The sequence below is a fragment of the Phragmites australis genome, chromosome 10, assembly GCF_958298935.1.
Source record: "Phragmites australis chromosome 10, lpPhrAust1.1, whole genome shotgun sequence".
NCBI lineage: Eukaryota > Viridiplantae > Streptophyta > Magnoliopsida > Poales > Poaceae > Phragmites > Phragmites australis.
The window spans coordinates 28,560,725-28,632,813 of record NC_084930.1 but is presented as its reverse complement, the minus strand read 5'-3'; the positions used below and the strand labels follow the sequence as shown (position 1 = coordinate 28,632,813).

Genomic DNA, 72,089 nt, shown 5'->3' with positions numbered 1-72,089 from the left:
CTATTTATTTAAATTTAAACTCAAAAAATATAAAAATAAAAAACTCGCGCACTGAAGCGGAGTTTTTTTTATATATTTTTTTATTAAAATTTTAAATAAATAGATTCCTTGCAGAAGAATTTGCAAAAAAACTAGGCGCCTGCAGCCCTCTGAGAGGGCGGCTAGGGGTCCTAACCGCCCTCTGAGGGGGCGTTAGGGCCATTTTTTCTCTAAAAATGTAATTTTTGTGTAATTAAAAAATAAAAAGGAAGGGGTGTAAGGAAATTAAGAATTTAAATTTGGAGTATGTTTAATAGTCGGAGAATAAAAAATCAGTAATTAGTAGTCGCAACATTTTACGTGGGTATGGGGTGCGAACGAGGACAAACATAGTATTAAACATAGGGTGAAAACATACAATACACTGTAACCGCGACGACACGATGAGGAAACAAAGGTGACATGTACGGTTCGCACTAAGACCTACTTATTAGTGCGTCGATCCTAATCATAACATGCCTTAGAGAGGGAAAGTATGTCGGGTTACATTAGGTACTCTCTACTGAGTGCATCTAGTATACTTTCCCTTTCGGAGGGCATCGGGACCTGCCGTCTTAGCACGGAGGGCTCTCTCCCGCTTCCTTTCCCTCTCAGCCTCCCGAGCCTGAGCCACGGTACGGTCGTACGCCGCCTTCCTCATGCGCTCTTCTTCCTCCCGCTTGAGGCGAAGTTCGTCTTGCTGTTGCTCGTACTCCCGACGTGCGTACGCTTCCCTTCTCCAACTCATGTTCATGTCGATCCACTGCTTTTGTGAGTCATTTTGCTCATTGTCGAGCCACTGAATAAAATCACAGAGCGGTGGAGGGGACTGAACAAATGGAACAAGATGAGCGGTTAGTAAAAGAGGGTGCGAAATCGGAAGTGATGAGGCGGATATCTGTTACCGTACCGGTCGATAACCAGTTGTTGCATGTCGAGGCTTGTCATACTCATAGTTGGCACACATGAAGAAGCGCAGCCCATAGGTGTATGAGATGTCCTGCGAGTCGCGGAGCTTACAAAGGTCACCACAGAAGCACATTGATGGTTCGAGACCTTCAGGTATGGTAGTCCCCCAATGTTTCTTTGGTGGGCTTGATGGAGCTGAGGAAGACATTGCACTTGAGAGATATGAGAAATGAGCGATGCTTCAACGTAAGGAGGTTCGGCTATTTATAGTTGGGGGAGGCAGGAGCATTGGATTCGCTCGTGAAGAAAGGAGTGAGGGCAGGGGCGTAGCTGGTGGCAAGAGCATCGGATTCCATCTTGAAGAATGGGAAAGTTGTGTCATTGCTCATGGTCAGAGATTCCACATTTATTGGTACCCGTGTTGTCATTTATTGTTTGGAAAAACTTGGGTAGTGTTGTCACATCTTGTTTAAAGCCTACGCCAGGAGGCATGTGTTGTCAAGTCATGGTTAAAGTTTAGTGGTGTGGTCACTTCTTCATTGAACGTGTCTGAATACGAAATGCATTTACGACATGCTAAGTCGACCATACAAAGTAAACGTGTCTTAATACATAGGAGTACATCACGAAGCGAATATGCATATGTAAGTTACATAAAATGTAAAATGCTACTGCTGCCTCCCTCGTTGCTGTTGCCCGTGCGCCCCATCGTGGTCCCGATGCCGCTGGTTAACCCTCACGTGACCCCTGGAGTAGGTGAGAGGGCCGGGTGGACCGACGTGTCTGGTAGGCCTAGTAGGGACCACCGGTGTCGAGGTCTCGTCTTGCGTGGGCTGTGTCCGAAGGGGAGCATTGGAAACCTAGGACCGCTGGAGGACGTCGTAGTCAGGTGTGCCCCCGAAGAAGTCATGGACGATGTCGTATGCGGCATCGGGGCCAGCCTCATCCTCCTGACTAGGGTAGGAGGACTGTGAAGGCTCCGCAGGCGTCCATGTGTACTGGCTGGAGGAGCCTACGAATAAATAATCACGTTGGATACGAATAATATGGTATTGAAAGTAGTAAAAATTGTATAATTGTACCTGCGTGGTACGACGGTGCAGCAGAAGAAGGCCACGCTGACGTGCCGTAGTATGGCTCGTACATGGCGGGCGGGGTTGGGCGTGGGGCCGCCGAAGACGGACCGACCTCGTCACCGAAGTAACCTGAGCACAATATTAACTTATTTTGCTGAAATTATTACAAACTAGGATGAAGGATGCCGGCAGTACCTGAGGGTGGACGCACAGGGCTCAATCTACGAGGCTGCATCGAGACTTGTGCAGGCGAACCTAATGAATGTTTAATAATAATAAGTAAAGGATATTGTTCAATATTATTCAAATGTATAATCCGTACCAAGTTGCTCCGAGCCTCCATGACGTGGTAGAAGGGGTCGTGTGGGTGCCGACACGGAAGAACGTCGGTGCACGTCTGACGGTCGAGACGACTCGGCGTTGACACCACTGGACCTGAGAGGCGCCCCTGCTACATCTGTGGTAGATCGGCAGGAGGTAAGCTTCAAGGCGCGCGCCGTCTTGTCGAAAACCCGCTTAATGAAGCTCGCAACATCCGACGCACTTAGGTGGTGCCCTTGCCGAACGCGTCCATGGCAGCAGCTGCATCCCTATGTACATCATAAACGATATTTGCCTGCGGATACGAATAGAAGTAAACAATTACAGTATACGGTTATGTTCGTTCAATATGGACTACGAACTTCAAAAAGTAACTTACTGCTAATGCGGCGTCCTCGTCCCAATACACCGGGTATGCCTCCGTTATCGACACGATGTGGGGTCGGACACCCTCAGGGGTGTAGGTGACACGGGTCCGCGTACGTGGAACATACCACCGTAGGTACTCCTTGAAGTTCTGCTTGCTGTGGGGACGAGCCTCCTCCATGACGTCCTGTAGCGCTTGGGCCCATGTTGCCACGTAAGGGGCCAAGCGCTCTGCCCAGAGGTTGCCAGTTGGCTGGCCTTTCCGCATGTACCTGCATTCGAACCACGGTAAATGTAAGTCACAGTGAAACGAAGGTTGCTAAATTTGTAATTTTGCATATGTACCTGTGGACTTGCACGGGGACGCTACGGATGTGGACGAGCGGGAATGCCTAGTGACGACCAAACTGTCGTATGACGCGGTGCGGTGAGTACTCTTTGATGTAGATGTCGAAGATAAGGGGCGCCTTCGTGAGCCAGTACTCCTCTTCGCGGGTGCACTAGGGTGACAAACCCAACCCTGCACGCGCCTGCACGGCCAAGATGCTGTATGGCTCCCATACCACGTCGTCAGGACGTAGCCTGTCAAACTGGGTACGAAAATGCTCGTACGAGCTGCGAGGCTGCTCGTGCGCCCAGTGTGGCTGCGTGACAAACATCAATACAAATATTTAGAGACAAAAAGAATACGAAGGAAACTGTTAATGTAAAATACGTACCCGACGACGACACCACATCGAGGCCATAATAGGTGTGTCCTCGTCCGGCTCGCCGTACCATTCCTCTGGGTACGGGGAGCGGTCCACCACCGGCCTGCCTATGGAGAAATGCTCGTACGACCACAACTGCAGAAGAAGTGGACACCTTAGCACACACTCTTGAACATGCCGCTCACGTCTACCGCCCCTCCGACCCTTATCTCGACACAGGACACTGAACATGTGCTCTGCAGTGCCCTATTGATTTGTGCGATGCATGTGGGCCTTCTTATTAGCCTTCTCCATATACTCACATAGCATCCGTCCATAAACCATACGATTGTCCTCCATTACAACCTTAGCAGCTGCATACCGATCAATAAAGTACTTACAGGTCCCATGCAAAATGCCTTCTAAAATTCCAACTAGTGGTAGGGACCTCATTCCTCGCATGACCCAGTTATAAACCTCTGCAAGATTTGTAGTTATTACTCCATACCTTGCACCACCACTGTCGTACAACAGAGCCTATTTTTCATTTGGCTCATTGCGTATCCACTGTGAGAAGCTCCTAATAGATGAGCCTGATCTCCTTACAATATGTGAAGTATCAGTTGGGAGAGGACCGAGAGCTATTGGTTCATCATCGTTAGGTGCAGCCTCCGCAGTTTGTTTTAGAGTCAGTTCATCAAGTCTTGCCCATAATGCATTGAACTTACGTTGCTGGTTTTGACTGCACAACTTCTTGAAGAGCTTTATTAACTCTTTGTTTTTAAACTGTCTGTAGAAGTTCGCACCCATATGACGCATGCACCACCTGCTTTTGAGATCGGGCCACTGTGCTGCTACACCCCATCGCACGCTACCATGTTGCATATCCAGCAAAACCTGCAACAATCCTGCAAGTCTATCATGAATCCTGCAACAATCCTGCATGTCTATCATGAATGAGACACACATCTGGTCGGTCAAGAATAATTGCATGTTTAACCTGCTCTAGGAACCAATATCAGCTGTCCCCGTTCTCACTCTCCACGAAAGCAAACCCTAGTGGAAGGACTTGGTTGTTACCGTCAACCCCAATTACAGACAAAATCTGCCCTTTGTACTTCCCAGTCAGGAATGTTCCATCTAGGCATATGATGGGTCGGCAATATCTAAATGCTTTGATAGTTGCAGCGAATGCAAAGAAAGCACGCTGCAACACTCTTTTTCCGCTGTACTCCACATCAGTAGAGGGGTAATGCTTGGATCATAGTAGCTGCCTGGATTTCTTGCACAAATTGTGGCTAATTGACGAGGTAGATTGTGATATGAATCTTCATATGTACCGAGCCTCATCTCAATAGCCTTTTGTTTCGCCCTCCATGCCTTCGCATAGTTTATTGTGTACTGTAACCTTTGCTCAATAGCACGGATTATTGATCGTGGCTCATACCTTAGGTTGTCCACAATCTCTCCGTACATAACATTTGCAATAAAAGCAGAAGACATGTTTTGGTGGGCGAACTCTATTTCCTCAATGTGACAATTATGTTCCTTAACTATTGAGCATTACCAGTAGTCTACCCATTTCCCTCTGAATGCGTGCACCCGCCAAGGGCACTGAGGCACCAATCACTTCACATCGTACTCCCTTTTACTTGATTTAACAACCTTGAATTGCCTACGAAGAGACAACGACCAGAATTTCACTACATCAATAACTGCCTCTTTTGTAGGGTATATAGCACCCTGTGACACCTCGTTCTCATGGTACTGCCACGGTGTCCGGTCAACCTCGCTAACCACCAACTTCAAAAATTCATGATCCCGCCACTCTGCAGGAACTGGAGCATTACCCTCCTCATCAGACGAATCCCCATCGGCAAGGCCTTCCTCCAACTCTTAATCCTCCAAATCCATATCTTCAATGATGCTAGGGATGTGCTCCCCTTCATCAGCTACACACATCGGTTGCAACTCTGGAACATCACCAACTTCCTCCCTGGACCCTACATTAGCCGCCTCTGATTCATCTTCCACTGCCTCACTTGGTCCTGCTACTACTCCGCAGAGTTCACCTTATTTTGATCTTTCAGATACGCCTCAACTAACAAAACAAGCGGCATGCCACATTCATAGCATATATCTACATACTGCCTCCAAGTTGATGTGGCTTCGATGGGAACAAGCTCACCAAACTATCCATGACTAGCACGGCTCAGGACAGTTTTCAACTTTAGCTCATATTGCTGCGGATCCAGTTGAAAAAACCGCATGAGCCATTTGCACACACCCACAATGATCCTCTCATTAGCTTTACTAAGCCCCTTCATGACATGACGAAATCCAGACAGATCTACACCGTTAGGACTGTACCTAATTTCACCCTCACCATAATATATCTGAAAAATTAATTTATCTGCCATCCCTGCAAACACCCGCAAACATAACCCGTGTTAAGACAACAAACTATATTTCTAATTATCGGATAAAATAATTTCTAAATGCTATCCTAGGTTCACAATTATCATCTACTGTTACCTCCTACGTCCACAGGTACAACCCCACTATAGTAAAAATAATATACTAAAAATAATATTGTACATTGCACTGCTATTGTACTATTTTCTAAATAAATTTGACAATTTTCTAAACCCTAGGTCATAAATGTCTAAAACCTATGTCATATACTACTACTGCACTAATTAACAACAATAAAAAGGAAAAAAAGACTTACCAAAATTTTCCTTCAAATCCGCGGCCCAAATACAGCAGAGCTTCGCCGACCTCTCTTCCTCCCCTCTCCTCTCCTCTCTTCTCCTCTCTCTTCTCAACTTTTCCTTTTTTTCGGATTTTTATGAATTTTTGTCCATTTTTCGGCCTTTTTATAGGAGAGGGTGGCCGGGTGGGCACCGCGGCACGGCGGGTGGGGAGGCCCCTTACCGCCCCCTGAGAGGGTGGTAAGGACCTCTACTCGCCCCCTCAGGGGGCGGTAAGGACTCCTGTCGGGCGGGCAGGCCGTACCCGCCCTCTGAGGGGTGGTTAGGCCTGCAGCCCTCTGAGACGTCTAGTTTTGCAAATTCTTCTGCCGGGAATCTATTTATTTAAATTTTTAATAAAAAATATAAAAAATAAAAAAAACTCCATTGAAGCAAGCTTTTTTAACTTTTATATTTTGAATGTAAAAAATTGTGAAAATTTGCGTCTGTTTGAAAAGATTGCAAAACTAGACAAATGGTGCTCTTCCAAAGGCGATAGATTTAAAAATAAAAAAATACTTCACTCTATTTCTCTTAAAATTCAAAACATATCGAAATTATCATAAAAAAAATTCTAAAAAATTGATGGTGTGAGATAATGTGATCTAACTCTAAAAAAAATTCAAATAAAAAAATATGATTTGTAAAATGAGAAATAGAAAACACAAATTTCATTGATTTTTTCTCTTATTATACAAGTAATAATTTGATTCAAAAAAATTGAAGAGCTAAATTATAGCATCCTTTACATCATACATTTTGTTAGAATTTTTTATAACTATTTCGACAGGGTTTTTAATTTTAGAGCATTAGAATGCTATATTTTTGTTTTGTTTCAACGTGTTACTTCTACAATTTTTTTCAAATAGATGTCTATTTTTGTATTTTTTTATTCTCAAAATATGAAAATAAAAAATTCCACTGAAGCCCGTCCATGGACCTCTCCGGACTAGGCGTCGCCCCACCGACAGCGGAGAGGTGGGAAGCGGCGAGATGCGATGATTTCCGAAACGTGTTTGCTTTTTGGCGGGATTGGGTGCTGGCGCTGCTAGGTTTCTAGCGGGGATGATCGGTCCGGGGTGGTGTAGTCCGTGAGGGCGTGGAACTGTACCCAACTGGCTATTCGAGCTAAAATTAAAAAAAAAGACAACATATATACCGTATATTACAAAAATAGATCACATATTATCGTATTTACAAAATTAACATGCGTAGTCGGCACCTTATTTACCGAAAACGTGATTTCAACATATATACCATATATTGCAAAAATAGTGTCGTATTCGGTACCTCAAATACCAAAAACAGACTGTATTCGATACCTGATATGCTGAATACAGTGTATAGTACCGTATTTGGCAACTCACCTAACGAATACAGTTTGTGCCCGTGGGTCGCGCTCACGAGAAGAACATGAAGAGAAGCTAGAAGCTAGAATCCGCATGAAAATTAAAGTTTTTTATTTAACTCACGATTTTATTTAAGAGTAAAAAATAGTCCAAAAATTCTAAACGTTTTCATGAGTAAACTAGAGCTCACTAGCAACTCATTTTAATTGGTTTCATCAAAAAGCATGAGCCAATATTTAATTAAAATTCTCCAAATAATCCAACTTTATAAATTCTAGCAATTTTTAATACCTCAAATAAATTCTCAAAAATCTATAAAAATCACTAATATTTTTCTCATGTGATATACTAATTTATAAAAATATTTTCAACCCTAGGTTATTTGGTGAAAAAGTAAGTTTCTTTGTAATGCTCTATTTATATGCATTTTTATCATTTCATGTGATATTCTCTTTTTAATTTAATTTGAATAAAACAAATTCAACATGCACAAAACCTTGGTTCTCAAATTAATATTAAACCTTTGTAATGCTCCATTTATATATATTTTTATCATTTCATGTAATATTCTCTTTTTAATTCAATTTGAATAAAACAAATTCAACATGTACAAAACCTTGGTTCTCAGATTAATTCAAACATACTCCATCTATTCTGTTTCTGGCACCAAGCTAAAAATGTCGGGCAACCTCTCATATTAATATTAAGCTTCTTCTTGATGTTCTTTGTGCTCTATTTCTTCTTTGGTTCTCTCTTCCTGCTTCGAGAGATGGTATCCCCATCTGTATACTCATTATATAGTTGTTTAAATTTCGAATATATCATTTTCCATATTTAATTGATAAATATTAAAACTTGTTGTATTACTACCTGCTTTGAAAAGATGAATGTAAATATATATTCATAATTGCAAAAATTATACGCTTCTTAAGTGTCTGACTTTATCTTCTTAGTAGTAGTTGTTAACCTGTCATGCATCACATGAGAAGAATATTAGTGAAAAAAAAATACGCGTTGAGGGCCGGACTTGACCCTCAGGTTGTCACTAAGAGGATACCGCGCATCAAACTCAGGTCGGCACAGTAAGATCATACTCCACTAACCGTTAGCATCGTGAGAGGTTTGGCTTGTGTGCGAATTAGCAGGCCTTGAGAAGAAGCCCAGCTTAATGGTTGAATAAACAACAAATCCTCCAAAAAGAGGTTGAATAAACAATGCAAAGTTAAAAATTTATCTTGTTTTCTTGATAAAAGAAAGACATTTAAATTGATATTTCTATCTTTTCGTCAAGGAGAAACTGCCCTTTTCTATTTGTTCTTCAACAATATTTGTATTGTACCAAGAACCCGGGAAAATAAAACAAGTATCATGGTATGATATTGATTAGGTGAAAGGATGTAAGCAATGATAGACTATAAAACTGAACTTCACATTGCTAACATCCATTAAACTGTTTTTTAAAATCCGAAAGTCATTAAATTGTTAACTACTACTTGTTGCGTGATTCAATCAGACTTTTGCATTGTCATATACGACATACAGTCCATATAATTCAGTCAAATTGAATTAAAAAGAGAATATTATATGAAATGATAAAAATACATATAGATGAAGCATTACAAAGGTACTTATTTTTTCACTAAATAATCTAGGGTTGTAAACATTTTTATAAATTAGTACATCATATGAGAAGAATATTAGTGATTTTTTTTTAGATTTTTTAGAATTTATTTGAGCATTTAAAATTACTAGAATTTATAAAAGTTGGCTTATTTGAAAAATTCTAATTAAATATCGGCTCAGACGTTTTTGATCAAACCAATTAAAATATGTTGCTAGTGAGCTTTAGTTCACTCATGAAAATATTTATAATTTTTAAACTTTTTTTACTCCCAAATAAAATCGTGATTTAAATAAAAAACTTCAATTTTCATGCAGATTCTAGCTTCTCTTTTTGTTCTTCTCGTGAGCGTGACGCACGGACACAAGCTGTATTCGGCAGGTGAGGTGCCAAATACGGTACTATGCACCGTATTCGACACCTCAGTCTGTTTTCGGCATCTGAGATACTGAATACGGCACACAATTACGTTTTTAGTAAATAAGGTGTCGAATATACATGTTAAATTTATAAATACAGTAACATATTGTCTATTTTTACAATATACGGTGCATATGTTGTTTATTTTTTAATTTTGGTCGGCTATTCGTCGGCACGATTCGTTGCTGAATCGCCATTAGTGGCGATGCATGATGCCAATGGGGGTGGGGCGTTCGTGCTGCGCGTGCTGGTGATGGAGGCCTTTTCGTCACTCCCCAACGCGGCCGTATCCTACGCCTGGTTCGTGTTTCTCATGCTTTGTTGCATCTTCGTTTCCTTAATTCCTTGCTGATTTGGTGGCACGCGCAACTTGTGGTCTATAATCTTGTGCAGCACCACCACTTCCTGCTATCCCCATTATTGTGACTTTGCGAGACCCAGAGAGTAAATTAGACAGTACTAGGCTACTAGGCACTGTGTACAACTCAATAAAAAAAACACGCCAATTACATTGGATTTTGGTGGCTCTGAATTCCGCTGTTCAACCGAAATTGCATAGCATGATTAGACGTGGTGTGGTACAAGTCCAGCTAACCGAAATTGCATAGCATGATTAGACGTGGTGTGGTACAAGTCCTGAAGGGAAACCAGTAGGTCACACTCAACAGCTTTCTTTCGCGGACAAAATTCCTACCGTAAAGAATTTTTTATTTTTTTTAACATTTAGTTTTTCTTCACGGTTCTCTTCACAACGAGATTACCGGGTCATTCCCTTTAGAGCGGAATTCTCTCTCTTTTCCCTTCGCGATTCTCCTCGAAGGAAAGTTGTTGGAGATGAGAGAAAATAAAAGGAATGGAAATAGAGAAGGGAATCAGAAAGAGAACGAAATAAAGGAAATATAGTTGGGATGGTCAGAACAATAGCTGCTACAGTTGCACTATGACAATGCTATGGCTTCCTGCTGTCAATCTGACTTCAGACTTCCTCAGTTCTAACTGTGACATACTGGTATGCACGCTTTTGCATGCTATGCTATTTCATGAAGCACGAAGGATGGAATGCAAGCCATATTGCATTTTCTGGGTAACTGGGTATGCATGGAATTATTAGTTTTAGATATTCCTCAAGTTACTTTATATGCTTTGCTTTGATCCATGCAAAAAGACTTTTGAACTTCTGGTTGACTTTGATGCTCTATGCTTTCTACTTTATGTCGCATGTTAGAATTGTAAGGATGAAAGAAGTGATTTTATCATGGAGAGAAGAAATATCATACTGTTTTTTCTTAGTAACATACTCCCTCCGATTTCGAATTTGTTGACGTTTGAGGCTTGGACCCTTTGAATGGGAATTCTTGACGTTTTGGCCTTATCGTGGTCACTTTAGATTATTTTACCCATGCATGCATGCAAATTGCATTAAGTTGGCGCATCGTCTCCAATGACGCCGCAACACGAGCTCCCGAAGCACATCTTTAAACTACAAGTGCTCGCACCCGTTTCGACCGGCACCGGCACCGGCGCCGCCGAGCCACCTCTCGCCGCTCGCCACTGCTCACTGCTCACCCTTGCCCTTACTCCCCGGCGTTGCTTGCTCCCTGGTGCCATGGAGCATAAGCTACTTACGGTGCAGTCCAAGAAGTTGCATGACGGCGTCGCGCAAGAGGGCGAGGTGACCGTCGGTGTCGTGGATTAGGTTGCGCAGGAGGACGACGTGATGACCGACATCACCAAGCAGCTTGCGTAGCAGGATGAGATGACCGGTGGCGTCGTGGAGCACCTCGCGCAGGAGGCCGACATCGTCAGCGCCATGGAGCAGCTCGCGCGGGAGTGTGATCGTTGAGGCCGAGTCCACGACCTCAAGGACCTTGAGGAGTACCGGCGTGCAAGCAAGAGGCCATGCTCTTGTTGTGGTCTTGTGCACAGAGACTACATGGTCTCAGCTTGGATCTACGGCCTCGACGAGTTTGACTGTGAGGTACTCCTTCCCAATCTCAAGGATGTCAAGATGGATGGCGACATTATCTTGCTACCTACGCACATCACCAATATGCTTGACGACATTGCCGAGAGCCCAATGCAGAAGGCTGCCGTGGTGGACTCCTTAACCAATGTCGAAGATTCCGATGAGGTTTGTTTCGTGGTGGACTCAGCGAGACTGAGGTGCCGGATTCTCAAAAGAAGAGATTATGATGTAAATATACAAGAGTTTCATGCATAGGTTCTTCTAAAACCTTGGTAAGATTAACTAGCAAAAGCTTGATGCAGATTACATAGTTCCATGCATACTACTACTTCAATTCTAATTGTTCCACTACTAATCCATGTCTAATTGTTCCATGCAACGAGCTTGGCCATAGCATCGGCTATCAATGGTGCCTCACAAGTGATTTGCAAAGGGAGGCGTCCTTGTCTTTCTAGACTTTGTTTCTTCATGTGTGGAATCTTGAACTTGTTTGAACCATGAACTTTCATTGCCTCCTTCTATACTAGTTGAAGTGTAAGATAGATTCTATTTGTCTCGTGGAGAATACTCATGGAAGACCTGGTTTATGAAAACAAAGTTAGCTCCAAGCATTGAGTATAAAAATGCAAAATATAAAAAATTATACTAGTAGAAAGTGTACCTCTTGGACAATTGGAACAAGAACTTGAATTGTTTTTGTGGTCTTCTTGTATTTGCGGTCTTCTTGTATTGAATGGATTGGATGGCACGAAAGAAACCCAAATCTAATATATTGAAATCTGGTGAATTGGGCAGTTGACAAATAAGCCAAATGTCAAAACCTTCTTGCTTAGCAGCTTCACAAAACAGTGGATCATCATGATCTAGATGAGACGGTGCGTTGCCTTCCTGGATGTAGATAGGTTTGTTGATATCCTCACGTGGCCACTTAGCTCAAATAACCAGCAACACCTTGTCGATCATGAACGTTCTAATGACATCCCTAGTAATTGAAGTGATGGACTTCACCTCCATTGTCCCAGCTTGCCGATTAACACTACTTTTCTTAGCACGTTCATATGTAACCAAAGGAAAGCACACAATTTTTCCATCAAAAATGCAAACTCCCTCTCTATTAAACATTGGCCGAGCAGTAACAGTCAAGAACATGAGCTTAGAGATGTTGTTCTTACTTTTGCATGTATGTAAGAGCTCATCCTCATCTGGAAGCATGTAATACCTCTCTGATTTTCTAGTAAGGTAGAACCATTTATCATCAATGAAAACAACATCAAACAGCCCCTTAAACCTTGGATTATCAAGCATGCTTTCAGGTTCAAGCATATCCACACACCATTGTAGCCTAGCCTTCTTGTTTGGATCTGTTAAGTGTGGCTTTATAATGTTTGAGTGACGCTTAAGTTGACCTTCTCGTGTATATCTCAGTAGCTTGGATTTACTAATACCTAACACAGCACATACATCTTCTAGTGTTGTTCTATGCTTAAGAGCAACATTACGTACTGGTTATAAATCCAATGGAACTCGCTTACGGCCAGCTCTGCCACGCTTTCTACTAGAAACATCAACCGGAATGCCTTGATCAAGAGAGCTTTTACCTTGCTACCATACACACTGAACAGTGCAACGACGGACTCCGAATAGTTCAGCAACTTCTTTGGTAACATGCCTCTTTAGTTTCCCATTTGTGCTTATTGCCAACAAAGCTTGATATATTTGTCTTCTTGATTCATTTGGAATATCTTTCCTACCTAAAAAATAGTGCAAAACCATTAGTAGTGGAAAGAAGTCACAATAGAATACAAAAACAAAATTCATGCCATCTTCTACCTTGGACAACATTGTCATTAGCAATAGCTAGCATGGGTGGCTGCATGTTCATTTCGATCCCACCTTGGACAACATTGTCATCTTCTACAGGTTCCAAGTTCAAGTCAAATCCAACATGGGGTGCTTCAAAGTTTAGATCAAATTCAACGTGGAAAGGTTCAAAGTTCAAATCAAAACCACCTAGAAAAGCGTTGACATTGTCATGGGCCAAAAACATGGTTGCACAAAAAAAAGAAAACGAACAAGCATTGCTCAAACAAGGTACTGTAAAATTCGTGGTTGCACAAACAAGCATTACTAAGAACATGGTTGAACGGCCAAGAACAAGGAGTATAGTACACTTACCAATGCCATGATCTAGCGGCAGCTCCATCTTGATGTGCTTAACTGGTTGGGTTTGTTTGCATCAAGTGCTAGCTAACCGGGGTTTAAATAAAGGGAGTAGGCAGGGAGTTTCAGCTGCAACAGAGCGGCTAACCAGCTTAGCTACAGGCGCCAAAAATTTTGTTACCAGTGGCAAAACACGTAGCACCGGTCAAAATATTTGTTACCAGCGCGCTAGCGAAAAAAAACAGGCATGCAGCCCGGCCACAACGCTCGCACGAATACGAAAAAGTCAAAAACCAACGTTTTGCATGCTAATGCTCGTGCGAAGCAAAAGATGCAACCAAACCAGCGCTTGTGAGATAAGTGGGGTGCCAGGAGTCGAACCCGGCACCTGAAGCTTCAGGACTGGCGGCCGTAACCATGCGGTCTGAGAGGGAGTACTGATTACGGGTGCCACATGATTGTATTTAATATGGGTAAAACAGGGAATATGCACCCTAATTAACCACTACTTGGTATATGAGATCATGTCCAAAACATCAACAAATTCAGAAATGGAGGGAGTATGCTTCTTGGTTAGTAAATTTTTACATCGAAGAAGCAGGTAAAGTTCTGTTCACGGAGGGTACTAAATCATATCACACTCCTTGCTGCTAGGCTACTATAACCTCCTTTTTAACATGTGGAATTTTAGTTTTCACTATATGTGGTTTATCTTGTTGGCACAATTAATATGTGAAAGTTGGACATCTATTCACATATCATTTTCTATTGCATCTGTGGGATGCACCTTTTCTTCTCAAAATTCCTTTGTCACAGTTCGCAAAGAAGGTTCGATTTGTTTACAGTCAACTGAATTTAGTTTGGTGTTGATTCTGGTGGCAAAACTTCTCCTTGTAATGGCAATTATTGCATTACCAGCCTAACCAATGACTATATGGTAACAAGGGATCTTTTCCTTGTATATGCCCTAGTAGACCTACTTTTAGAGCACGGATGACTCATATCTGTCCAAGCTTAACATCTTTGCCGACAGTGAGGTATACAATCTACAAAGATATGGATGAATGAGATAGTGAATTATTTAACTTAATGTCTGCTTTCTAGCACATGTTGTGATTCAACACGACTTATATGTTAGCCTTTTATGCAGAAGCAAATGCTTTCTTTAGGTATGTTTCGAAATGATACAAAGAACAAAGGGTTGAAAATATCAACTCGATTCTGGTGGACAGAGATAATCAGAAATTATAGGCGTTCAGGTTTTCAGATTCTTGGATATTGTGTGGGCCACTGCAGGTATATCTAGTGACACTATAGTGTCTTGTGTCGCCTCATGGAAGTGCTTTAAACCAATTGACGTCAAACAATGCTGTTGAAAGCTCTTTAAAATTAAAGATGGGCTAGATGATACTCCGGTCTTTCTTTCTTCATTGTCACTGCATGGAATCAGAAGTTTAGGGAGAGTTGATGTGTGGCGCGTCAATTGCATAAAGGAAAGTGATGTCAGATTGGATAGAAGTACCATGGCACAATGCTAATTGAGCCTAATTACAATGTGATTCCTGTTTTTTTTATTTGAGATTCTTTGTAGGATAGCACCCTCCCCCCCCCCCTTTTGCTACATCTTTTTGGGATGAATCTTGCAATCTTTGTTAAAAACTACAGGGAATAGTTCTTTTAAGTGATTCTGTTTGGAATCTTACAATGTTGTGCTTTGCGTATGTTGACCTAGCATCTTTGGAGGTCATATTTGTGTGGCTTCAATTCTATGAACAAAGTGGTTTCATTTGCATTTTCTCTTACCTGACTAATGCATTTATTTCTAATTATTTCGTATGACCCCACTAAATGTGCAATATGCTTAATTTTATAAAAAATTGGTAACGTTTTTGTTCTGCAACTGCGCTTCACTTATTTCTAGTAGGGCAACAGTGTGCTTTTCTGATCGTCTTAGTTTCATATTTTCTATGTGCAACAAACTTTTCTTCTTTTGTTCACCAAAAAGGAGACATCACATGGTGGGAAGTCTCATCCGAATTTTTTTTATATCTGAATAGTTTGTGGCCATATATTCTTCTATTACAATGATTTGAATGTGAAGAACCCTTATAGTGCTTCATGATTCAATCTGTGTTACTAAATATTTTGACCTTTTAGAAAAACAAAATAGCTGCTGACTAGATTTTTTACGCTCTTTGACTCTTCTGTATATGAGGATATGCTTCCTTTATAACAAGACCAGCTTGGCTTGAGGCTAATCATTTAACCATGCACGATTTATCCTCTTATTGCGTCATACCTTTAGGTAAACAATTCTTTTTCATGTCTTCTGCTGTTGGATGTGGAAATTGTGGGCCACTGCCTCTAAAATATACATCTGTTCATGATATCCAATTAATAGAACCTCTTGTGGTTTATGTATATTCGTCACATGCTAAGATTTTGATGATGTTAATTTTTTTCTGATTTTGTGCTGACATGGATGCCATATGTCATTGTAAATCATTGTGGTTCAACATGAGGGTTTTGTTTTAGATGGTTTTGAGAGTTCAAAGTTGTAAAGTGGATGGTTTCATAGTTAGGATGAAAATCGAACAAAGGCCGGATTTTAGGTTGAAAATTGAACTTTTTTGTTACTGTTAGTAAGGGCCTATTTGGCAAAGTTCCATCTCCAAAAATTCTTCGAGCAATGTATTCTTAGCTCCAGAAATTCATGGACCTAGAGCTGAGTAATGAGGGCATCCCTTCCATTGATACAACCATGCCTATTGCATAGCAGGGACCAATGACTCGAGCTCGAGCACGCCGAATCAATTATCAGGTAAAGTCGTTCCTTGCTGTCCAAACAAGTTCCTCTCTAAATGGGGTACTACTAAAGCCTTGTGATGATTTTCTTATGCTTAGAAACTTGGGAGACGAACCAGCTGGACACAAGAGTAACCAAGGTAACCATCAGGTGGATGCTGGTGTAAACAAGAAGATGATCAGACCAAACATCAAAACTGCACGTTCGGACCTCCAGGCATCACCATTTTGATTTGTCCATAATTCTCTACTCCGGAAGGTGATTGGGGCCCATGAACACTTGTTGGAAAGATCTCATCATCTACTTTCATATGGATCCAACACCAGCATCAGATTCCATCAGAGCTGCTCAGAATCAGCGAAAGAACATTCGGACCTCCAGACTGCACGTTCGGACCTTCAGGCATCACCATTTTGATTTGTCCATAATTCTCTACTCCGGAAGGTGATTGGGGCCCATGAGCACTTGTTGGAAAGATCTCATCATCTACTTTCATATGGATCCAACACCATCATTAGACTCCATCGGAGCTGCTCAGAATCGGCAAAAGAACATTCGGACCTCCAACCATGGGCCTTGGTCCTTGTATCCCGTAGAGCCCACTAGGGGCCCATTCTAAGTTAGGGTTTCTTTCCCCCCACGCCTCCTGACTGCCTCCTATGTATAAATAGCACCAGCAACCACCAGGAAGAAGATTGGATTTTGTTTAGATGCAAGATAGCTTCAGCTTCTTCCTTGTAAACACATGTGTCGGCTAGACGACCTGTTTTACTCGATTTAGAACCCCAACTTCGTGTGTATCGATTTCATCATTGGCAAGGTCTGTGCACTTTTTGCTTGTCAACTTGTTCTTGCTTGTTCTTCGATTTGCTAACAGGTTCAAGGTTGTTCTTGGCATAGCAAGAATAGCAACAAATTGGAGTCGGTGTAACTGTCACTAAGGCGCAGCGCCCCTGTTGGTTGTTGTAGTCGGGCAGCACAACGTCGAATCCACCCCAAATTGAGTTATCCCCTCTCACCGAAAGATCAGGACCAGCCCCTACCTTATCATGTGGTAATCAGAGCAAGGTTAATCGGTGAGAGTTTTACCCATTCTTTACTTTAACTACAGTCCAAAAATCCCAAAAATAGGTTAGAACCGAAATCCCAAAAACAAATTTTAGCCTTTACTGTTTTGCTTAGTTCTTGCTTGTTGAGTTTTCAGTTGCATCGATTGGTCGAGTTGCTGGTTCTTAGTGTCTAATCCATTAGAGTTTCGAGTTCTGCTCACGTTTTGGTCACCATCATTACCACCAGATCCACCACCACCACCACCAGAACCGCTGCCATCTTTGCCCCCATATACACCTCCGCTACCACCGCAAACACCTATTCATTATTAGTTTTTCAGATCGGTCCGAACATCCACCCAAATAGCAGATCCATTGGGCTACTCTTTTGGTTGTTCTAACTTGTGGACAGGTCCAAACATACCAAGACACCGAACCAAACACTCCCTCTTTGTTCAGAACTGAGTATTCTTACTTTCGAGAGAGAGAGAGAGAAAAAAAGTGTATATATGTAATGACTTTCTGATATCCTTGTGAAAAGTTTTCAGATTTGAGCTAGTTGTGCAAAAACAAAAAAAAAAGAAAGAAAAAATCAGAAAAAATGAGGGAAAAGGAAAATAAAAGGAGGAGAAAAGAAAGAAGGGGTTCTTGCTGCTATTTTCCTTGTACTCCTTGGTTACTTTTATGTGTGACAACGCTTGTGTTCAGGCTCGCGTCTCTAGCACGGGTTAGCCTAGGACCAGCACAGTACCATCGTTGAATGTTTATTCAATTTGCATCGACTAACGTGGCTCTAGCTGTACCTTGAATTTTCTTGCAGCCACCTATAGCTCCACAAATTTATCTACAACATCACAGGTTTGTGCTTGTTGCCACCTTTTGTTGTTGTTCTTGCCGGCTGCCAACACCATCTGCAAAAGCGTGGTAAGAAAGAACATGTAAGAACTTGGTTGTACAAGTCTAAGGGAGAGATGGAGTGATGTTACCTAGTTCCACTAGTTGATAGGCTTAATTTCTTGTGAATTCTTTACTGCATACTAATCATGTCAGGAGATGTGTATTATACATCTCAACATTCACCGCGTACGAGAGGCATCATACAACACTTTGAACGCCAAGTGAGGGTGCATGCTGAACACCTTGATGAGGATGTTCGGGTCACCAATGAACGCCTTGGCCAATTGGAGACAGCTTAGATTGACACCAACACCAAGCTGGCCTCGTTGGAGAGCTCTCTTGGGGCTGTTAACATTTCTCTTACAGGTATCATGGATCAATTGGAGAGGATGAACCAGAATGGTCGTGATGGTTCAGGACCTCGCAACATCAACAACCACAACACCGTGGGCAGCGTCGCGGGTGAGGATGACGTAGAATATTCTGCGGACACCGAGCTTGATGAAGATGTAAATGGTAATCAACGCAGGCAACAACGCCGCAACCACCATGGTATAGGCGCTCACCGACCACGACGAGAGGTACGTGCTGATGACTCTTTCGGCAAGATCAAGTTTACCATACCCTCTTTTGATGGAAAGTATAATCCTGACACATACCTCACTTGGGAATTAGTTATTGATCAAAAATTTACTTACCATGAATTTCCTGAGGAAAAACGTGTTAGGGCTGCCACTAGTGAGTTTACTGATTTCGCTTCTGTTTGGTGGAGTGAGTACCATTGTAAGAACCCAAATAATATTCCACAAACTTGGGAAGCCTTGAAACGAGTCATGCGGGCTAGATTTGTTCCTTCATATCATGCACGTGATTTATTACATAAATTGTAGCAACTAAGACAAGGCACTAAATCTGTAGAAGAGTATTATCAAGAGCTGCAAATGGGCATGCTTCATTGTGGTTTAGAGGAGAATGAGGACGCTGCTATGGCTAGATTTATGGGTGGGCTAAACTGGGAGATTCAGGACATTTTAGCTTATAAAGAATATAATTCAGTCACTCATTTGTTTCATCTTGCTTGCAACGCTGAAAGAGAAGTGCAGGGGCGACGAGCTAGCATGAGAACTAACATTCCTGCAGGTCGTGCTAGCTCTTGGACGCCTTCCATCGCTACTGCAACATCGACCCGAGCAGCTGCACCATCCTCCTCGAGCAAGCCGCGTCCCTCCACAACAAATTCTGCACCATGTCCAACTGAACCAACAAGAGGGGCAGCAGCCACGCCTGCTAAGAGTTCGTCCTCAGTGGCATCATCTGGACGCACAAGGGACATTCAGTGCCTACGCTGCAAGGGCTATGGTCATGTGCGCAAGGACTGCCCAAGCACACGTGTTCTGGTCGTGCGAGTGGATGGTGGGTATTCCTCTGCTGGTGATTTAGATGAAGAAACATATGCTTTGCTTGCAGGTAACAATGCAGGGAAAGATGATGTACACCACCAAGATGCAGAGAACATTAGGGCCGAAGATGCAGAGCCCTATGAAAGCCTTGTAGTGCAGTGAGTGCTAAGACCACAAATGGAGAGGGCTGAACAAAATCAGCAACACACCTTGTTTCAGACCAAGTGTGTGATCCAGAAGCGTTCTTGCCGCATGATCATTGATGGAGGGATCTGCAACAACTTGGCAAGTGTTGAAATGGTGGAGAAGTTTGCATTGGATACACGGCCACACCCGCAGCCTTACTACATTCGGTGGCTCAACAGCAGCGACAAGGTGAAGGTAACACGGTTGGTAAGAGTTAACTTTGTCATTGGTTCTTATCATGATTATATTGACTGTGATGTTGTGCCTATGTAAGCATGCTCTATGTTGTTAGGTAGACCATGGCAACATGATAAAGATTCCTTGCATTTTGGCAAATCAAATCAGTACTCATTTGTGCATAATGGCAAGAAACTTGTGTTGCATCCTATGTCGCCTGAGGCCATTTTGAAAGATGAAATTGCGAGAGCTAGCAAACTAAAAAATATTGAGAATGCTAAGAGTGAAAATCAGATTGTGGCAACTGAACTTGAGAAACATAAAAAGAAAAACACCAAATCTGTTCATGGTAATAAGAATGAGATTAAGCTGAAAGGATCTTGTTTCATTGCTACTAAATCTGATTTGGAGGAAATTGATGCTAGCACTGTTGTTTGCTATGCTTTGGTGTGCAAAGAACCATTGTTTCCACTCGAAGATATCTCTACTTCTTTGCCTCCTAGTGTCACTAACCTTTTGCAAGAGTACACTGATGTTTTTCCAAAGGAGGTGCCACCGGGGCTCCCACCAATTCGAGAGATTGAGCACCAGATTGACCTCATTCCTGGGGCCTCCTTGCCCAATCGTGCGCCATACAGGACTAACCCGGAAGAAACTAAAGAGATTCAGCGCCAAGTGCAAGAATTGCTTGACAAAGGTTATGTGCGTGAATCTCTTAGCCCATATGTTGTTCCCGTGCTTTTAGTTCCTAAGAAAGATGGATCATGGCGCATGTGTGTAGATTGCCGAGCAATTAATAACATTACAATCAGATATCATCACCCTATCCCTAGGCTAGATGATATGCTTGATGAACTAAGTGGCTCAATGGTGTTCTCTAAAATTGATTTGCATAGTGGTTACCACCAGATTCGCATGAAGTTAGGAGATGAATGGAAAACAGCGTTTAAAACTAAATTCGGTCTATGTGAGTGGTTTGTCATGCCTTTTGGTCTCACTAATGCACCCAACACTTTCATGAGATTAATGAATGAAGTTTTACGCGCCTTCATTGGCAGATTTATGGTGGTATATTTTGATGATATTCTCATATATAGCAGATCACTAGAGGATCATCTTGATCATTTGCGTACTGTTTTCGATGCTCTACGTGATGCACGTTTGTTTGGTAACCTTGAGAAGTGCACCTTTTGCATGGATCGAGTCTCTTTTCTTGGCTATGTTGTGACCCTGCAGGGAATTGAAGTTGATCAAGCCAAAGTTGAAGCCATACACAGCTGGCCGGTTCCCACAACGGTCACACAAGTGAGAAGCTTTCTCGGACTTGCTGGATTCTACTGCCGTTTTGTGAAGGATTTCAGCACCATTGCAGCCCCACTGCACGAACTCACCAAGAAGGGTGTGCCATTCACTTGGGCTGCAGCACACAAAAATGCCTTCAACACATTGAAAGATAAGTTAACACATGCACTTTTGCTCCAACTTCCTGATTTCAATAAAACTTTTGAGCTTGAATGTGATGCTAGTGGAATTGGTTTGGGAGGTGTGTTGTTACAAGAGGGGAAACCTGTAGCATATTTCAGCGATAAGTTGAGTGGGCCTAGTTTGAACTATTCTACTTATGATAAGGAATTGTTTGCTCTAGTTTAAACTTTGGAAACATGGCAGCATTATTTATGGCCCAAAGAGTTTGTTATACATTCTGATCATGAGTCTTTGAAACACATCTGAAGTCAAGCAAAACTGAACCATAGACATGCCAAGTGGGTTGAATTTATTGAGTCTTTTCCCTATGTCATCAAACATAAAAAAGGGAAGGAAAATGTCATTGTTGATGCTTTGTCTAGGTGTTACACCATGCTTTCACAACTTGACTTCAAAATATTTGGTTTGGAAACTATTAAAGAACAATATGCACATGATGATGATTTCAAAGATGTGTTGCTGAACTGCAAGGAGGGTAAAACATGGAACAAATTCGTCCTCACTGACGGGTTTGTGTTTAGGGCTAACAAGCTATGCATTTCGGCTAGCTCCGTGCGTATGTTATTGTTACAGGAAGCGCATGGAGGAGGACTGATGGGACACTTTGGTGTGAAGAAAATAGAGGACATCCTTGCTGGTCATTTTTTTGGCCCAAGATGAGGAGAGACGTGGAGAGGTTTGTTGCTCGCTGCACAACATGTCAAAAAGCTAAGTCACGTCTTAATCCTCACGGTTTGTATATGCCTCTACCTGTTCTTAGTGCACTATGGGAGGATATTTCTATGGACTTTGTTCTGGGACTGCCTAGAACAAAGAAGGGGAGGGATAGTGTCTTTGTTGTTGTGGACAGATTTTCTAAGATGGCACACTTCATACCATATCATAGAGTGATGATGCTACACATGTTGCTGATTTGTTCTTTCGGGAGATTGTTCATTTGCATGGTGTGCCAAATACCATTGTTTCGGATCGTGATGCAAAATTTCTTAGTCATTTTTGGAGAACTTTGTGGGCTAAGTTGGGGACTAAGCTTTTATTTTCCACTACTTGTCATCCCCAAACTGATGGGCAAACTGAGGTTGTGAATAGAACTTTGTCTACCATGCTTAGGGTTGTTTTGAAAACGAATAGAAAAATGTGGGAAGAGTGCTTGCCTCATGTTGAGTTTGCTTATAATCGTTCATAGCATTCTACTACTAAGAAATGCCCTTTTGAGATTGTTTATGGGTTTGTGCCTCGTGCTCCTATTGATCTTTTGCCTCTTCCAACCTTGGAGAGGGTGAATTTTGATGCTAAACGACATGCTGAATTAATGATAAAACTGCATGAGACCACTAGAAAGAACATAGAGTGCATGAATGCTAAGTATAAACTTGCTAGTAGCAAAGGAAAGAAATATGTCACTTTTGAACCGGGTGATTTGGTTTGGTTGCATTTGAGAAAGGATAGGTTCCCTAATTTGAGAAAGTCTAAGTTGCTTCCTAGAGCTGATGGACCATTCAAAGTGCTAGAAAGGATTAATGAAAATGCATACAAGCTTGAGCTGCCTGCAGATTTTGGGGTTAGCCCCATCGTTAACGTTGCAGATTTACAGCCATACATGGGAGAAGAGGATGAATTTGAGTCGACGACGATTCCAATGCAAGAAGGGGAGGATGATGAGGACATCCCTTCCATTGATACAACCATGCCTATTGCACAACAGGGACCAATGACTTCGAGCTCGAGCACGCCGAATCAATTATCAGGTAAAGTCGTTCCTTGCTGTCCAAACAAGTTTCACTCCGAATGGGGTACTACTAAAGCCTTGTGATGATTTTCTTATGCTTAGAAACTTGGGAGACGAACCAGCTAGACACAAGAGTAACCAAGGTAACCATCAGGTGGATGCTGGTGTAAACAAGAAGATTATCGGACCAAACGTCAAAACTGCACGTTCGGACCTCCAGGCATCACCATTTTGATTTGTCCATAATTCTCTGCTCCGGAAGGTGATTGGAGCCCATGAGCACTTGTTGGAAAGATCTCATCATCTACTTTCATATGGATCCAACACCAGCATCAGATTCCATCAGAGCTGCTCAGAATCGGCGAAAGAACATTCGGACCTCCAGACTGCACGTTTGGACCTCCAGGCATCACCATTTTGATTTATCCATAATTCTCTGCTCCGGAAGGTGATTGGGGCCCATGAGCACTTGTTGGAAAGATCTCATCATCTACTTTCATATGGATCCAACACCAGCATCAAACTCCATCGGAGCTGCTCAGAATCGGTGAAAGAACATTCAGACCTCCAGCCATGGACCTTGGTCCTTGTATCCCGTAGAGCCCACTAGGGGCCCATTCTAAGTTAGGGTTTCTTTCCCCCCACGCCTCCTGGCTGCCTCCTATGTATAAATAGCATTAACAGCCATCAGGAAGAAGGTTGGGTTTTGTTTAGATGCAAGATAGCTTCAGCTTCTTCCTTGTAAACACGTGTGTTGGCTAGACCACCTGTTTTACTCGATTCAGAACCCCAACTTTGTGTGTATCGATTTCATCCTTGGCAAGGTCTGCGCACTGTTTGCTTGTCAACTTGTTCTTGCTTGTTCTTCTATTTGCTAGCAGGTTCAAGGTTGTTCTTGCCACGGCAAGAACAACAACAAATCGGAGTCGATGTAACTATCGCTAAGGCACAGCACCCCTGTTGGTTGTTGTAGTCGGGCAGCACAACGTCGAATCCACCCCAAATCGAGTTATCCCCTCTCACCGAAAGATCAGGACCAGCCCCTGCCTTATCACTGAGGGTACAGTGAAGGTGTTTAAGTGAGTCATTTTGTTCATATTCTAAACTAAACATAGATACTTAAACCACTTTATGTTAACTTATAAAGACCAAATCTGAGGAGAAGCTATGAGCTAGAGCCCTGCCAAACAGAGTCTAAATTATGTTGATTGAATCTTTAGAGCCCCTTTGCAACAAAGGAAAAGTAAAGTGTAAGATTCCAATCATATGGGAAAATTTCCTATGTGGCCACTTGTGTTATGGGCGATAGATAAGATCAGAGGCTTATGATTAGGAATCAATTTATTGTTATTTGGTTTGAATCGGTATATTTGCTAGAGTTGGTTGGAATCAGGAGAGTTTAATTTGGTTTTATTTGTTAGATGGATGCGGTTTAGGACTCTATCTGTACCGATTAGGATTAGCCCTGGCTGGCTATATGTAGCTAGAAATAGTTGTGTATTAGGGATTAAGCAATTAATTAAGAAGCCTCTCCTTTAACCCTCTTGGTTCTCCCTCTATTGTTCTGCTCACTCTCCCTCACGTCTGATCCTCCCTCCTGCCAACTACCTCTCCTTATCTGCTTTATCTCCCCAGTTCCTCCATGTTTGTCGTGATCACCAGGAGGGTGATCACGATGCCAGCATGCAGGACCTTCAAGCCCTAGCCAAGGGTTGCTCATAGCTACAACCTCAGGAGGACCGACTCTATCAATTTGGTATCAGAGATGCCAGGTTCCAAATCCAACGAGGGCTCTAATACTCAGGCCATGGACGCTTGCCAAGGTGGTAGCTGACCTATAGAAAAGCGTTGGAGAATTGGCGTAGCAAGTGGCCACCATGTCTTCGCAGCTGGTCGTGGTCGACAAGTGCTTGCAGGAGGCCTTTTCCTAGGTGACAATAGTACAATAACCTTCAGCATCCAGTGCCAACAACAATACCATCACCTGCAACAACCATGCCAGCAATCGCAAGCTTATCAGGCATCCTGCGATTGCCTCACCCCTCCTCCTTAACTGCCACCCTCCACCACCATCTAACACATCCAATCTCACCACTCACCATCGCCCATCCACACTTTTCTGCCCCTCCAATTTCCATCCATTTCGCAGGACCATGGTCAGCCAAGCGACAATACAGGTGTGCCTAGTTTTCACAAGCTTGAGTTTCCGACCTTCGATGGCAAGGAGGATCCACTCTGGTGTTTGTATCGTTGTGAACACTTCTTTCGCGGTCAACGTGCACCGGAGAGCGATAAGGTCTGGTTGACGGCCTATCACCTTGACGGTATCGCCCAACATTGGTACTATATGCTAGAGCGTGACAACGACACACCCTCCTAGGCACGCTTCAAAGAGTTATGCCACCTTCACTTCAGACCACCACTTTGGAATAATCGGCTTGGCGAATTGGTGTGCCTATCCTTTTTGACCACCATTGAAGCTTACATGGAGAATTTCCTGGCACTCTTGTGTCGCGTAGACCCTCTCTCGTCAACATAGCAGGTACAACTATTTACTCTAGGGTTGCCGGATCGCGTTCATCGATGTCGAGCTTTAGGACCCGAAGGACCTCCAAGTGGCTATGAGTCTAGCATGTGTGTATGAACGTTGCACCCAAGCTACGAATGGCTAAGCTGAGACAGGGTGTACACCAACACACACAACAAGACAATCGACGACGCCAAGCACTGGCGCAACCGTGAAGTGTTGCCTGTCCCCGGTCAAATTAGCTGAACGACGGAAGCAAGGGTTGTGTTACAACTTTGATGAGCAATATGTGCACGGCCACAATTGTAAACGCCTCTTCTACATTGAGGTGATCAACTACAACGAAGATGGCAAGCCAGATGATGTTGGTTGACAGCGTAATTCAAGCTTGCTTACCCTGCATGTCAGCTTGAGGATGAGTTGTTTGCCGAGGGAGGGAGTGATGTTATCGGCAACAGATAAGATCAGAGGCTTCTGATTAGGAATCAATTTATTGTTAGTCGGTTTGAATCAAGATATTTGTTAGAGTTTGTTGGAATTAGGATAGTTTAAGTTAGTTTTATCTGTTAGATGGATTCGGTTTAGGACTCTATCTATAGCCGATTAGGATTAGTCCTGGCCAGCTATATATAGTTGGCAATAGTTGTGTATTAGAGATTAAACAATTAATTAAGAAGCCTCTCCTTTATCCCTCTCAGTTCTCCCTCTTTTGTTCTGCTCCCTCTCCCACATGTCTGATCCTCCCTCCTGTCTACTATCTCTGTCTATCTGCTCTATCTCCCCTGTTCCTCCCTGCCGTGATCACCAGGAGGGTGATAACGGCGCTAGCATGCAGGACCTTCAAGCCCTGGCCAAGGGTTGCTCATAGCTACAACCTCAGGAGAGCTGGCTCTATCAACATGGAACAAAAGAACACATCCTATGAAATTCTTATGAAATGGTTGAATCGATAGGAATTTTGGGGGAAATCTAACATGAGGTTAGATCTCATGAAAACGTCTCTCCCCATGCGTTCCAAAGAGGCCCTTATTCTTTTTAATGTGCCTACTTGCTAGTCATTTATGCATATCTATTTGGTAGTTTACCACTGTTTTTCACTATGGCTAAGTTAGAATTTCCCCTCTGAAGTTTTCACTTGACTGCCCAGAAGACTACAACGCTTTTCCTCTTTTGCTTCTGTGTAATTGGTCTAGATTCTGGCTAACTGGTTTTGGAAGCCTGGTTCTGGTAAACTAAACATTCGGATATATTATGCAGTATGGTGCACAATGACATCACATTTATATGGTGCATGCAATTAAGTAAGAACAAATCATTGGGTTACTTTTGAAGGTCTTTGCACGGTACAAAGTGTCAGTATGATATTTAATCATTTTTCCAACGAAAAGGGAAGCACAAACTGCACAAAAATAGATGTTCAAAAGTTGTGCCCTTATCTACATCCTAGTTATTCATGTATTCTGGAATTATCAAGAATGCAGGAACTGCATGCAACTTCATTTGCTTCCGTGCCTTTTTATGGCTGCTGCATGCATTTTGCATGAGCGTCTTCTCCTTTCCTTGCCTCTGGGATACGGTATTGTTAGGTCCTCAGGCTATGATACCAATTTGTTTGGCAGAAAAAAATGCACTTCACGAATCTACTTTGTTGATCCGTGCAATTCCACTCAGTGATTTCTTTTGCTTTATTTTCTCTCTCTTTTTTGGGAATGGACATCCACTCATTGTCACGCGGCACTACCACGATGGTCGTATGCAGTGACTCTGCATGTACTAACCTCATGCATCGCACCCTGCTCTTTAAAACCTGGGGCTAATGTGCATCCTCTAGTCCAAGGCTACTAAGAGTTTCTAATGGAAAACAATACTCCCCAAAAGTCTGGGACAGGCTTCTTCAAAACTTGCTTCAATGGAGTTAATGCTCTCTCAGGTTTTAATTTCTTCTATTATGCCTCTGTCTTGTTCAAGCGTGAGATGAAGAGAAGTGATGCTATAGCAGTTTACTAATGGTTGCCCATGTTTCCTCCTTGATCTAGCTAACTCTATATATATTTTCTTTGTTTGCAGGGGTTGGAATATTATCCATTCCATATGCATTGTCTCAAGGAGGATGGCTGAGCTTACTTATTTTCTTTGCCATAGCAATCATCTGTTTCTACACTGGGATTCTCCTTCAGAGATGTATTGACTCTAGCTCGCTTGTTAAGACCTATCCTGATATAGGTGAGCTAGCTTTTGGCCGGAAAGGAAAATTCATAGTAGCAATATTCATGTACCTGGAGTTATACCTAGTTGCTATTGATTTCTTGATATTAGAAGGTGACAACTTGGAGAAATTATTTCCAAACGCCAACTTTCATGTTGCCGGACTCAAGATTGGAAGCAAGCAAGGGTTTGTGTTGATCTTCAGTCTGCTTGTTTTACCAACGACATTTCTTCGGAGCTTGAACATGCTTGCATATATCGCTCTTGGCGGAGTCATGGCTTCTGTCATTCTAATTGCCTCTGTTTTGTGGGTCGGAGCATTTGATGGTGTTGGTTTTCATGACAAAGGTGTGCTTGTGAACTGGTCCGGTATTCCAACTGCTATGAGCTTATATGCATTCTGTTTCAGTGGCCATGCTGTTTTCCCCATGATATACACTGGCATGAGCAACAGAAAAACGTTCCCCACAGTAAGTAAAGCAGAAGTCCTTTCACCGATATATTGTGTTCATTTGACCATGAATCCAGACAAATATTACTGTTTGTTGACAACTGCCAAACAATTAAGTAACATGTAAAGGGAACCTTTAGACTGAGGTAGAAAAGACGTGATGCACGTGTGGATTGTAACTCCTGTTCTGGCAAACTGCAATTTGTCAAACATTCCAGTTACATAAAGCTTCTATGCTTAAAACATCAATGCCTCTATGTTTTACGATTTCAGGTGTTGCTCATCTGCTTCATCATCTGCACTATTGGCTACGGGCTGATGGGTGCCATTGGATACTCGATGTACGGCGAATCGTTAAGGTCCCAGGTGACGCTCAACCTTCCATCAAACAATTTTGGCGCCAACATCGCAATCTACACAACGCTCATCAACCCATTCACCAAGTTCGCGCTGCTGATCACTCCAATAGCAGAGGCTATCGAGGATAGCCTTCATGTTGGCAAGCAGAGGACTGTTAGCGTCTTCATCAGAACTGCCTTGGTCGTCAGTACAACCATTGTTGCTCTTGCTGTGCCATTCTTCGCCTATGTCGTCGCGCTTACTGGCTCGTTTCTCAGCAGCACTGTCACGATGTTGCTACCTTGTGTTTTTTACCTGAAGATCAGCTCAAGGACTTCCAGGAAGCTGAGGCTGGAGCTAGTGGTTTGCCTGAGTATTATCATGATTGGGGTGGGGATTATTGTGGTAGGCACATCCAGTTCACTGAAACAGATTGTTCATAGCTTTTGAATTCTGAGCACTTTTAGCAGCTGTATGGACGAATCATATGTGTAGCCTACCCGAGTAAGATCACCTCTGTAGCCTGTACTTAAATTCCTAAGATAGCATATGAAGTTAGTTTCGTATGGAACTCGTAAGTGAACCATAGACAAGAAGGATCTTGTGATGTAGAGTTAACTCCGTATAATTTGTCAAGAGACAGCTTGTATCAGTGATGTTATACATCGATATTATTCAGGCATTCATATAGATCAACATCGAAGTTTTCGACTGTCAGATCCCTACGGAAGCAAATTGTGCATTGCACCGTTGCGCAAAACGAGCGTCCATGGAGAGAGCTGAAGCGTTTGTAGCTCAACAGAGCACCTGACTTTCTCCTCCGGCAAATTTGTCTCCAGCACACTGGTAAAAATTGCTGTTCTGATATTGGCCCCAAGCTATGCTATGCTATGCACGTTAGAATTACAAGTTGGCCATGCTTGTTTCACCACCTGAAGTTGGGACTTCTTTTCGCAGAGCAAGTTGGGCAGGCACAGCTCCAAAATAACTGAAGAAAGCAATTTGTGTGTGTTGTGCGTGTGTGTGTGGGGGGGGGGGGGGGGGGTTCCGGCTTTGTTGCTTCACAAGCCCGCGACGATGCCATTCACACAGCAGTTTTTACTGAAAAAAAGAGTAAAGTTTCATTTCTTTCAGGAAAGGAAAATCGACGTGTGGAAAGTCGGTTCTTAAAATCGTTGTTCCAGAATATAATCAAATAGCTATTTAAAAAAAACTATAAGTATGTATGTTTGCATTGAGAAGAATAAATTATATGAATCGAGCCAAAGAGTATGCCTATGCCCTATGGTGAGTGCGACAGTGCGAACTGCCAACGCTGAGCAGTTGAGCCAAGGAGATCATGAAGGGGAGGAAGTGCTCACAAGAAAGGATAAAGCAGCGCATAGCGGGGTGAAGGGGATGGCAAGTGGAGCTCCTAGTTAGCAGTTCGATTTCTTGAATCACATAGCCACATCGTCATTCTCTTTTGTAAGATATGTTTTGATCTAAACAAAGCGAAGTATTTTTTTTTCGGCAAAAGGTGTGTGCCTCCTACCACATATAGAGTACTTTTTTTTTCAGGAAGGCAAAGACATATACGTACAGTAAGGCTAGTGCTTTGCGCTCTTATGCTAGTGCAATTTGACTACAAATATATGTAGCTGCAGATTGGTGTGACCCATCTGCCAGCGAAGCGAAGAGCTTGCCCATCCAATACGAAGGTTGTTTCTATTGAACATGGCTGAGGGTGTGTTTGGATAGCATGTAGTTTCAGAGTTTTTTTAAGCTGAGAAAGTAATTATGGATGTTAAATTTTAGTTGTTGATTTTCAGAACAAATTTTTATCTTCTTAGTATATCTAAAAGCTAGAAAAATCAGTTAAAACTTGCTTATCAGCTTTTCGTTCATTTCAGCTGCAGTCACTTCCTTAACCAGTCAAAAGCTATCAAAAACCAGAGTAAGAAGCCAATCATTTGGATAGCTTCTGATTTTTTTTTAAAAAAAGTATAAAAAAGCCTATCTAAACAGAGGTGAATCTCTTTATCTCTAACACTTTCACTTATTGGTATGTTCTCTTTATTAGACATAAAGAGTTTAAGATCATCTCGTATATTTTATTCTTTTTTTAACTATTTGTTTAATCTTCCAGTTCTAGGTTATGTTTAGCATAGTTTATTGCTAGTTTCTGCTTCTTGTAAGTTATAAGATGAAACCAACTAGTTGGCTAGGCTAGCTTATTGTTGGCTTTTAAAAAGCTGAAAAACTGATTTCTGATTAAATGTATTAAAAGCTAATAAATTGGTTAAGAGTAGCTTTTCTAAAAAGCCGATGTGCTAGGAACTTAAAATTTTCTCGTAAAAGTCAATAGCTTTTGGCATATACTATAAGTAGCTTTAAAAAAAAACTCATAAGTTTCAATTATGTCAAACAAGACCCTAAGTCATTCTCACAATAATTTTACTAATATGTGGCAAGAGATGATGTTTATTGGCAATGGCTTTTGGGCTTTTGGACCCTCCTTATTTTCGTTCATCTTTGGGGGCATCACTGGCCGACATGGTCAAGCGTCATGCAAGTAACATACTTTCTCCGTCTCAAAATAGATAATATTTTAGTATTTTCTACAATACTTAAAATACATAATGTTCTATAATTTTAAGTAACTTTAGATCAAGTTTTCTAATCTTATCCCTCTATTAAATAACTTTCTTCTCAATACAAATCTTATTTTTCACACAATAAATAATATTAAAAGAGAGAATATTTTTATCTCTCACATTAATGCTTGTAATCAACTATAAAATGTCATCTATTTTCAGACGAATATAGTATTAAATTGTAATCCCAACTTCCTCTCAAAAGAAGGAAAAATTAAGAAAAAAGGGTGTACTGTAACCCTAACTTACCATGTTTCCTCTCCTAACCCACAAGTGTACACTCCCTCTAGTCTAAAGACCCTCTCTTTAGGAGGGACGGAGTAGGTGAGCGAGATGGGACGTGCAGAAGGGTGACTTTCCAATTAAAATTAAAAGGTTGAAAGCTATCTCCAGACGCGATCCGGATTTTCAAGCATATAAATAGCACCCATATATTTACCGGCTGTAGTCTTCCAACACGTGCTTCCAGATCGACAATGGGTCAACTGTATTAACTCTATGCATATCTCTATAACCAAATCCTGAACGGAAATCTCATCCCTTATGTCCGATCAAACCATCAAAAAAAGGAAGGAGAGCCGTCCGGACGTAAACTATGAACGTCGGCATCCGGAGTGTTCGTGAGTTCTCCCAAAGCGTGTCACTCGTCGTCCTTTCTTCCCTGATGCGGCTGACGCCTTCTTCTCCGCACACAACGACAATCTCCACTGCCGCCGCCACCTTTTCCTTCTCCGCACGAGATGGCCGCCTCCGACGCGGCAGGATTCTTCTTCCCCGCATGCGTGCCACCTAGGCCCCTCTGTTTCCCCATGCTTGCCCACCTCCGCCTCCCCTCACTTCCGCCCCCTCCACCTCCAAGGCTATCTCCGACAGCGCCTTCGCGCTGTCCCCTCCACCTTGCTGGTGCAGCCACCAGACTCACCCACCTCATCACTGCCACCGATCTGCGCCTCCACACCCCACGCCCCCCATCGGCTCTCTCGAAGCACCCCCACACGTGAAGCCGGAAGAGCCGCCCACCTCTGTCGCGCCTCCCTGAGATGGATGGTGGATCTAGGCAAGACGCATGATACGGGTGGACGCCGGAAGTCTTCCCCACCGGCGGCACTACCCTCCACCTCCACCAGCGCCGCCCCCTCACCAGCCCCAGCACCAACCCCTCCCCTCTTGTCCACTGCAACGCCGACGACCCAGTTCTGCCCGCGCGGCCACACGCGAGTGGCATCTAAGGGGCCACCGACGCTCATCGCAATGAACTGCCACCAATAGCATCTTTGAGTACCTCCACTTCCTCTCTTCCTCATACACACATTTTGTAATGCTTTAAAGAACCGAGTAGAAAGTAATGCTAAATCTTCTTCATGAATTAACTCAAGCTGATCATCGGTTAGTGAAGATATAGAAGATAATAAAAAACTTGATGAAGAAGATTCAATATGAGACATATTGGGTTGAGAAACCAAAGTAATTAATTTATTAACGTTCTTCCTAACAAAAGCATCCAGCTCATGAGTTTTCAATTTAGAATAAAGTAAATCTAATGTAAATGACCTCATGACTGTAGATTCTCTAAAAGATGTAACTTTCATCTCCCACACTGATATATCTAAAGCTCCTAGTAATTGACGTGCATTCTCAGCATCAGTATATGTAATATTAACAGCATGCAAATTACTAAAAAAATTATTAAACCGAGCAAAGAAATCATCTAGTGACTCTCCAGGCTTCATCTCAAAACGCATGCAATCTTTCTTAAATAAATCTTGATGTACCTCTTTAATAGTATTTGAACTTTCATAATAATCACATAGTGCATTCTATACCCCGTACGCCAATTTAAGATGTATTACTCAATTGAAGTTGCTCCTTCCCAAGCCTTGGATGATCAGGTTCCTTTCCTTGCTGTTTGTCTCAACATGAGACATATTCTGTGTCGTCATTTCATTATTCTCAAGGACCACATATGGCTTGTAGAAATTTTCTCAAATTGCAAAGCCCTGTGCTTGAATGTAGGCCTCTATCTTCGCCTTTCAAAACTGAAAATCAAGTCCATCGAAAACATAAGGTTTTGTGAAATACCTATCTGAAGCCATATTTCTAATTACGGCTAAGATCAATTAGAAATGATTAAAGCTCTGATACCAATTGTAGGATCGAATATGCGTAAAATACCCAATCAAAGGGGAAGTGAATGACTGTGGAAACCAAATTCAAAGATTAACTCACCCAAATCGAAACTCGATTTATACTCGGTATTCCATTTGAAATAAATTGCACAAGCTCTAGTAAAAATAATATATAGAAAGATCTGCTGATCGGATTGCTCTCAAATTTGGTCAGTAGAAACTAGATTCAAATACGAAACTAATCAAATAAGAATCGAGTAAATTGGATATGTGGATCAAAAAATTATTCCTGATTGAAGTAGACTGTATCAGCCAGTATCGAGTAGATCAAAACTTACTCGAGTTAACAAAAAGCTACTCAAGATCAAACCAAATCCACTTGAAATTTTCTCAAATAAAACACTAGATATTCTAGCAAGGTTTTGGATGGATTAAACCAAGATGAAACTTCATATAAACATGAAATTAATTTAAAACCAAAATCGAGCATACAGAATATAGAACAGAGAGAAAATTCTGAATCAGCAACTTATCAACTTATGAAACTTGATTTTCATTGCATAGATGAGTTTACAAGATGCCTCGCCAAAATATCCAATAAGAATTTCCACGAAATTCTAAAACAGCTCTCTCTCAAGTTTCTCTATATCTCTGCCATGTTGTGCTTACATGTTCTGCGCTTATCTACCAAATACAACAGACCTCTCTATTTATGAGGTAGCCACATGCACAAACATGATCAAATTGAACTACAACTCACTGTCGTATTTAATCTGATCTCTATCCTCCTTTAATCACAAAAGGATAAACAACTTTCGCTAATTAAGCTAATTAGCCAACAACTCTTATGTAATCATGCATGCACATCTCCTATGCATACATTCATATACGTAGCTAACTCAGAGTCTATCTTCGACACTAACTCTTGTCTCAAGTCCAGCCACCACACGACTCCCTCGTGACTGTTCCGACTTGAACACAAATTAGTCTTCACATCCTCTCATGATCAGATCGTCTCCTGCGTCCATCGCGAAGCCTTGTCTCCATATGCATTGTTTTCTTAGCTCGAATATCTCACATAACATCCTCAATCACCACAACCTCAGTTCCTCCCTGAACCTAGTCGCCGAACCTCAGTTCCTCCCTGAACTTAGTTCGTTGATCCATCATCGATCACGTTCACCTTCGAGCAACACCTGCACATAAATCAAATAACAATCGAGTACGAGCACAAGTCCTTCCCGACTTGACTCAAGATCAATTCACGCAACACCACGCAAACTCCAAGTAAAATCAACACGCTAACATAAGCATACCCAACTAATAATAGCGCATCAAACTAACTATACTATCAAGCATATCTTAGCAACTTATGAACATCAACCAAATGTCATTATACTAAATCACTTTGCTCTGAAAATTTTATCAATCAAACCAATTTTTCATCAAATGATCTCACAGGTGCCCACCATTTTCTCAGGGTGAGGGCGCGATGCGCCGTCCGTGCACAGGCACGAAAGTCACGTGCACCAGGACTTTGGGTTGCTTGAGAGAGAGAGCTGAGAGAGAGGGAAAGGAGCAGGAGCACACGACGGGACATATGAGAGAGGCAAGTGGCTCACCGGCCGTCGCGGTGACGAGAGAAAGCGAGGCACGGCACTGGGTTGTGTTGGAGGAGAGGGAGGAAAGAGCGCTCATGGGTCCGGGCGTGGGCGAGCGCACGGGAGCAAGCCGGCGCGGCGCGGTGCGAGCTGGGCCAAGAGAGTGCGCGGGGGAGTTGGGCCGAGCACGCGTGGGCGAGGGAGGGAAAAGGGAGGGAGGAAAGAAGACCGGGCCGGCTAGCGCTTGGGCAAAAACAGAGAGGGAGAGGGAGATTGAGCCCGGGAGAATAAAGAGAAAAACAAAAGGAGAAATGGTTTTAGAATTAAATTTAACGAGTGATTTGAACTTGGATTTTAACTTTTGGACTAAGATCAATTCAAATAAATATATTTGAACTATGATTTAGGCTTGGATCCCGAGCTTTTTGGGATGATTAGAATTAAAGGATTCGAATTCGAATTGGATTTGAGCTAAATAGAATCTAAGAGTAGTTTTGAAATTAAGAGACATTCAATTTCAAAACTCACAAAGAACCACAAAAACCTCAAACCAAAGTATACTAACTAATTCAATGCAATGACTATTTTGAAACTGACTCTAGTGCATCCTATCACACTTAATACATATATGAATATATACATACTGGTATATATACATTCATATATCTATTTTTCTAATCTTAGCTAGTATACTTAATTATAAAAAGTTTTAATTTGGAATGAAATTTGTAATTAATTAACATATTTAAACTCAGGATGTTACACTCGGCTGCAAGAATGGATCGCCCCACCCCCCTCCTCTTCCCCTCCCTTACCCTCCGGTGGACATGGGCGCTACGGCCACCGCGAATGCGTTGACGTAGTAGCCTTCTGGGATGGCAACACCGGATTTGCTGTCGCGGGAGTTGACGATGCAGATCATGCACATCACCTTGTTGGCGTCCGGTGCCACCATGCAACACTTCCACATGAGCGTCGTGAGGAGGTCGAACATGGAAGTGCGAGCGTAGGTGCGGGGAGAGGTGAAGAGGAGATGGTGGCAAGGACCTGAGGAGGAGCAGACTCGGCTCGCGAGCCAAAGTGAGCTGGCTCGAGCCAGCAGTGAGCCCATTTTCCAGCTCGGTGAAGTAGTTGAGCCGAGCCAAGCTCGGCTCGCCTAAAGGCGAGCTGATGTGAGTCGAGCCGTGGCTCTCGTTTCCAACCCTATATGCGGGGATAATTTTACTAAAGCCGCACATAAATATTTGCATAATAATCCATCCTTATTCTGAACGTTACACAATATCATCGTACAATTATAAAATTATTTTAAAGATAAATCTATATAAATGATTTTAAGATTTTCAAATTAAATATTTTTTAAAACTATTATTAATTGTAGTTTTAAAAGTTTGATTGAACTTTTTTTAAAACACGTATATTTATAATGAAAGGGAGTAATGTACCAGCCAACTGTCGTACATTATGATGTGAGTGTACCTCATTTCGTTTGTTTTCTTTTTTTGAAAATGTACATCGTATGCTGTTTTGAAAATGTACCTTTTTAGCTATACGTACGGGGTCTCGTCAACTAGCCGGTTCTGATCAGCGCAAAGCAGTTAAAAACCCTGTGACCTTGCCGTTCTAGAATCAAGATCCTCTGACGTTGTGCAGTGGTCACTGACGCGTGAAGCCTACACGCAGTGACCACTGCCCTCTGACGTTACGTTTTATGGGGCCTTGTCGACTCGAGGTAATTCCATTCTAAATCTGAACTTGAGTTGGATCCTGATTTTAATCCTAGAGTTCTGTCAAATTCTCGCTTTGATCTGACCCAAACTCGATTGTAACCAGTGTATATCTGATCTTCGAAGGGTCGCACCTTTCATATAAATGTAAATTTCGGTGATCCTACGCAAAATTTAACAGCAATGTAATATTCGTCCATGGGTGAGAGAGAGAGAGCTGAGAGAGAGGGAAAGGAGCGGGAGCGCACGACGAGACAGGTGAGAGAGGCAAGTGGCTCACCGGCCGTCGCGATGGCGAAAGACAGCGAGGCGCAGCACTGGGTTGCGTTGGAGGAGAGGGAGGAAAGAGCACGCATGGGCGTGGATGTGGGTGAGCGCACATGAGCAAGCTAGAGAGAGCGCGGGGGGAGGGGGGAGTTGGGCCGAGGGCACGTGGGCGAGGGAGGGAAAAGGGAGGGAGGAAAGAAGACTGGACCGATTAGTGCTCGGGCAAAAACAGAGAGGGAGAGAGAGATTGAGCCCAGGAGAATAAAGAGAAAAACAAAAGGAGAATTGGTTTTAGAATTAATTTTAATGAGTGATAACTTTTGGATTAATATCAATTCAAATAAATATATTTGAACTATGATTTAGGCTTGGATCTCGAGTTTTTTGGGATGATTAGAATTAAAGGATTCGAATTCGAATTGGATTTGAGCTGAATAGAATCTAAGAGTAGTTTTGAAATTGAGAGACATTCAATTTTAAAACTCCACACAAAGAACCACAAAAACCTCAAACCAAATATACTAACCAATTTAATGCAAAGACTATTTTGAAACTGACTTTAGTGCATCTTATCACACTTAATACATATATGAATATATACATACTGGTATATATATATATTCATATATCTATTTTTCTAATCTTAGCTAGTCTACTTAATCATAAAAAGTTTTAATTTGAAGTGAAATTTGTAATTAATTAACATGTTTAAACTCAGGATGTTACACCCGGCTGTAGGAATGGATCGCCCCCCCCCCTCCTCTTCCGCTCCCCAACCCTTCGGTGGACATGGGCGCTACGGCCACCGGGAATGCGAACCTGTTGACGTAGTAGCCTTTTGGGATGGCAACACCGGATTTGCTGTCACGGGAGTTGACGATGCATATCATGCGCATCACCTTGTCGACGTCCGGTGCCACCTTGCAACACTTCCACAGGAGTGTCGTGAGGAGGTCAAATGTGGAAGCGTGTGAGGGTAGGTGCAGGGAGAGGTGAAGAGGAGATGGTGGCGAGGAAGTGAGGAGAAGACTCGGTTCACGAGCCAAAGTGAGCTGGCTCGAGCCAGCGGTGAGCCCATTTTCCAGCTCGGTGAAGTAGTCGAGCTAAGCTTGGCTCGACTCATCTAGAGACGAGCTCATGTGAGTCGAGCCATGGCTCGACTTGGCTCATTTCCAACCCTATATGCGGGGACAATTTAACTAAAGTCGCATATAAATATGAGCATATTAATCCATTCTTGTTCTCACCGTATAATTATAAAATTATTTTTAAGATAAACCTACGTAAATGATTTTAAGATTTTTAAATTAAATATTTTTTAAAACTATTATTAATCGTAGTTTTAAAAGTTTGATTGAGCTTTTTTTTAAACAACGTGTATTTATAATCAAAGGGAGCAATATACAAGCCAACTGCCGTACATTATGATGTGAGTGTACCTCATTTCGTTTGTTTTCTTTTTTTGAAAATGTACTTCGTATGCTGTACGTACGGGGTCTTGTCAACTAGCCGGTTCTGATCAGCGCAAAGCGGTTAAAAACCCTGTGACTTTGCCGTTCTATGGGGCCTTGTCGACTCAAGAGGTAATTCCATTCTAGATCTGAACTTGAGTTGGATCCTGATTTTAATCATAGAGTTATGTCAAATTCTCGTTTTGATCTGACCCAAACTCGATTGCAACCAGTGTATATCTGATCTTCGAAGGGTCGCACCCTTCGTATAAATGTAAATTTCGGTGATCCTACGCAAAATTCAACATCAATGTAATGTTCGTCCATGGGTGATGTGTTTTATGCCAAAAATATATGTTCAACATCAATGTAAAGTTTGTCCATATAAGATGTGTTTTATGTCAAAACTATATGCACATTTCTAACAATCTACTTTAGCGCCCGTATACATACAAATTGATTCATTTTGCATTAAGAATAAAAGTATGTACTTTATTTATAATTGTATTAGAGTTCAGATTTTTGTTTGATCAATTCGATTACTTGCGGAACTTCGTTAGTGCTCTGCTACACTTCCTGAAGCTCCTTGTAGATCGCCATATCCTATCAACCTTTGAAGGGGTTCGCCGCTCCATTGGTGATGCAATCCAGGAATTCGATTCTCAAGTGCGCGTCTCCGGATCGGATCTGCTTGGGGCGTCTTCGAGCTGCCGGACGAGGAAATTTCGACGGACCAGCGAAACGGCGACGATGGACGCCGCACTTATGTCGGCCGGATGACCCAGCAGATGCCGCTGACGTCGGTCGTCTGACCCCGTCAGATTCGGGCTAAACCCAACCCGAGCCCCATATAGCGCTGCTGGTCCGTGCCTGATGCGGAGATGGCCGCCTCGCATCCCGGCGGCCGTCGCTCACCGCCGCACCGGCGCCGCGGCCTCTGCTGCGGCCCCCACCGACGACCTCGTCCGCCAACACAACCGCTCCCTCGCGGCGCTCCTCCGCCGCGGCCGCTTCGCCGCCGCACGGCGCCTCTTCGACGCGCTCCCGGCCCGCTCCGTCGTCACCTGGAACTCGCTCCTCGCGGCGCTCGCCCGCCGCGGCGGCGACGTCCGCGCCGCGCGTGACTTCTTCGACGCCATGCCCGTCCGCGACGCCGTCTCGTGGAACACGCTCCTCGCCGCGTACGCGCGCTCGCTGCACCCGGACCACCTCGCCGCCGCGCGCCGCCTGTTCGACGAAATGCCCCAGCGCGACACTGTCACGTGGAACACCCTCCTCGGCGCCTGCGCTCACCGAGGGCTCATGGACGATGCCCAGAAGCTGTTTGACGAGATGCCACACAGGAACACTGCTTCTTGGAACACCATGGTCACCGGGTTCTTTGCTGTTGGGCAGGTGAGGAAGGCATTGGACGTGTTTGAGGCGATGCCTGTCAAGGACTCTGCATCGCTGTCCACACTGGTCTCTGGGTTTACCAAGAATGGCTGGCTGCACAAGGCTGAGGAGCTGTTGACAAAGCGCTTGAGGGTGATGGACATGGACAAGGCTGTTGATGCTTACAACACTCTGATTGCTGCTTATGGACAAGTTGGGAGGGCTAGTGATGCAAGAAGATTGTTTGATATGATACCAAAAGCACAGCGCCAACACAAGGTACATAAGAGGAGGGTGTTTGAGAGGAATGTTGTGTCGTGGAACTCGATGTTGATGTGCTATATCAGAACTGGAGAGATTTGCTCAGCTAGGGCATTGTTTCACGAGATGCCAGATAAGGACTTGGTGTCATGGAACACTATGATTGCAGCATATACTCAAGCCTCAGACATGAAGGAGGCAGAGAAGCTGTTTTGGGATGTCCCAGACCCTGATGCAGTTACTTGGAATTTAATGATACGAGGATTCACACTAAAGGGGGAGGTGGAACATGCTCGGGGATTCTTTGATAGGATGCCAGAGCATGGAACCATCACGTGGAATACAATGATATCTGGTTATGAGCAAAATGGGGACTATGATTGTGCAATCAAGCTATTTCAAAGGATGCTAGAACTTGGTGAGAGGCCTGATCGCCACACTTTCTCTTCAGTTCTAGCAGCATGTGCTTCACTTGCTATGTTGCGCCTTGGGGCTCAGCTCCACCAACTTATTGAGAAGTCATGTCTGCCAGATATCGCAATCAGCAATGCACTTATAACAATGTACTCCAGATGTGGCGAACTAACCAATGCGAAGGTCATCTTCAAGCAGATGCGTACACAAAAAGATTTAGTTTCTTGGAATGCACTGATAGGAGGTTATGAGCACCATGGCCGTGCTACAGAAGCCTTGCAGCTGTTTGAGGAGATGAGGAGTGCCAAGGTTATGCCAACTCACATAACTTTCATTTCTCTCCTGGGTGCATGCGGAAATGCTGGCCTTGTCTCCGAAGGACGGATGGTTTTTCATACCATGGTTCACGAGTATGGCCTTGCTGCTAGGGTTGAGCACTATGCTGCATTCGTCAATCTCATAGGACGATATGGCCAGCTTGAGGATGCATTGGAGGTGATAAAGAGCATGACAATTGCTCCAGACCGATCTGTGTTGGGGGCATTCCTCGGAGCTTGCACTGCTAAAAAGAACAAACCTCTGGCTCAGATGGCCGCCAAGGCATTATCCAAGATTGATCCTGAGAGTTCTGCTCCATATGTTCTGATGCATAACTTGCATGCCCATGAGGGGAGGTGGGGAAGTGCATCTGTGGTTAGGGAAGACATGGAACGGCAAGGTATTCACAAGCATCCTGGGTACAGCTGGATTGATCTGCACGACAAGGTGCATGCCTTCATCTCAGGGGATACCTCGCATCCCCTTACCCTGGAGATTTTTTCAGTGTTAGAATGTTTTTATAGGTCATGTAGAGATTGGAGCTAGATGATACAGCGAAATTGTTGTATTTGGAACAGAGAAGAGGTTTTGCAATGTAGAAACAAGCTTTGTCTTTCTTCAATTCTTTTTGTCCTGTACATGTCTCACTCATGTAAGGTTTATACCTTTCTAATAATTAAAACACACTCTTTTGAAGTACTTGAGTTTTGACATTGTGTTTGAACCATTGTAGATCCATGTGTCCACTCCTGGTCAGATTTCATAACTTGACGCTGGAGAACAAAAACAGACTCATGTAAATGGTTCACTTTTCCATAATGCAGTGATTTGCCTGCCTTTGGGGTTTGGATAGCGTGGCACCCAGGATTGAGTGAAACCTCTCTCTCTCTCTCTCTCTCTCTCTCTCTCTCTCTCTCTCTCTCTCTCTCTCTCTCTCTCTCTCCATTTTCTACCTCTTAAATGAATATATAATGCCATGGACATCCAAGAAAAGTACTATTATATGAATAAAGAAAAAATCTTAGCCTAGATCCAAAAACATGCCATGGACATCCAAGAAAAGTAGGAGTATTTTGATTGAGTAGCACTAGTCGATTCAGGTGGTTGTTCTATATAAACTCAAATAGGTAAAGGAGATAAATTTTTATAGATAATGGTAAAGGAAACCTATAGGGTAAAGTTTTCTTCGAAAAAATTTATAGGGTAAAAGTAATAGATACTTCCTCTGATCCCTTATATAAGTCATCTAGCTATTCTCAGATGAACTAAATACTCCCTCGGTCTCAAAATAGATGACATTTTAACCTATTCTACAATATTCAAAATATATAATATTTTATAATTTTAAGGTAACTTTAGTTCAAGTTTTCAGTCTTACCCTTACATTAAGTAACTTCCTTCTCTATAAAAATCTCATTTCTTATGCAATTAATGGTATTAAAAGAGGGTAAGATGGTAATTTTATCTTTTATCTTAATACTTGTGCTCAGCTTTGAAACATTATCTTTTTTGAGACGAAGGGAGTATAAGTCCATCAACAACTCTAATGCATCTTTTTACCTCTACTTTCCTGTTTTTCTCCTATATAAATGCACCTAATCAATGGAGTAAACAAGCTAATTACCTTAATAATGACATTGAATGAAGCACAATAGGGTATTTGCATCATCTACCTTAGTTTGTGTGCATAAGTCTAAATGGACTTATATCTATACTCCTATAAAATGCACGAGTTGTGATAGATCTGATCGATCTTCATCATCCACCCGAATTGAACAAACAGTCAGCGTGCAAAATTGGATCACATTCCTCCTTTCAAAAATACATTCAATCTCCCATTATTTATCTTCTATACTTAGGCGACCAATATTTGCCTTACATACATTTCGAAAATACATTCAATCCTCTATTATTTGCCTTCCACATCTAGAAGTCAAATATTTATCTTTCATATATTTACCGTTATGTTTCTCCAGAGGGTGTGCTGCCTCCTGCACTTCACCTACAACGCCAGCTTTCTCCAGAGGGTGCGTCGCCTCCCGCACTTCGCTTACAATGTCGACTTTCTGAAGAGGGTGTGATGCCGCCCGTACATCGCCTCCACCGCCATTTACCACGAAGGTCGCCTCCATCGTGTTATCTTTACACCAAAGTACTATGCAAAAATTATTTTTATCTCCTCATAAATCGGTCACTATCTTGATTATTCTCACAACGTTGCTACAGATGGTCAACTCTGAACAATATAGTTCCCTCCACTCTCCTGTTCAGATACTCATCATTCTCCTACTTCCTAAAATTACTTGTGAATTTCGTGTATGCAAATCTCTCAATATTATGGTATATTTTTTTATTTCTTCGGATTGTTATATTCTAGATTGATTCTACATGTGTGAAATACGTGTGTAGTTGCCAGTATGAGATCAAAGAAGTACTTTGCAATTTCCAATGCAATTTCCAATAACAAGATGCTATGGATGGATGGCTAAAGACTAGTAGTACTACTACTACACATCCGCTCATGCAAGTGGAAAGAAATCTTGAACTGAATCTAGCCGAAAGGCTTTGATTGGCCACTATCCATGCTCTCTAATGCACAAACCCCAAAGGCATGCTCTACAATTACCAAAAAACTAATTACTCCTTGCATGGTTTTTAATAGCCGTTTCCATTTGCCCAATGATCTCAAGATTTAAGAGTCGCATTTGTCTCCCATCTTCTCCATATTCTGCTGGCTGCCCACCACTCCAGCATCCCTCGGAAGCATGGAGGCCAACCAAGAAGACAGGTACTCCTACACTTGTTGTTCTTGCAACGAACATATTGTCATCCATGTTCTTGGCTGTATAGAATATTAGTATAGCTTTTTTACAGTAAGATGAGAGTGCAACAAACATCAGAATGTAATCTAGGGTTTTCTCTTTATTCCCCCCGCCCCCCCCCCCCCCCCCCTCTTTTGCATGTAACAGCTTATGGCCTTATTGGACAAGTGCTTGGGCTGATAACTACCTGCTTGAAGAGGAAGCGCTCCTGTCCGGCGTGTCCTTCCCAAGTTTGCACTTCGAACCATCCTGGCCTACCATTACGCCAGGCAACGTTTTGCAAGGTATGTTTCTTTTTTTTTTTTTATGGAATTCGGATTCATGCAAGACAAGGGCAGCACCGTCCGAACTTGTAGAGCTCAATGCATTGATCCATGCGACGCAGGTGAGCTCGACGCCGTCTTTGAGGATGATGTCCTGAGGCATTAGGATGAGATGGAACAAGCTGGCAACAAGATAGAAGAAAGCCAAAACAGGTTGCTTCTGCTGTGTTACAGTGAAGAGAAGGATGTGTCCTCCAACTCCAAGATCATCAGAGCAGACCGTACCGGATTGGAGGAGAAGGCCGTGACGTTCAAACTCGTGTCGCGGTACTTTTACATTCCGATCATGCAGGCGGCATGAGAGCTCAACGTCGGGCTCACCCTCCTGAAGAAAAGGTGCAGGGAGCTGGGCATCCCCAGGTGGCCACACCGCAAGATGAAGAGCTTGCAGACTCTCATCAACAATGTCCAGGTCCCTCCTTCCTCCGCAGTTTCATGACTGCAATGCTCTGCATCAGATAGAATTTTGCATTCCTTTCGGTCGACGCGTGAGCCTTGCGGACAGGGTCGATCGTGCTGCAGGTCCTGCAGGAGGCGGGCAAGGCGACCGGGGAGGGGCAGCTGAGGGCGGTCGTGGAGATGCTGCAGCAGGAGAAGCAGGTCCTGGAGCAGAGGCCGTATGTGCAGCTGGAGGAGAAGACCAAGAGGCTCAGTCAGGCCTGCTTCAAGGCCAACTACAAGAAGAGACGGCTCTTGGCTCACGAAGCCGGAGAGACACCAAGAATCCAGAAGTACTGATCCCAAGCAACTTATATAGGAGTAACGAGGTCCTTTAGCAAGCGTCATCACGGGGATTCAGCTTATCCTATGTCTCTTTTTGCCTCATATCGTTTTTATGCTGAATGTAGTACCAGTAGTAATCTTAACAGAACGGGCATCAACTCCTCCTTGCATCAAAAGAGTTCACCGTGTATCAAGTATCTTTAGTACATGGCATTGCATTTTTACACTACGCTATGCTATTGCTATCTTTCCACACTACAGTACACAATACCACTACTCTTCCGAAGCTTCAAGCAGTGACCAGGTCTGTCAGGGCCGCCGTTTCTCTCTGCTCCTTACCAATGCCCACGTACTCCGACAAGTTCGCCCTGAACTCGTCGCCGGTGAGCGTCTCCTTCTCCATGAGCACGTCCACCAGCTGGTCGATCGCCGCCCGGTTCCTCCTGACGTGCGCCTTGGCGACCTCGTACGCCTGGTCGATGATGTGCTTCACGGCCCTGTCGATGTCGGCGGCAAGCTTCTCGGACATGGAGTTCCTGGCCAGCATCCGCAGCACGACGTCGCCGCTCTGCGCGGCCGGCTCCGTGAGCGCCCACGGCCCGATCTCCGACATCCCGAACGTGATCACCATCTTCTGCGCCACCTGGGTTGTTGGAGCTAACCTTGATATTGTGTATATTTTTCGAAAACGGGGAACCCCATATCCAATACCGGAATAACGGAAGCATCCATCGTTTGAAGTTTTACAGCATAAAAGACATGAGGTAAGACCATAACCGAAAAGAAAAACGGACAAGTGGGTGAGGCGAAAATAGTCTAACACAGACAAAGTCTTATCTAGCAGAAAACATTTAGGAAGCTGCAACATTATAGAGGAAAGTCATTCATCCCAGATCAGCATGAGAATCAAAATCAACCAGAATACCACAAGACTAGAGTGAGTATTCCATCAACCTTCCACGTCCTCAGTTTCCTAATCCTCGGCAGATCGTCATCTTGAAGCCTAAGAAGGTGGCCTCCAGGAGAAGCTTGGGGTGGCTGTTGCCGAGCCAGCAATTGTGACACAGATTGCAGCAGATCATGAGCACCACGGATCCGCTCCTCTTTGCTCATATCTTTGAGAAGTTCTGCTCAAAAAGTAAGAAAGGAACAAGCACGGAAAATAATATCACTAGGGTGACAGAGTAGTTTTTTCTCGAAGCAAGTACTATTCCTAGCTTTTCAAATAGACCAACAGATAGCAACAAGACCCATAGTAGTAAAATTTTTATCCATATTCAACAAAGAATCAAGCCAAGTATAGTATTGCGAAATGGAGCCAGGAATAGTACAAGCACCTAACCAGTAGACCACTAAACTCCAAACTGCCTTGGCAATAGGGCATAGGAAGAATAGATGTATGCAGCTCTTGGGCTGGGTAAAAAATAACAAGTACCATCACCAACCCAATTCCTCCTAATCATATTATCTTTAGTAAGTATAGCATTTTGTTCTAGAAGCTAAAGAAAGATTTTAATCTTTTCAGGTATCTTAGCTCTCCAAACATGATTAAGTGGTTGGTTGAGAGTGTCTCTCATCAACCAGCTATATAAAGATTTGACAGTAAAATGCATGTTTATTACGTTAGTTTACATGTGAGTAGATGTGTAGTTATTGGCATTGTAGCAGTACAAGAGCCGGTGGATAAGAGGAGCTAGGTGTGCGAGATGTGCGAGTTGCAGTCTTGAACCGGCCGGAACAGATGCTCAGCGAGAAGCTGCGCTGTGTGAAACGGCAAGAGCGTGCGTGTGTTGCTGTCAAGAACATAAATGCACATGATGTTAGGAGCTAGCTAGTTGCATGTTAGTTTCTGATTGTGTACGTGCATGTAGATTTTTGGTATTGAGTTTGCACGATAGATTGTTCTGGCTTGGACTTGATTGAGTCTGTTAGGAGTTGGAATTTTGTTAGCAGGTCGGTTAGGATTAGTTGGTCAAAGCCATGAAGCGAGAACGTAGGATGGCACGTTGGGAGTTCGTGGCTGAAGAATCGGGCTATCAGTCCATGTAATCCTCGCGTCTTTTTGCTTATTTAAACAACAGAGAAAAACGCTGCGACAGAATGTTCCGAGCAGCACCGAAATAGTCTTGCATGAGAGCAGGGAGGTGAGAGATTCACCAGCTGCGCGTCGCCTTCCAGGTCATCTTGCGTGAGTAGCGAGCGAGGACGCAGCCAACATGCGTCACCTGCTGCAGGTCTCCCGCCGCGCCCGTGGTCACCTCGGGCTCCCCGAAGATCACATCCTCCGCGGCGCGCCCGCCCACGATGCGCGCGGAGATCTGCTGCTTGGACACCAGCGTCGGGTCCTCCCCCGGCATGAACCACGTCAGCCCGCGCGCGTGCGCCCGCGGGATCAGGTCACCTTCTGCACCGCGTCGTGCCCCGGCATCAGCTTCCTGCATGCGCGCGCGCACAAATCGATTAGCATTTGATGTGATCATGGCGATGGAAAATTGACTTTGGACAAGGAAAGTTCGATTAGTCTACTTACGCGCAGACGACGTGGCCGATCTCGTGGTAGGCGACGAGCATCTTGCTTTTTCCGTCGGTCATGCTGGTGCCCTCGAGGCCCGCGACGATACGGTCGATGGAGTCGTCGATCTCCTTGACGGTGATGCGGTCCTTGCTGCGGCAGCCGGCGAGGATGGCGGCCTCGTTCATGAGGTTGGCGAGGTCGGCGCCACTGAACCCGGGGGCCACTGAACCCTCAGCGTGATCCCCGTGTTGGGTTCCATCTGGAACTTGGCCTTCGACTTCCCAAGCCCGAACGGCAGGCCTGGCCCACCGCCGGCGCCCGGGTAGTTGTTCATGTTCACCGACTGCAGGAAGCCAGGAATAAGGCGAGGAAGAGGAGCGAGAAGCCAAAGTTGAGGAGGAAATCGAGAAACATGAGCCCGAGGTTGGGCTCCACTGGGTGCGTCGCGAAGTCGACGCCGTTGTCCCGCAACTTCCGGACCAGCTCGGCGGGGAGCCCCGGGAGCTGCACCCGCACGCGGTTGTTAGATGTAATCTACTTGTTAATTTTATGTTTAGCTGGTAGTCTAAGCTTAAGTTACAAAATTGATATGAGTTACGTTGTAGTATAGGAGTTATAGTCTCTGTAATATATTAATATGTACTGTGTAGTGCTGACTAGCAGTTAAAAAAAAATCACTCGACTGGTGACTCATAAAAAAGGAGCTACTCAGTTCTGAAAGGTGCCTACAAAATAAAAAAACAAAAAGAGAGGCTTGCTTGCAAGTAAGCAGCGCTTTGCCAAGCTCCTGCGTGTTCTTCACTTTGAATTGCTTTCTTCTTCCTCGTGTCCACCTCGAGTTCCAGTAATAGCGTGAGTTTAAAAGGGCTTGATTCAACATCTGGCATCAGAGCCAGGTGTGGCTGGTGAAGAGGTGATCATCGGCGTTGGAAGCTCAAGTACCAGCCGGCAACTAGAGATATGTCAGGCGGTGGTGCTATGAAGGAGAGCTCATGTGGGATTCCGTATCCCATGCTGACGCGAAGCAATTTTTCGGCTTGGTCGATCAAGATGCAGGCCATGTTAGAGGCAAATGATTTGTAGGATGTTGTAGATCTCGAAGATTCAAAGGCGACGGTGGATGCAAAGAAAAACAGGGTGGCACGTGTAGCCATCTTCAGCACCATTCCGGAAGACGTGCTCTTCCTTGTCGCGAAGAAGGACAGTGCAAGGGAGGTCTGGAGAGTTCTGAAAACTATGTTTCTTGGGGCTGATCGCGTTCAAGAAGTAAGGGTGCAAACGCTTCGTGAGGAGCTAGACAGCCTGAAGATGAAGAGCAGTGAGACCGTGGAGGATTTTGCTCTCAAGGTTGGCACTCTTGTCAGCAAAATCAGGGAGCTTGGAGATGAATTGGAAGATATCTATGTGGTGAAAAGGATGTTGCGTTCTCTTCCTAATAGGTTTTTGCAAATTGTTAGTTCAATTGAGCAATTTGCTGATCTTAAAACCATGTCTGTGGAGGAGCTGATTAGGCGTCTTAAAGCGCATGAAGAGCGCCTCCGTACCACTGATGAAGGTGAGGGTGAGTAGCTACTGCTCACAAGAGCTCAGTGGAGAGCTATGGAGGTGAAGAGCAGAAGTGATGCATCTTGCAGTGGCACCAGAAGAGGAGGTTTTGTGGCCGTGGCAGGGGCCGCGAGCGTGGACGAGGCCGTGGTCGTAGCGATGGTGAGCGGACCATAGAGGAGAAGCCTAAATTCGATAAGAAGAAAGTGCACTGCTATAATTGCCAAAACTTCAGTCACTTCTCATGGGAGTGTCGCAGTAAAAAGAAAGAAGAGAAGGCACTTCTAGTGGAGAAGGAAGATAATGAACCTGCACTGTTAATTGCTGAGACATGTGAACTAATATATCCTTTGGAAAAGGTGATGCAGAGTGTACTTCTTAATGAAGAGAAGCTGATGCCAATGCTTTATGATGAAGAGAGCCGAGATAACCACCTTTGGTATCTTGACACCGGTGCGAGAATCATATGACTGGCAGCCGTGACGCATTTGTGAACCTGGATATGTCAGTTGGAGGTGTTGTGAAGTTTGGTGATGGGTCGATGGTGAAAATTCATGGACGTGGCACTGTCCTGTTTCAGGGTCTTGAGAAGGAGCACAAGGCCATCACTGATGTCTACTATATACCACGATTGCAGAGCAATATTATTAGTTTGGGGCAACTTGAGGAAAATGGTTGCAAATCTGTGCTTAGAGATGGTTACTTGAGGGTTTATGATACTGATGGCACGCTTCTTATTAAGGTAAAGAGAGAGAAAAAATAGGTTGTACATGCTCAATCTTGAGCACACACAACCAGTTTGTCTTGTGGCTAAATACAAAGAGAAGGAGTGGTTGTGGCATGCAAGGTATGGTCATATGAATTTTCAAGCACTTAGAGAGATGTCTCAGTCACAGATGGTTGAAGTTTGCCATTTATCAACCATGTTGAGCAGCTGTGTGAAGCATGTTTGGCAGGCAAGCAACATCGAATCCCATTTCCACAATAAACGCATTACCGAGCTAAACAACATTAGAGTTGGTACATGCTGATATTTGTGAGCCGATTACACCAACAACTCCAGGAGGCAAGAAGTATTTTCTATTAATGGTAGATGATTATTCACGTTACATGTGGATTATGCCGCTAAAAAGCAAAGATGAGGCATTCATGGCATTTAAGAAGATTGAAGCAGTGGCTGAACTTGAGTCATGTCACAAGTTAAAAGGCTTGAGGACTGACAGAGGTGGTGAATTTATGTCAAAGGAGTTCAAGAGCTATTGTGAAGCAAAGGAAATCAAGAGATTCCTTACTGCACCATATTCACCACAACAAAATGGTGTTGTAGAGCGGCGAAATCAGACTATTGTGTCCATGGCAAGGTGCATGCTTAAGAACAAGCATATGCCCAACAGGTTTTGGGGAGAAGCTGTAACAACTGCTGTGTATTTGCTTAATCGAGGTATGACACAAAGCCTGGAAGGAAAGACGTCATTTAAAGCATGGTTTCACAGAAAACCAAGTATACGCCACCTCTAGACATTTGGTTGTTTTGTGCATGTCAAGGTGGTAAAGCCTCATTTGAAAAAGATTGAAGACATGAGTTGTCCAATGGTGTTTCTTGGTTATGAGCCAGGAACAAAAGCTTATAGAGTATATGATCCCAAGGCAAATAAATTACATGTGACTCAAGATGCAATTTTTGAAGAAGATAAAGAGTGGAAATGGGAGACAGAGTCAGTGCAAAGTGATGACGAACAAGGTATCGGAGAATCTTTTACTGTGCATTATGAAACTAACTTTCCTACAGGTGATATACCTTTGGAGAACACAGGAGTTGAGGCACACTTTGAGTCAACTAGTCTGTCATCTAACGCTGCAACACAGACAATTACACTAATTAGTACTGCTTCACATGAGGAAAGTCCTACAGCAAGCACACCACATGCTGCTACTTTAGCAGCTAGTGAGACATCATCTTCATCAACAACGCCTCAATCCAATGGGCCATAAGGATTCCGTCCTCTTCAAGAGGTACTTGACAGAACCTCTCAAGTTAAACTTGATTTTGATGAATTATATTTTGTGGGGTCAGAAGAACCTGCAACTTTTGATGAAGCCATGAAAGAAAAATGTTGGAAGGAGGCTATGGAGGAAGAGATGAAATCTATCCATGAAAATAGTACATGGGAACTTGTTGATTTGCCACCTGGGTGTAAACCAATTGGGTTGAAATGGGTTTTCAAATTGAAGAAAGATTCACTGGGAAATATTGTGAAGCATAAAGCCAGATTAGTGGCTAAAGGATATGCTCAACGTCAGGGAGTGGATTATGATGAAATATTTGCACCGGTTGCGAGAATTGAAACTGTGAGGCTACTAATTGCAATGGCAGCTCATAGTGGTTGGGAAGTACATCATATGGATGTTAAATCTGCTTTTCTTAATGGGGAGTTAAGGGAGGAAGTGTTTGTGTCACAACCACCTGGGTTTATTGACAGCAAACCTGAGAAGAAGGTGCTAAAGCTGAGAAATGCTCTTTATGGGCTTCGACAAGCACCTAGAGCATGAAATTACAAGCTAGACAAGACATTAACATTACTTAGTTTTGAGATAAGTCCACTTGAGCATGTTGTATATAGAAAGGTCAAAGGTGATTCTAATTTGCTGATTGGTGTGTATGTTGATGACTTAATCATTACTGGATCAAGTGATAATGATATTACTGAATTTAAGAGTCAGATGAATGAAGAAACTATTTAGTATGAATGATCTTGACTTGCTGAGTTATTATTTGGGAATTGAGGTAAAACAAACCAAGGAGAGGATCACCTTATGTCAGGTCAGTTATGCAGCAAAAATACTTGAGCAATCAGGTATGAAAGAATGTAATCCATGTCATACCCCCATGAAGAATCGTCTGAAATTGAGCAAGAAAAGTGAAGATCACCAACAAATTCTACTGAGTACAGAAGAATAGTTGGAAGTTTGCGATATTTAGTGAATACAAGACCGGATATTGCATATGCAGTAGGCATTGTAAGCAGATTTATAGAGGCTCCAACCACTAAACATCTAGCAGTAGTAAAGCACATATTGAGATATGTGAAAGGCACTTTAAATTTTGGATGTTGTTATGAGAAAAATGGTGAATTGGAGACCAAACTTATGGGTTACAGTGATAGTGATTTTGCTGGTGATACAAATGATCGTAAAAGCACTACAGGAGTTATTTTCTTCTTTGGTTCAAGTCTAATTACTTGGATGTCACAAAAATAAAGAATTGTGGCACTTTCAACCTGTGAAGCAGAATATATTGCTGCAACAACAGCTGCATATCAGGGAATATGGTTAAGTCGCTTATTGGCTCATCTGAAGAGAGAAGAACCAAGGAGAGTCAAATTGTTGATGGACAATAAGTAAGCGATTGCACTTTGCAAGAATCCAGTCTATCATGATAGGAGCAAACATATTGACACTAGATATCATTTTATACATGAATGTGTCGATTATGGAAGAATTGAAGTGGAATACATCAAAACAGATAATCAATTGGCTGATTTATTAACCAAAGCACTCAGTCATGCCAAGTTTGTTGAACTACGTCAAAAACTTGGAGTAAGAGATGTGAAAGAAAAACAACTAGATTAGGGGGTGATGTGTTGGATGTAATCTAGTTGCTGATTTTGTGTTCAGCCGGTAGTCTAAGCTTAAGTTACGAAGTTGATATGAGTTACTTTGTAGCATAGGAGTTACAGTCTCAGTAATATATCAATATGTACTGTGTAGTGCTGACTAGCAGATTAAAAAGAAGTCACTCGATTGATGACTCATATAGAGAAGGAGCTACTCAGTTCTGGAAGGTGCGTGTAAAATAAAAAAACAGAGAGAGACTTGTTTGCAAATAAGCAGCGCTTTGCCAAGCTCTTGCGTATTTTTTACTTTGAGTTGCTTTCTTCTTTCTCGTGTTCGCGTCGAGTTACAATAATAACGTGAGTTTAAAAGGGCTTGATCCCTCGCCAGCGCCGGGTCGTCCACTTCGACGACCGCTACCATGCCGTTCTCGAAGAAGTCCACCTTCCTCACCACGCCGGCGTTGAGGTAATCCAGGAACCGCGAGTAGAACATCCGGTTCGACGTCACCTCTCCGGCGCCAACGCGGGCGCCACTGCCTCAGCCCGCGCCCGCCCCGGTTTTGCCGCGGCGAGGCCTAGGCCCGCGGACTGCAGCAGCCTTCTCCTGCTGAGAACCGCGGCGGCGTCTGACGACGACGGAGGCGTGGCCTTGGCCGCGGGAGGTGACCGCTTCTGCGGCAATTGCTTAGACACGTCCTGCGCCCGGCAGATCGGCAGGCGGCTCATCCTGGTCAGAGACATGGCCGTCGGCGACATCGGCAACTAGCTAGATTACCGAGGACTGACTGCTTGCGTTCAAGCTACTACCGACTACCCAGGACTGACTACTGTGCAATGCAACTGCAGCGTCGTGCCCTTGGAATTTTTTAGGGAACGGACGGCGAGCCCTGGTTTAAATAGCTTCACGTCGCGCGATGGACAGTGTTCGAGTGGATGATGGTGAATGCCTGCTCGTGTGTGACGACAACTTCGCACCGATTTGAGATGTTTTTTTGGGAAATAATTGTATGAGAACTGGTCTCATTTATTTAATAGCTAGATTCAATTTATGATATAACATGTGGCAAAAATTGTTATAAAGTATATGAATGAGTTAGAGAAAATCATAAATAGAAAAACAATAAATAAATAAAATATCACATGTCCGCTTCGAGTAGCGTCTAGAACGCGTCGCTGAGCGGGCGCATAATTCCGTCGTCCCGGGGTGCGAATCCGGGCGGGGCGCAATCGTGTGGCTTGCGTCCGCCGGCTCCGCAGGCCAGTAGTCTACAGCAGCCAGGAACGTCCAGTAGTCTGGTGGGTTTTGGTCGCGCCGTGCGCCGGGCCACACGGCTGGGCTCGCCGCGCCCGTGCGTTAGGCCCGCGCGGCTGCACGCGTAGCAGCGTGTGGATGTGCCACTTGTCTATCGCCGGCGGAAACAGATGGTGAGACGCGCAGAATTTTTTATTTTTTTACTTTTAAATAAAAAATTATATATATATATTAGTTTTGAAAAATTATAAATCTAGACTACTGTCATCCGTTAGAAAGGTAACACCAACAAACGACAAGTTTAAAAATAAAAAAAGTTATGTTCTAATGCTCTCAAAATTCAAAATATTACCAAAATTATTTAAAAAATTTCTGAAAAAAATTTATGGTGTAGAGGATGCTATCATCTAGCTCTCCAAAAAATTTCAGACAAAAATATGAGTTGTACATTCTCATTTCACAAGTAAAATGTTTGAGTTGAAATTTTCTAGAGAGCTAATAGATGATAACATCATATACACTATAGAATTTTTCATGACTATTGCAATAGTGTTTCTAATTTTGAGAGTATTAAAATGAAATATTTTTAAATTTTTAAACCTCGCCCGTTTGGAAGGGAGATGAGAGTTTAGATCTGTAATTTTTAAAAACAGATGTATATATTTGTAATTTTTTTTATTTTTTTTAAAAAAACTGAGACGCGCAGCGCGCTCCATTTGTTTCTCGAGATGATGGGATTCATTCAGATTGGACTGTCTTGTAACTAGGCCTAGGATGAATCTTCGGGACCTGACCGAAGTTTGCTTCGCCTCATGTCGGCCGAACGCACGAAGCAAGCCCAAAGTAGGCCCATCAAGCAGGAGAAATTCACTCAATGCACGGGAGAGGTCAGCCCAGGTTAGTTTTTTTTCCTTTTTTTTCTTACTTTACCATTGAATCATGGTGAATAATCACCATGTACTAGGTTTTAAAATCTGTGAATTTTAACATTTTCAAAATCTTGATTCAATTATTTTAAAAACAAAGTTAATATTTTTCATATACTATTTCAATATTTTTGCAAATGTAGATTTATAATTTTGTGCCTTTCAACATTTTAAAAAGTTTGATTCAACAATTTTAAAAACCAAGTTAAACATTTTTCATACGCTACTTCAGATTTTAGGCATAATTGTTGAACTATTTTTTAAAATGTTGAACTAGCACATTAAAAATGTTGAATATACTAAAAAATTCATATTAGATCTCAATTTGTTGTATTAATTCTAGAAATTGTTATGGTTCAAATGAATTCAAGATTTGAGAGGAAAATGTGTTTAAAGTTTGCAATTCAAACTAATTTCCACCTACCCATTCATCACCCAACCAAATATTGACATCTGTCGCTACACTCCGACCCGCTCCACGCCAGGCCGCACCCGTAGCCGCTCCGTGCTCAGATTGCAGCCATCCGCTTCCTCGCGCATGAATCTCCAACAATGGCCAGTGCGGAAGCCCAGAAAAAGCGCCCGATAGATATAACTAAGGGCCTGTTTGTTTCAGCTGGAGATTCTGAAAAGCAGCTTATAGAAGCTGGATTGTGAAAAGCTGGATTATAAAAAGCTGGATTGTGAAAAGCTTTTAGATTGTAGATTCTAAAAAACTTTGATGGATAGTTTAGTAGAATGGACTTTCACAATCTATCAAAAGCTAAGAAAAATCAGCTTCTCAGATTCCCACAATCCAACCAGCAGATTTTAAAAAACTATAACCAAAAGCTGTCTGTTTGTTTCAGCTTCGGATTGTAAAAGCTGAAAGCCACAATCCGAAACTGAAACAAACAGACCCTAAGACGAAAGGCGCACTACACCCCGCCCATTGTGCAACCTTGCATGGCAGCGTGGGAACACTGAATGGGGCCGTTCTGTTTTATATGCCCATCACAGTGGCACTGATGATGTTCATATCTACAACGTTGACCAAATGCTTAAAAAATTGGAAAGGACAATAAATAACAGATGTAATAAAAAAATGCTTCTTTTTCTACAGTCTCAGAGCTACGATTGTAATAAGCCTAAAAATAAGCATACAGTCTTTCTGGTTAGTTTCGCTAAATATACAAAGTGATACACCATGAAGGATTAGCATAACTTTATAAATGTACATTCTACGCAACTATTTCACAATGGTTAACTAACAAAAAAAAACCATAAGTAACACTGAACATTCTTGCATCCACTTGGTTTGAAGCAAGTTATAGACAATACATTCTTTCATGCAACCATCTCAATATAAGCTACACACTTCTTTTAAGAACAACAAAACCGGATAATATGTGATTTTAGATAACCAAATATATGAGTAAATGCTGATAATCAGCATATGTTAGGCCTAAATAAAGGCGAGAATAGTAAAGTAACAGAGAAAAACTAATGATGTACTTTTTCTGACTTGCAGTCCATAGACGATTCAAGCTTCTGAGTCTCATGATCTAAGGCCAAGAAAAATTATGGGAAATAATTTTAACCCTTTGTATGCGTATCACAATTTGGACTCAAGAAAATGTACCTGCCAATGGCCATTCGCTACACCTGTAATCATAAATAACACATGAGAACGACAGTCCATTAGAGTCTTGATTACTCAAATGAAGTCTTAACCACTGAACCATAGACGCTTACATGATCGCCACATGACATAAAGCTATTTCAAGTACTACAAAGGGTAACCTCTATAAAAAAAATACATCCTCATATAACTAGTAAATATATGAAGTAGAAATCCAGATATAAATATTCCAAAATAAAGTGGTGCAGCTACAACCTTCATATATGAGGTATGGGAACCTCTATAAATAAACATAATTGATATATTCTCATATAAATAGTAAATATATGAAGTAGAAATCCACACATAAATACTCAGAATAAAGTGGTGTAGCTATAACCTACATATGTGAGAAATATTAACTCTAGCATATTCTCAGGTATAGCATGAATAATAGATAACATTGAATACACAGTAATTCTTGTGGCTAAGCGGATCATATTGGCAAATACGGGTATTTATGACTAAGGCTATTAGATCGCTGCCCCAATGTTCGAAGATCACCATGTAGATATTATGAGTTCAATGTATCAATTAACCTCGTCATGTGACATCATGCACGTACATAAAGGTCAAGTGGGATCTCAGATGGACTTCAGATTTGCAAATTTTGTGAAAGCTAAAAAAAAAATCCAAAGAACGAATTTGGAACATCCATTTAGTATGGTGAACCTTTACATATATGTTGACCATGAATTGCAAAAGGAGCAATATTTTAAATCATAGCCCGAAAAGTATTAGCAGACAACCATATGTGAAGATGTCAACACATCAGATTACCTTTGGCATTTTAGGAAGATATATCACTCTGTTACATACAGTATAATTTTGAATTCATCTGGAGAAAGACGGGCTTGAATTCTTTGACTTGCTATCTGTAACATTCTTGTGTCACATTTGTGTTAAAAAAGACAGAACTTTAGTAGCACATTAAAAAATGATATGGTGAAGGTGATCCCTTGAATGATGCTCAGCAGAAAAAATTGAAGAAAGGCTGGAGATAACTATGATTCTGGGAGAGGCTTTTGTTTTTAGCCAATATCTTTTACTTAATTATCATTTGTGTCCTGCAAAACACACATAAAAGGTCATAGTAAGAAGCTAAATCACCCCTAGAACAAACACCTCACAAATATTGTAAAAAAGCTCTATTTATCCCAAACTTCTTAGGTCCTCGTACCTATATCTTCCATTAATAAATAATCTATCAATGCATATATGAATTGTATATTTACATGCTTGCAATTTGTCTGTCTAGGAAATTATAATTTTGAAATACATGCAACTGTGAGTAACCCAGCACCATAATTAAGCTCACTCCATCAAAGGCTACATAAACTTGCAACTGGTTCAAGAATACAATGACTATAAACAGATTCGGGTGCATAGGCGAGATGTAACAAAAGTCTAAGAGTAAAATGCAGCGAATCTGCAACGTGTTGTCCTGCCAACTTTATCTTTGATATGAGATTTTGCAAATTCAACAACCGCATCACCACTATCATCTCCGCTCCAGTGGCCGCGCCAGCAGTGGAAGGCCTGACCTCCTATCTTTGCACCTGTTAGCTAATTAAGCCTAAAAATGCACAAATAAGAATGCAACACAAAGGGAGAAGGGAGAAACCTGAGGTAGAAGATTAAGGGCTTCCCATCAATGAAGAAACATATAGAGCAAGTGGAAGATGGATGAACCCAAGCGTAGGACCGGAGTAGCCGAAGAAGGCACATCCGACCATCTAGATCCCCGCTGCAGTGGTGAGCACTCGAGGACCAGCGTGTCGAAGCTGGCCGTGGTGGCAGTAGGATGGAAGATGGGGGGCTCCTCAATGTTTCCAGTAGCACCTTGCCGCTCCCCATGTTCGATTCTCCTCTGTCATGCTCCTCCTCCCCATCGATGCTGCTCCACCCGAAGGGTAGTGATGATGGCGCCGAGTCGGCGGCAACCTTCAGGTAAGGGAAGAGGGAGGAAAAAGAGACGGGGCGATGACCAAACCGTGGGAAGTGCCGGTAGCGATGGGTGCTACGGATTCGGCCGGCCCAAATCCGACTAACGCCGTCTCATTTTGCCGGTCGCCGAAGCCTGTCGTCGCCCTCCACCGCCGGTGACTCCGCCGCCCCTATCACCTTCCTCCTCTCTGTCTCCCTCTTGATCTCGTTCTGAGCAACTAGTTCGACGCCTCCCTCCGGTGCTGGGCACGAGATCATGAGCACTCGGGCTCGAGGAGGCGAAGAGGGGTGGGGGATTGAGAGGGATGACTCGCACCGTGAGAGTGGCTTGCTGACGTCGGATCGCTGGGAGGAGTTGGGGAAGTTGGAGGGGTAAGGAGGAGGTGGATGGAGCGAAAAATACCAGAGAGACGTGGAAGAAGGAGGTTGTGATGATTTTTGCTCCGGTGATTGGAGTCTGCGGAGGAAGGGGCTGGAATTCTCTAGGCTCACACGGGCGAGAGCAGGCGTCGGAGCTAGGACCCACTTGATAGAGACGCTACCACAGGAGCTACAATGCATTAATGCGTTGAGACCTCGTCGGGTCCTGGACTTATATACACGGAGCCCATACAGATCAGCAGGGGCCCACCTGTCAGGAACATAAGACTACAGTGAGGGAGAGGCCTGGGAGACCACCGAGATCCCAGCCGCATAGGATATAAGTTTTAAGCTTGTCGAGTCCTGGACTTCAGCTTCGATCAGCCTGAGGCTGGAACTCAGGTACTGTATCAAGCAGCACGTCTCTGTTGAAATTACAATGGGCACCGCATCAAGTAGGCTCACCGTAGGCATAGAGCTTGACTTTGGCCCATTACAGGGGGGAAATTGAGTAGGAATGGAATGGTCACAGAGTTTTGAAATAAAGAACATGTTTAAAAACTAAATTCAGTAAGCGTAGTTGAAATTTTAATTTGATAGAAAGTGGATTTCAATCTGCAAATTTAGCTAGGGGTAGAAACATTTATTAAATAAGAAAATAGAGTTTTTTTAGATAATGGATTAAGATTATCCCAGCACCAAGAAAATGGAGTACAGTGGTCTAGGTTATTTTAGGGGAGTTTTTCCGGTAACTTGTACTAGTAAAATATTCTTCATTGTCTGGAAAGGTCAAGCATGCAAGGTGTCTATGATCAGAAAAAAAAAGAATATTTTTTGGTTTACAGCCAGAGCCCAGAGGAGGTGCATGGCCCAAAGGGACACAGTATCATGTTCTTCCAATTCGGATCCTGGATCTACTTCTTTTCTAGCGTGAAGTATAGTGGAATCCGTGTGGCAATACATGACAATTTAAAATCCGAAATTTGAGTGATGAAACTACGAACTGTTCTAAGCTACAAGCACGACTATATATTTTTTTAAGTCAAAGGCGTTGCGCGTATTAATACGGACTGGTCAGAATGGATAACTTATCCATAAAAAAATTGTGCGCAGTCAATTCAACTGAAGCTTACAATACATTATATTTTAGATTATCGAATCTAGTAATGGCTAGTTGATTCCTCATTAAAAAGTCTAATTAAAAACTCCGAAGACGTACTGTTTGGTGCTCGACCATTCTTTTGTTTTCGATGTAGCTCGACCGTCCTTTTGTTGACATTTTTCTAAAGGAAGGCAAGCTGACTACGATCCAAGAACTTTATAAATTCATAACGATCAGTTAATGCAAACTGATGTATTGTTCAGGTTCCATTTGGCATAGATGCGCCACCCAAAGCTGCGGAGCTAACTTCAGCTGCAATTTGTTGGTCCAATACTTCATTTGCATCTTAATTTTTAAAAAGGGTTGTCAAAATCACTGCGATCGTACAAATCGGCTCAGTGTTTTTTAAGGAATACAGGGGAAGCCCCACTGTTGTAATTATATATTAAAAGAAGGCCGTTCAAGAAACGGGACGAGCATGGTACACAGGGGTGAAAATGAATTACCGGAAATTCGAATTATCGGATTCTGTATTCGTTAAAATATGAATATGGATATCGGTATCCGTATTCGTTTCTGAAATAGATACTAAAATGGATATATCCGAATTCGTTTTCGAGATTTGGATTCAAACGTGGATATCCGAATTCGAGATATATCCGATTCGTATCCGTATCCGCCAACCAGGGAACCAAATTTTGCTAAAGTTTTAGAAATTTCAGATATGAACAAAATTCCAACCCAATCAAATTGGAACAAATTTCAGTCAAATTTGATCAAAAATTTAAATTTCCAACATGAATTTTGAACAAATTTTCTAAAATTCTGGCCCAATCAAATTAGAACAAATTTCAGTTGAATTTTATCAAATTTCAATCAACTTTTTTCAAAAAATTAAATTTCCGACCTGAATTTCGAAGATCGAGTAGATATCCGAATGCGGATTCGTATTCGAACTATCCAATTCATATTCGTATTCAAGAATATCCGGATCCGTATTCGTATTCGGATTAAAATGTGGTAAATTGTACTATCCGAATTTGATTCCATACGTATTCGATCCGTTTCCATCCCTAATTGTACGAGCCGAGGGGAAGGCAGACACTCAATGGGAAAGAAACCAAAACAGAAAAAAAGGAAGGAAGAAAGAAAACTATACAAAGGTATTGATGCACACAGAGACCAGAGCACTAACGGAAAAATTCATTCTATGATGCTGAAGGTTGGCGGTGTCTATGAAACACATTTTCCAGCTATTGTAGGAGGGTGTTGATCGTTGAAAGATCTTCTAGTTCCGTTGTTTCCATATTTTCCGTTGTTTCCATATTTTCCATGATGCAATAATGAAGATTTCTATGAACAACGGGTAATAAAATCAGCTCAGTTGTCATAAAGAAATTAAGGTAGTGTTCGGTTGAAAAATAAGGTGGAATGTGATGAGATGATCTCATCCTACTTTTTCAGACGTTGGGTTGGAGAGCGAGATAGGATGAGATGGCTCCCATAGAAGAATATTCTTTCAAAGGTTGGATTAAGGAATCCTATAAAATTTCTGAAATGTAGCCATCCCACTTGAGATGTGAGGATGACAATGAGTCTGAGATCTTAAAATAGGATCGTTCCATCCCTCTCACCAAATAAGCTTCTAGAATCATCTCATTCTTAAATATATGGATGAAGTCATCTCATCCCCCTTGCTCTACAACCAAACACTGCCTAAAGAAGCGTTCACCTTGGTTATTCATAGAGCAAAGGCTAGCCTCGAACCTTATCACACCGATTTTAAAACCAAACCGAATGTAAACTATATGTATGCTAAGATCAAGTTACATACATTTAGTGACGTCGTAAGTAAGTAACGGACACAATATTTTATTACAACGCTATTTTATTACATCAATAACCCAAGGTCTAAAAGAATATTACAATACAACAGAAATAAACTCAGCACAACGCCTAACTCCACAGGCAATCGACCGAAAAGTCGCTCGCTTAGAATTCAGCTCTATCTTCTGGGAAGTCCTCCTAGTTTTCGCCTTTTGAGCAGCAACAAGATTATGGGAAAGAAAGAGCAAGCGTGAGTATATGGAATACTCAGCAAGTGTGGAAAAGTATAACATGTGAGCCAAAAGTTAAGATAGATTTAACTTAGGGATTTATTTGCATAAATACTATTTTAGTAGTAAAATAGATATAAAATCAATCTATTTCTTATGTAAATGATTCTTTAAGACCCAAGCCAAGGTTTTGACCACCTTGCTCCCCAACCGAGGTTGCAACCACCTTTAAACAAAGTTAACTTGAATCACAGTTCTCACCACTATGATCTACAAGATCTAACCCAAAACCAACCCAGAAACCACCCGACTAATCATGTGAGGAGTCCATATCGCTCATGACTGTGAGCATAGCTGATATATCAGTTTTTATTCTACAGAGGTTGTATACTTTACCCACAAGACATATCTTCCTATTTTGTCGAGTACCCATTGACCAACGGATGACTCTTACACACTTCCGAGGTGTGCGCTAGAAATCCACTGCAAAGTCTTTCCAACGCCTCTCTCACCACGTGTTGATCCGCTGAGATTTCACTGCCATACGTAAATGGAGTACACCCTCCACCCCAATCCTCTCTTGCCCCTTACGGTTTCAGCAAGTACACAATTCTATTTCTGTACCCTCAAATGACCTTCACAATGCTGAGATGATAACGAATTACTCGGTTAGGCTCGTCCCATACTAGACTTGTGGTTGTACTATTTTTATGGGTGATCGCTCCACAAACGATCCTTAATATGGCCTGGGCAAGATTGCCAGCATCCAACTTGGAGAGATAACTGATATCTGATAAAGCTAATATTCTTGCCTGAAATACATCCACATACCAACCAACATGCCAACTTGCCTAGCCCCTACTTTTCAAGTCTAAGTATTTTACCCAAGTTTAACATTATTAACCAAACCCATTTTTCCTATACTACCCATGCGTAAGCACAACTACGTATTTTCTACCCAAAACATGACAACCAGGCTACGACTAAAAGAAAACTTATAGAAAACTAGTAAACCCTAACAATAGGATATCATGTTTGATGACCATGCAATTTGTAAAACAAAACCTTATAAAAATAGATGTAAAATGTTCAAGGACACTTGCCTTCTCCATTGAGTTGCTCAAAATCCCCGAAGTCATGATCCTGGATGTTCTTGAACACCTCTGAGACAAATTCCTCTACAAGGGAGCAAACAAGAAACACTAAGAACAAATACTAAATAAAGCAAACACATAAAACAAACAATAGAACAAGCTAGAGCACAATTTAGAAAGATTTAAATTCAATAACCACCCAAATCGGAGCAACGATGCGAAAACTATGGAAAAACAAAATTTTAAACAGCAAAAAACTATTTTCCGGAATTAAACATAATTTTTAAAGGCTTAAAGCATTTATCCAAAATTTTCTAGAATTATTTTATAGCATAAAACTGATTAAAACAATTTTATGAAATTTATTTGCATTTTTTTGGAAATAAACTAATTTTTATATGCATAAAAACAAATTAAAAACATTTATTTTATCAAAGATTACATTTTTAAACATTATCAAAATTAATATATATTTTATAAACTATTTTCCAAAACAAAAACATTTATTCTAACTTTAAAATTTTCAGAAATAAAACAGAATTAAAAACCTATTGAAAACATATTAAAACATTTATATAAACCATTTTATATTTTCTAGATTTTTTCTAATAAAGAAAACCTATTTTTGGAATATTCAGATTATCGTAAATTATTTTACTGAAGGAAACTCGGATTATTGCGCAACGCTGACGTCAGCAGAAGACTAGGCATGCTGACTCAACTTTGATCTGCTGACTAGACAGCTACATGGGACAAAAGCGCACACGCGTCACGCTGACGTGGCCAAAAGAGCTGACTGGGTACTTCGTTAAATCTATACCACACACTATGGGTGGTCGGAGACGACGAGGTGTGGATGGAGAACGACGTCTTGGAGGCTTGGAGCGGCATGGCGACGACGGCAGGGTGCTGTGACGCTTCGGCGCAAGAGCTCACGGGTGGAGGAAACTCGATGAGGTTTGAGGGCTTGGGCGCGGTAGGGTGCAACGAAGTTCGGACGAGGGGTGAATTGAGGTTTTTTAGAGGGAGGAGGGTGAATCGGGGCTGGACAGTGGGATTGATGGTAGTGCAGAAATTTGGGTTCGGTTTCCATACTCCTCATTGAAGCATCTAGGCCCTTAATTCATGTTTTGGTAATTAATGATAATATGCCTTTTGTAGACTAATATGTTTGAATGAGTTATGAAAATGTTAGTCACAAAAATATTGCGAAGCTAGAAGATGCATGAGTGGAAAATATGAAAATGGCTAGCTCAAGGCAAAAGTATAATTGTAGGGCATTTTCTTTTGCTGATCAAAGAAGATTAGAGAAGATAAATTAACCTGATTGATAGGATAAGTGTGATACTATTAAGAGGGGTTGATGTGCGTTTACTTAAGAGGGGTTGATAGGATAAGTATCATACTATTAAGAGGGGTTGATGTGCGTTTACTTAAGATATCTATAGTGCCACAATTACTCAAACTTGTATTTCATATAGAGTGGGAAATTTAGTTTGAGAAAAACCAAGGAAAAGGTGTCTTTGAAATGTTTCTGAGCTGTGGCGGTCTGAACGCTGGAGAGGCCGGTTTGACCACTATATAAACTTAGCTGATGCTTAGTAGAACTCAGTCCTGGTCTGATCGAAGAATGTGCCAGTCTGACCGCCAAACAGACAGAAGGGTTCAGACCCTCTGGTCTGGCTGGCGACCTGAACACCGGCATGGCCAGTCTGACTATCCTAGGAACAAAGAGTTTTGATACTCTATTCCCTGCTCACGGTCTGACCGCCAGACATGTGTCAAAGTCATCATCACATCTTTTATAGCTGTTGTATTTGCAGCGGTCCGATCACCGTTTGAGCTGCGGTCTGACCGTCCAGTGCGCAGAGATGTCAAATCAATAGCAACGACCATATTCTTAAGTGTAGGCTATAAATAAGAACTTAGTTAGTTCAAGGAAGCACTCTAGCACTTCAATTGTCTTCCTCATCTCTCTCTTGGCTTAGTGGTTGTATTTTTGAGTGTGTGAGAGCATATAGTGCATAATTTTGAAGAGTTTGAGTATTGGGGCACTAGTGATCCTTCAAGCAAGCGTCATCGACATGTTATTCTTGGAGATTGCCGCCTCCTAGACGGCTTGGAGGTTGTTGCCCTGTTGAGCCCTTCAAATAAGATTGTGAAGGAGCCATGACGGTGATTGTGAGAGGCTTTGAGCACGTCTTGCCGGAGAAGCTAAGTGCTACTTTAGTGGAATGGAGGTATTGAGTAGTTCTTGTTCTATTCTGTCTTAAGATCAAGTTGCTCGATATGAGCTCTTTCTCATGTGAGAATTGGATACTTGATAGAGAAGCGGTTAGAAGCTTGAACTCACATCAACGTGGATTAGAGGTGATCGGCAATTCACCGATACCACGAGATAAATTTCATGTGTCATCCTTGAGTAATTTACTTTCATGCAATTTACTTTATACAATTTATCTTCTTAGAATATAAATTGTTGCATGTCATACTAGAATTGCAAACCTTGATATAGCTCTTAGTTGTTTTCATATTGCTTTAGTGATCTATAGTTTGTTTCTGTAAGTTTCATTGATCGCTTAGCAATTAGTTTTAAAAACTATCTATTAACCCCACTCTAGTCGGTATCCTAGATCCTACAAGTGGTATCAGAGCCTATGACTCCTTTTTATAGTGGATTTAACCATCCTGGAGTAGGATTATAGGTAGTGACACTCATATCAATGTGAGGAAGTCTCCGTTCTTTGAGGGGTCAAACTATGCCTATTGGAAGGCTAGAATGACCGTTTATATTAAGACTATGAGCGGTAAATTATGGGATATAATGGATAGGATTATGTAATTCTTGATCCCACTAATCTTACTGTTGAAGATATGGATAATGCTATTACAAATGCTAAAGCTATGAATGTTTTTTATGGTGCTTTAGATCTTAATGAGTTTAATCTCATTTGCAAACTTGAGACCGCTCATGAGATTTGGGAAAGACTCAAAGAAATTCATAAAAGCACAACCATGGTTAAAGATGCAAAGCCTTTTTTTTATAAAGGTAAAGCTGAGAAATTTACTATGTTATCAAACGAAAGCATTCAAGAAATATTCAATTGTTTAAACAACATAATAAATGATTTCAAGAGGCTTGATCTGGATGTTTCTAATGTTGATTTCTCTCATAAATTTCTTAGAGCTTTGCTTAATAAATATGACACTATTGTGACTTTGCTTGTGAGGTCAAATTTAAAGGATACAACTCTAATGCAAATCTTAAGTGAAATTCTCACTCATGATATTTTCAAGAAGTCACAATAAGATCTTCATAATAATACTATCAATGCCAAGAAGAAAAATATTGCATTTAAGGCTCAATCATCAAGAGACAATGATGATCATGAAGAGAGCGATAATAAAACAGAAGATGATGAAGAAATGACTCTCTTTGTAAGAAGATTATAGAAATTCATGAATAAGAAGAGATATCAAGGTGAATATAGCAAGAAGGGACAATATTCCAAAGAGAATCTCTTTAAAGAAAGAAGATGCTTTGAATGTGGCGAAAAGGGACATATTGCCACAAATTGTAAGAAAAAAAAAGAAAAATATTCCAAGAAAAAAAAAAGAAGAGTGATTGCAAGAAGGTATTCACGAAATAATACAAGAAGAAGAAAGATTGTCAAGCATACTATGTTGAGTGAGATTCAAATACAAGCTCAAGCTCGGACTCCAATGATGAGAAGTCATCTCAAAAGGTCTTACCAGTGTAGCCATTAAGGAAGTACCTTCACTCTTCTTCACACCTCATTGTCTTATGGCAAAAGGGTGACTTTAAGGTAAACTACAAGTCCGGTGAGAGACATTGGGTTCTAGATAGTGGATGCACTCAACACATGAGTAGAAATTAAAGGATGTTCACTTCTATGAGTAATAATAAGAAAGGAAAGGTAAAGGAATTAGGTAAAATTACTATCTCAAATGATTTGTCTATCTTAAATATTTTACTAGTTGAATCTCTAAATTTAATTTGTTATTCGTTGCTCAATTATGTGATCTTGATTTTTCATGCACTTTTTCTCCAAATGATGTGATAATATCTAGCATGAAGGATAATAATGTATTTTTTTAAAGGTTTTAGACATGATAATCTTTATCTAGTTGATTTCTCTTCAATGATGCGAGCCTAAGCACATGCTTATTTACTCGTTCTCGTATAAAGCTTCATTTTGTGAACACTATTCTTTTGTATGTTGTATGGAGCCCAACCATATAGAAGAAACTCTAAATGATCCGGATTGTGTGAATACAATGCATGAAGAGTTAAACGACTTACTCGTAATGATGTATGAGAATTGGTAGAAAGATCAAGAGATCATAATGTGATTGACACAAAATGGGTCTTTCAGAATAAGCAAGATGAGGATGAAATTATTGTGAGAAACAAAGCAAGATTAGTTGCACAAGGATACACTCAAGACGAAGGTTTGGATTTCAGTGAAACTTTTGCTCCCATGGCTAGACTTTAGACTATTAGAATTTTACTTGCTTTTGCACTTGCTTTTGCTTCATCTCATAATATCAAGTTATATCAAATGGATGTGAAAATTGCCTTTTTAAATGGTAAAATTAGTGAACTTGTCTTTCTTGAACAACCTCTGGGTTTTGAAGATCCTAAAAGGCCTAATCACGTGTATTAACTCTCTAAAGCTCTCTATGGCCTTAAACAAGCCACACGTGCGTGGTATGAGAGACTTAGAGATTTTCTTGTTTCAAAGGGCTTTAAAATTGGGAAAGCTGATATTACTTTGCTAAATCTATTGTAAATGATTTTTTTGTATGTCAATTTTATGTTGATGACATCATTTTTGGATCTACTAACAAAGTTCTTTGTGAGGAATTTGGAGAAATGATGTCTAGAGAATTCAAAATGTTTCTGATTGGAGAATTGAGTTTTTTCTCAGACTTCAAATCAAGCAACTCAAAGATGAGACTTTTATTAGCCGATCAAAATATTTGAAGGATTTATTTAAAAAAAATGGCATGGAAGATGCAAAGCCTGTCAAAACAAAACTCCCATGGCGACAAATAGTCATCTTGATCTTGAGGAGGGAGGTCAACCAGTAGATTTAAAGCTTTATAGATCAATGGTAGGTAGTTTGTTTTATCTTACTGCATCTATGCCCAATATCATGTTTAGTGTGTGCTTGAGAATGTCATTTGATGGCCGTTAAATGTACTTTGAGATATTTGAAATACTCTCATAGCATAGGGCTTTAGTATTCAAATGGTGCTAAGTTTGAGCTAATTGGATATTTGGATTCCGATTATGTGGGTTGTAAAGTAGATAGAAAAAGCCCTTCCGGAAGTTGCCAATTTCTAGAAAGATAGCTAGTTTTATGATCATCCAAGAAACAGAACTCCGTAGCACTTTCTACCGCCAAAGCGGAATATGTTTCTGCAGGTAGTTGTTATGCTCAATTGCTATGGATAAGGCAAACTTTGTTAGATTATGAAGTTGAGTTCAAAATAGTGCCACTTTTGTGTGACAATGAAAGTGTTTGAAAATAGCCACAAATCTGGTCCAACACTCTAGAAACAAGCATATTGATATTCGTTATCATTTTCTTAGAGATCATGTAAGCAAAGATGATATCCTAGTACTATAGTATGCAGACCGAAGATCAATTAGCGGATATTTTCACAAAACCTTTAGATGAGTGTCGTTTTTGCAAGTTGAGAAATAAGCTTAATGTCATTGACTTCTCAAATGTCGCTTGAAACAATGGACACATGATATTTGCGCATTTATATGTTTTAGCAATCATACTTTGATTCACATGCTCATATTGTTTATGTTTATTTCCTTTTTGAATATGTAAATTTGTTACACAATTTCAATTCAAGCTTATATTTTATGATTATGTTTATGTTTATGTCCTATTGCATATGGTTCTATCACATTTCATACCTCTAAACATCATATGGTTATCATATCTCGTCTCATATCTAAATCTAGAATTTCTAGAGCTATCTTGTTACAGCGGTCCGACCGAAAGCCCTCCCGGTCCGACCGCCATATCCATATAGAGAGATTTTTCCCTTCTGCTCTCTCGTGGTCTGGCCGCACGAACTCTCAGTCTGACCACCAGATCTATAAGGAAACTTTTCGAGCCTCTGGACTCCAGCAGTCCGACCGCCCCAAGTCTCGATCTGACTGCCAGTGGCCGTTAAGTCCACATTGATCTTCTTTGTTTTGTGCTCCAGTCCTCATCTCTCCCATCCGAGCACTTCTTCTTTTTCTCTCTCACAAACTCGTGCCCTCGTTGGAAGCTCAAGGGATCCCAAATACCTTGTCCCTGGTTGATTCGTGACCATCCCTGATCCAACCACGGACTCCTCTGTCATGTTTTCTCAGTATTTCCTCGATTCCCTCTCATTTTACCGTGGATTTTAAGGTTTATTTTTCGTGCTTAGGGTTTGAAAGACAGGATCCATCTTTTGAGATATGGATTTGAGATAAAGTTGAATGTAATGGTTTGCTATGGTCGAAATTAGGCTATGCTCAAAGTTTGATCGGTTGGAACTTCCAATTTCTTCAAAATCCATCAAATTGGATCTATCTGCGCTCTCGCAGACAGACCACGACCTGTGCTGGTCTGACCGCCAACACTGGTAGAAGCTGATTTCTTCACTGTTTCATCTTGTATCAATTTTTTCCTTTATCTAATTCTTTGTGACATCTTATATGATCAGTGGAAGTGGAAGTGACTTTAGGAAGAGGTTGACAAAGATTGTGGTCGGTCAGGTTAAGGCTAAGAAAATATTGGTGGACTCAGATTCAAAGCATGATCGTCAGGACTCCGATTGGATAACATCTCAGGATATTGGTGAGGGAACCTTGTCTTTTATTGGTAATGTTGATTATAACATGGAAGTTGCCAGTGATGAGGATATTGAAATTAACCATCAAGCTTATGTTTGGTATAAAAAATCTTGGACTTCAATTGAATATACTAGAGCTAGAAACACCTATCAATATACTCAAGATAATGATGCTTCTCAACCACATTTTTGTACCGTGGTGTAATAAGATACCTTCTATGGTCATATTCTGAACAAGAAAATCTTTGAACAAAAATGGATAGATTGAGATTATGTGAGAAGTCAGCCTAGCATGGATGGTTTAGCTGATATCTTTCAGGATCTAGGTCTTTATGAGTTAGTGAGTTTTAAATATGATTGGAATACCACTGTCACCAGACAATTCTATGCAACAGTTAAGATTTATCATGAGTCATAGAAAATTGAGTTGATGACAGGATCCAGAAAATATGAAGCTTCATTTAGGGATTTTGCAAGTGTTGTGAGAATTCCTTATGATCTTGTTTATGGCTCTATTTATATAAATAATGAAGTTTATTTGGCTGAAAATATGTGGAGTGCCTTCTATGAGCCACAAGGGGTTGTTCCTAGAGTCACACTTGGGACAACGATTGGATTGAAGGTGATGCCCGCTACGATCAATAAGATTGTAAGAGCCACTTTTGCTCCAAAAAGTGGAAATGGTGATGCTATTTGAGATCATTACTGGAATATCATTAATCATATCATGAACAGGAGAAAAATTGATGTGATCAAGTACATTCTAAAGGCTATTGATGATATCATAGTGAACATAACTCTAAATCTTTATTTTGCTCTATTTATAATGTCTCTTGTTCTCATGAAGATAAACTTTCGGCAAACTGCTTGTGATATAAAACATATGAGATACAAGTCTTTCAAAGTGAATCCCCGCATTCTGAATAGAGGTAAGGGAGGTCAGGATATTCCTGCAGCTCAGGGAGGTCAACATGAGGAACCTCAAGATAACATATCTCCTCAGTGGCACCTCTAGCTGGTTTCTTTGATCCTTACATGGCATACATCTAGCAAGGTTTTCAGTAGAACTTCTATCAGCCTATGATGACAGAATTGCAATCTACTCATTAGTCTATCTCCCTGGCTCGAGAGGACATTGCCGCTCTCAATGCTCAGAACCAAGAATTGAATGAAATGTTTCACAACCTTTCTCTTGAACAATAGCGGTTTGATGATCAGTTCACTACCTTCTCCGATCATTTCTATAGTATCGATCCTCGTCCTCCTCGTCGTCATCCTCCTCCTCAGGATGACTATATCTTTTTGTATTTGATGCCAAAGGGGGAGAAGTTGGAAGAGTGAAGAAAACAGCTATCTTGCATTGCATATCTTTGTTTCTTTAAGCATTATAATGAACGACATTGCATCTTTATTTCTTTAAGTATTGTAATGTGATGAAATATGTTTATTTGCTTATCTCCATATTCATCTCTATCTATATGTTCTAATTTTTGTTGGATGTCTTGAGGAAAATGTTCTTTAATGATCTTATTGATTATATTTATCATATCTCTTTCCTCGGATTCATATATACAAGGTAAACCCGTTAATTTTTTTATTCAAATTTTTAACTTGTGCTGTTTATTTTACTCTAAATCTTATGGGCACATATATAGGAGGAGCTTACCTTGATATGAGTTTTTATAGCAAATTATCTCTATTTAATTTCATTTCCTTGAATTTCTTGCTATAGAAACACACATTCGAGTCTTCTTTATGCTAATCGCTAAAAGTGGGCTCAAAACTTAAATCACATCAATGTTTAGTGTTATTGTCATCAACTAACAAAAAGGAGGAGATTGAAGTATCTAGACCCCTAATTTGTGTTTTGGTAATTAATGATAATATGTCTTTTATGGACTAACATATTTGGATGAGTTATAAAAAGGTTAGTCACAAAGATGTTGCAGAGCTAGAGATGCATGAGTGGAAAAAAATGAAAATGGCTAGTTCAAGGTAAAGGTATAATTGTAGGGTATTTTCTTTTGCCAGTCAAAGGAGATTAAAGAAGAGAAATTGACCGAATTGATAGGATAAGTGTCGTACTATTAAGAGAGGTTGATGTGCGTTTACTTGAGATATCTATAGTGCCACAATTGCTCAAACTTGCATTTCATATAGAATGAGAAATTTAGTTTGAGAGAAACCAAGGAAAGACTGTTT

The 72,089-nt window shown here is 41.9% G+C and overlaps 2 protein-coding genes, 1 long non-coding RNA gene and 1 pseudogene across 6 annotated transcripts; 3 read left to right on the top strand and 1 right to left on the bottom strand.

Annotated features, from left to right (window-relative positions):
• The first annotated feature begins 27,715 nt into the window (after positions 1–27,715).
• Positions 27,716–29,578, top strand: LOC133883166 (amino acid transporter AVT1I-like). Of its 3 annotated transcripts, none has more exons than XM_062322395.1 (4): positions 27,716–27,834; positions 27,972–28,127; positions 28,224–28,579; positions 28,834–29,578. In XM_062322395.1, the coding sequence occupies exons 1-4, from the start codon at positions 27,759–27,761 to the stop codon at positions 29,347–29,349; spliced, it is 1,104 nt and encodes a 367-aa protein (XP_062178379.1). In that variant the 5' UTR covers positions 27,716–27,758; the 3' UTR covers positions 29,350–29,578. The 3 variants fall into 3 exon arrangements, with proteins under 3 accessions (XP_062178379.1, XP_062178378.1, XP_062178377.1); XM_062322394.1 differs by having other exon boundaries at positions 28,221–28,579; XM_062322393.1 differs by having other exon boundaries at positions 27,972–28,579.
• A 9,710-nt stretch (positions 29,579–39,288) lies between these two features.
• LOC133930583 (pentatricopeptide repeat-containing protein At1g62260, mitochondrial-like) lies at positions 39,289–43,492 on the top strand. 2 transcript variants are annotated; one of them, XM_062377256.1, is made up of 2 exons: positions 39,289–41,521; positions 41,808–43,492. In XM_062377256.1, the coding sequence occupies exons 1-2, from the start codon at positions 39,581–39,583 to the stop codon at positions 41,838–41,840; spliced, it is 1,974 nt and encodes a 657-aa protein (XP_062233240.1). In that variant the 5' UTR covers positions 39,289–39,580; the 3' UTR covers positions 41,841–43,492. The 2 variants fall into 2 exon arrangements, with proteins under 2 accessions (XP_062233240.1, XP_062233239.1); XM_062377255.1 differs by lacking the exon at positions 41,808–43,492 and having other exon boundaries at positions 39,290–41,696.
• A 38-nt stretch (positions 43,493–43,530) lies between these two features.
• LOC133930582 (uncharacterized) lies at positions 43,531–45,155 on the top strand. The gene is made up of 3 exons (XR_009911783.1): positions 43,531–43,862; positions 44,044–44,180; positions 44,282–45,155. It is a non-coding gene; the product is annotated as an uncharacterized LOC133930582 (long non-coding RNA).
• A 76-nt stretch (positions 45,156–45,231) lies between these two features.
• Positions 45,232–53,372, bottom strand: LOC133883487 (ATP-dependent zinc metalloprotease FTSH 6, chloroplastic-like; annotated as a pseudogene).
• Positions 53,373–72,089: the final 18,717 nt, after the last annotated feature.

What these genes read in the sequence shown, in the direction of transcription:
- LOC133883166 (XM_062322393.1), top strand. Translation starts at nt 27,759, where the DNA reads ATGGAAAACAATACTCCCCAAAAGTCTGGGACAGGCTTCTTCAAAACT. An exon ending in TGGAGTTAATGCTCTCTCAG is followed by an intron (nt 27,835 to 27,971) that starts GTTTTAATTTCT and finishes CTTTGTTTGCAG; the next exon opens with GGGTTGGAATATTATCCATT. An exon ending in ACAGAAAAACGTTCCCCACA is followed by an intron (nt 28,580 to 28,833) that starts GTAAGTAAAGCA and finishes TTACGATTTCAG; the next exon opens with GTGTTGCTCATCTGCTTCAT.
- LOC133930583 (XM_062377255.1), top strand. Translation starts at nt 39,581, where the DNA reads ATGCGGAGATGGCCGCCTCGCATCCCGGCGGCCGTCGCTCACCGCCGC.